Genomic DNA, 69,098 nt, shown 5'->3' with positions numbered 1-69,098 from the left:
CACAGCCCGGGGTCGCCCCGCTTGCACCTGCTGTTTGCTGAAAGGCTGATGCTGAGCAACAAGCAGCTGATGCTGAGGCCCAGTTGTCAGCCTGAATGGAGGGAAAAAGGCTGGAGCGGCGCTCGCCAAAGGGAATGGCAGCGGCCCAGCGCCGGCGGGAGGGGGGAGCTGCCGGGGGAGGGGGGACAGCAGCCGGTTCCCCTCGGCACGTGGAGCTCCAGGCGGACCCGGAGATGTGGGGATCTGTCATTCCGAAGGGATCTAGGAGAAATAGGGTGATCCTGAACCCCTGAAGAACACGAGCTCTCCAGAAGCTCCTCCTCGCTCCAGCCCTGAGCTGCCACAATGAGTGGGGGGGTGATGTCCTCCCCAAACCCGATACTTTGAGGCACTGCTGCTGCAGGACACTCTGCCCTTCTCCACTGATGTCCCCCAGACAAGAGGAAGGATTCTTTTCAGGAAGAATTTCTTCAAGGAAAGGGTAGTCAGGCATTGGAAGGGGCTGCCCAGGGAGGTGGTGGAGTCCCCATCCCTGGAAGTGTGCAAGGAACGCGACACTCAGTGCTCTGGGCTGGGTGACAAGGTGGGTGGGCATCGGGCACAAGATGGACTCGAGGTGGATCTTCCCACACGGAACAGCGCAGAGAGGGAACAGGGAGTTTCTGGAGGTGTCTCAGTGGATTGAGGGGCTGCCCCCTCCTGCGTGGGGCTGTTTGGTGTTGGAGCAGGGACTGCCCGGAGGGGGATTTTCCAGCCCTCTGCTGCAGCTGCCTCCCAGAACAGAGGCGGGAGCGTTTTTCTGCAGCTGTTGGAGGGATGGAAACAGCCTGTGTGCCCCGAGCGTCTGCAGGGCTGTACTCGATCGATGCTCCCGCCGTGGGCCGACCATCCCCTGTGCTGGGGCTTCAGGAAGCGCACAGCCTGTGTCTGAGTCCTCTCCGTGCCTTGCTGCAGGGAAAATAAGCCCAGCGTTGGTCTGAAGAAGCTTGAGACCTGCAGGAAAGGAAAATGCAGGAGCTGCCTGGTGAGTCCGACCCAGAGGAGAAGAGCAAATGGTTATTTTTGGAGCCCAGTGGGGTCCCTTATGTGATTTAGGGGCTGGGTGCTCCTGCACAAGGGGGTGGCCTGGCCCTGTCCCCGCCAATGGGACCTGCCTGGGAAATCCCCAGGGATGGTTTCTCTGCCGTGGGCACAGCTGAAGCTCTAGCTCTGGGAGCTTCCCCGAGGAGTTGGCATCACATCAGCACTGAACGTGCCTGCCCAGGGCTGGTGTTCCCCAGGGCTGGTGTTTCCAACCTGGCTCTGCAGAGCTTCCCCGGGGACCACAAGGGAGTGTGACACTTGAGGCTGGGAAGGGCACTGTCTTTCCTGGATCTTTACAGAAACCGTCCCCTGCTCTGGGAGCAGCCCTTGCTCTCACATCCCTGCTGAGACATGATGTCAGTCCCTCCCCAGGGATCTCTGTGCCGTGGGAGCAGCCAGTATCCACCTGGGACCTGGGGCTGGTTTCTCCCCTGAGGAGGCGGCTGCATCGCAGCACGCAGAGCAACCCACCCTCTTCTATGATGACTAAGCATGACTTGGAAAACCAGCAGCCTCCCTGCAGCTTCCACAGACTGCTTTTGTTATTAGAAAACCCCTTTCATCTCTATTTTCTCTGTGGCAGCTTCTCCTGGGAGCCACAGGCTGGATGCAGCCCGTTCTGCCTGCTGTTCTTTGCACACAGGTCAGAACCTCAGCACCCCTGAGCTCCCCAAATCTGCTGCCAGCAGAATGTCGGGTCCACCCTCCTCTGCCCCCAGCCCTGGGTCAGGCTGGAGACGAACATCCTCAGAGTGATCCTCAGGGGCAGGAATCCTTTGCCTCCTGCTCTGTGCTTGATTTGCCTTTGCTCCCGAGCCAGGTGTGATGGAGGGAAGCTGCGCTCCAGCACGGAGCTCCTGCCAGGAGCTGTCAGGAGCCACAGACAAGCAGATGATTGAAAAGCCAACGTGCCACAGCAGGGCTGGTTTGAGTTGCAAAAGAGCTGGTTTTGGTGAAATCTAAAAAAGACGCCACAAGTTCAGGCAGGTCCCACCTCTGGGCGGTTGTTTGCAAGGGCAGGGGTGGCACTGATCCCCAAAATCCAGGTTCTGGGAGGGGCACAGGGCAGGACCAGCTGCAGCATCCCTTGGGGAGAGAGGGCTCATGGACCAGCAAGGGAATAATCACCTCCATAGCAGCCATGGGTCTACCAAGGGAATCTATTTACCCCTGCCAGGTGAGCACCTCATCCCTCGGAAGGGACCAAGCTGTGCTGAGGGCTGAAGGAACTTGCCCAGGGTCATCAGGGTTGTCTGTAGCAGAGAAGAGCAAAAACTTCTGTTGGCCTTTGAGTCACTGTCATTTTTGATTCATCTCATGGTTAAAAACCAGAGTTTGGTGCTGCTGGGTCAGGCCTTGGTGTCCAATCATCAGTGATTCTTATGCCTTTCTCTGGGGAGTTAAAAAGCTTTTAAATGCTTAAAAAATTCCCTTTGCAGGTTCTTCGATATGGCATTGACCTCCTTCCCAGCATCCCAGGATAACCCACACAGGTTCACCTCCACTTCAGGTGGACCAAGACCAGAACCAGCCTCATTTTCCCCTCCCTGCCTGATACTGAGGTGCAAATGCACAGAAGAGCCAAAAAGAAGAGGTTGAGCAGGGACTGCACACGGGCAAGTCACTGCTGTCATCAGGGCAGGGCCTTTAATTGCTGAGTCTCTTCTGCCTGTGCCCGAAGAGCTGATCCCAGGTGACTCCAACGGACAATGCCATTTAAATCAATTATCTCCCCACTTGGAGCCATCCAGCCTCTCCCTCCTTCACCGTGCAGCCACGAGCCCCATCATTTATTCATCCTCGGCTGCACTTAAACATCTGCTCCGCTGCCATTGGAGTTTGGCAGAGCATTAGCTTTAAAATTTCATGAAACGTAGTGCAGGTGGCAAAATCAGAAATTAGAGATTATAATCACGAGCTGGAGAGGCGGCCCCGGCTCCGTCGGCCCGGGAGGAGAGACGCCAGGAGCGCTCCTGGGATTTAAACCCCTCCGCTGAGCAAATCACAGGTTGTTTTTTTTTCCCATTTTCCCAAAGGCTGTGGGGATTTTTATATCCTCACTGCTCTGGGGTGGACGTTAAGTGGGGGGAACATCTCACACTCGCTGCTCCTCAGGTTTTGTCGCTCTGTGGTTGCTGCCACGGAATTCCTGTGGCTGGGGGGTTGTTTCTGAGGGGTGATGTGTCCCCAGGCCCTGCTTTCACCACAGAGCCATAACCCTCTAAACCACATCGGTCCTCCACAGCGGTTCCCCGTGTTTGTAGAAAATCAAGAGAGGCTTTGGAGAGAAAATATTTGCTTTAGCAATTCCTCTTTCATCCGTTAACCCAGTTCCCATCACTGGTGTGGAGCAGGGACAGAGGAGCAGGAGGGAGGGTGGGGGGCTGGCAGGGAAAAGGGGAGGTTGGATCTGTGCCTCAGGATCCGACACTGCTGATTCTGAACAGCTTTGTGATCCAGTGATTTCTGAGCCATCAGACATCTCGCCCCATAGAGGAGGAGAGAGGGCTCCTACTCCTCTTCCCAAACATAAAGAGGAAGACCAAAGGGATTATCCAGCGCTCGTGTGTGCTTTGATGCCTGGGAAGCTCCTGGAGTATGGGGGGTTTTAGATCTATTGAAGCACCTGGCAGATAACCAGGGGATGAAAGAGCCAGCGTGGGTTTGTCACATCAAACCCCTCCAATTCCCCTCTTTGACAAGGAAACTGGGCAAGTGGATGAGGAAGAGGCCGCAGATGGGACATATCCTCACTTTAGGAAGGTTTTAGGCCTTGTGTGACATTTTGGGAAGGAAAGCAGGCTGTTTGTGCTGGACACAGATCCCCCCTGTGCAGCACAGCTCACTGGAATGTTCTCTCCCGAGGGCCACCGCTGAGCCCCAGCCTTTGGCAGGGCTGTGAGGGGCTTCCCCCAACACCAGCATCCTATTTGATCCCCTGCCTTCAATCTCTCTGGAAAAGGATATTGTTCCAAGGAGAGGGACTGCTCAGTTCCCCAAATCCAGTGCCTGTGCAGCGGCAAGGATTTCCTCAGGCACCCCCAACCCTCACTGCTGAGTGGGGAGGCACCACCTGGTTCCCCAGGCTTTGGCACACTGGGGAACAACACACTGAGGTTTGGTACAGACATGATCCACATATTCAGACCCAAATTTAGGGAAAAGGATAGGAGTGAACAGGCACTGATGGGATTTTCAGGTTAAGGTTGAGGCCTCGAGGAGAGGAGGAAGGAAGGAGCCATCTACAGATTTGGGGCCTTGGTTTTATTGGTGTTTCTAGAAGGCAAGCAAGTGGGGGGAAGAAAAAGGGGGTGACTTTTAATGAGTTTTGTCTCCCCAGGTTGCACGAGGCTCCCATCAGGACCTGTCTTGTTCCCCACTTTAGCTTAGAGAGTTCATTCGTGTCCGAATTCCCCCAGGGAAAATTGAACTTTACACCGTAAGTGACACTTCTTAGCAACTTCTCCTCAAATGATTGGGGTCTACAAGGAAAGCAGGTCCCCTGTAAACACAGCACTGTCCCTTTGATCGAGTGATCCAGAACCGCCCTGGCTGTCCAAGCACAGCACTCAATCCAGGGCACTCTTCCCTTGGGAAAGTGGCTTCTCCTACCTGCAGAGGCAGGAGAGCAGCCCCGGGAATGGGGAACATTGCATCATTCCCATGGCAACAGCTGGGGAGGCTGCGGAAGGAGAATTATGACTTTGTTGCCCATTCTGGCATGAGGAAAAGCCGAGCTTTACGGGATTAGGCAGATCCCAGCTCAAACATCCAGGGTACCACTGGAGGGAATAATGAATAGTAATAGCAGGATACATGGGGTTTGATCCAAGGCTCTGGCCAAACAGTGGGAACAACCCACCTTGTTTAAGTTAGGGTGGTTTTCAGGCTGAGTGTGAACCCTGGGGGGGTTTCTGAGCTGGGACAGCAGCAGGACTGTGCCACCAATTCACTTCTTGGACACTTGGGAGGAATAAACTCGTCATTAAATATGAGGCCAAGAGTGATCAGAATCATCCAGAGTCTCCTGAACTAAAGTTCCCTTTACTCCGGGTACCTTCACGTCTCAGAAGAGCAGGAATACTTTGGTGGAGTGCACAGTCCTCACATGAGTATTTAATGAGGATATTGGGGTTAATGACTATTTTTGCAAGGGCTGCAGCAGCCAGGGTGCTGGGATAAGTCTCTGGCTGAGCCCAGGGCTGTGGCCAGGGGGCACAAACCCTGTCCTGCAGCAGCTCCCCCATCATCCTGCACCCTTGTCATCCCTCAGCCCATCCCATGAGAAGACCCTGCCATCGGACATGTGGGCGGGACCTCAGCACTGCTTGTCATGGTGGCTCTGCCTGATCTCCAGCTTTTTGGGAATGGCTGTTGCTCCCCTGCCGTGGTGTGTCCATGCCAGGGTTCCCCATGCTCACCCCTGGTATTTGCTCCGTGATCCATCCCCTGCTGGCCCTGTGGAGCCCATGTCTCAAAAACACCATCCTCTGCTTCAAAGGCTGGAGGAAATGGGGCACAAGCCCTTCCTTTTTCCCTTTCCTTTTCCTCTCTCATTGTAATCGAACAAGAATAAGGAAAGGTGTGGGAAGGGAGGTGAAGGAGGTGCTGCTCAACTGGGGTGCAGCATTTGCCCCAGGTGATTGCACACCCTGCAGATGTGCCTCCAACCCCAGCCCAGACAACTCTCCCCAACAGCTCCAAATCCCTGAGCACTGCCTGATTGCCTTCCCACAGGAGCCACCATCCCTGGACAAACCCTCCTCTGCTCCCGCCTCTCCCCTTCCCAGCATTTGTTATTTTAAGCCAGCCCCTCCGGGATTCCATTTCTGTGCAGAATGTGAGGATTTAGCCACACAGCCCATGTTAATGCTAATAGGATTATCATACAATCATGGAAGTGTTTAGGTTGGAAAGAGACCTCTAAGACCAAGGGGTCCAATTGTTCCCCCGGTGCTGCCAAGGCCACCTTTAGCCACGTCCCTAAGAGGGAGATTTGCACCAGGAAACTCCAAAGATTCCCTCCAGGTGCCTGATGCAGGACCAGTGAGGGATGGAGGTGCAGCAGCTTCAAACTCAGCCCCAACCCCTGGGATTAGGCAGAGGTTAATGGCTGATGTGTGTGTGTGTGTGTATTTTCCCCCGACACTGAGACATTGTCATTGTTTTAATGAGGATTTCGGAGCTTTTCCTTGAAAAGCCCATGGAGATGTTATTCCCTCCTGCTGCTGCTGAAAATAAGGAGTGAAAAACAACTCTCTGTGCTGAAAATATCCCCAAGTGGGACTCTGGGTGGGCCTCAGGGTGCTGGGCATCTTTGGGACCTTGGGGCCAAGGTGAGGGTAAAGCATCCAGCGGTGCCATTTCCTTTTCACATGGAAAAATAACTCCATTAGGAATGAGTGCAACTCTGAACCAACTTTCTCACCTGGAGACTCTGGGGGTGCTGTAGGGCTTTCAGTGCCTGTGGTGGCTGTGCCCCTTCGCTCCCAGTGCAGGCGGGGGGGGGGGGGGGTGGTTTTGGATGCTCAGTGGCTACTGGAAATCTCCTTAACTCTGAGCCAGGATTTCACCTCGGGCACCTGAGCATCCCTGTCCCTGTGTCTGGTGCTGGCAGGAGCGTGGAGGAGCAGACACATCCCCTCCACCAAGGAATCCCAGTGTCGGTGTGCTGGCAGGAGCTCCCGTCCACCTGAGGGACGCGAGCAAGGGATGGAGATTTCCTGCTGATGCAGCTGTTTCCTATGGAAATGCGGACTGGCCGAGCGGGTGCCTTCGGGATTTCTTATTAGGGTTTTCCTGTGTTAATCCTACACCAGGAGAGAAGTCACTGCCTGGAGTTGTACACGCAGCCAGGGGTTTGTTCCCAGGGATTTTCCCAAGGCGAGCACGGCTCAGGCACTGCCCCCAGCCCAACACCCCTCGGTGGGTCACCGCAGCCCCATCCCGCAGCACAGATGGTCCCGTAATTGCTGTTTGCTTTCCCGTCCTGGGTTTCTGGGCCATGTGTTTTGTGTTGAGATCCCTCCAGCCCCCCTGGTTTTGTGAATCACACTCCATAAAATAATGGCTACCTTGGGAAGGCGAGGCAGGACGTTTATCCTTCCTGTGCACGGGAGTTCGTCACTGTCTGCCAGGACCGGCTCATAATGCAGAGTCCTCGCTCTTAATCCCGATTTTGCAATACACTGAAGCACATCCACATCCACCACACCTACATCCACCTCCATCTGTGACACTCAGGGATGTTCTTAACTCTTACTCCTGTGGTTTTCTGCTTTAACTAATCCAGTCTCACTTCCTGTCTGTCCTGGTCCCCACCAAGCTCTTCCCATTGTCCCTCTGTTTTTCCCTCCATCAATAAATTATATATATGTTCCTCACTAAAGCACTTTAAAAGTGTAAAGGTGAGAGATGAAATAAGAAGTGCAACACAGCAATCCCCTTTCTCTTGTTGAACTTCCCTGGCACTGCTGCTTCACAGACAATATCTTTGGATATAAACAGTGTCAAGTTCTCTAAAACTAAAATACATTAAAATAAATGATAAACTAAACCTTTGTAGCAGCACCAGCACTAAAAGCCTGCAGATGATTCCCTGAGACAGAAATACAGTAATCCAGGTAGATAATGAGATCCTGTGTGACACCTCCGTGCTGGCAGAGCCCTCTCCTCCAACCCGAATCCCTCCTTCCGAAGGGAAAGGGGGAATATTCCACCCGGCTAAAAACGAGCAAGCGCTGATGTTTAAACAGAAATCTCGGAGGAAGTCGTCTGTGTAACCACAGCTGGTTTGCTGCAGACCTGAACACTCACAGCCAATTTGCTTTTTTGGTGTAATGGAATTCCAAGGCAGTCCATGGAGCTCCACCAGGGATTCATTCGGCCTTCTGCAGTTACCAGGTCAGGCCTGGAAGGGGGAAGGAAAGGAGGGACCCACCAAAACCCATCTCTTTGCCACCAGAGCCAGTGCAGCACCAGCAGCTTTTCTGTGGAGGCTGGTTTGGATTTGGGGATGCTCCTTGGTGGAGGAGATGCTTGGAAAAGGTGGGAATCCCACGGGATGCAGCTGAGATGTGCCAAAATAAAGACCTTTTACCCCAGCCCTGTCCTCATAGCCAGAGAGGGGCCACACGAAGCCCCATCCTCAGGGATCCAGGGGTGGGTTTATCCCCCAAAAGCGACCAGAGGCTGTTTGGGAAGGTGGACCCTGCCATCCTCCCCCTCCCACATGTGCCAAGCTCTTCCCTGCAGCCAAGTCCTTCCCCAGGGCTGGCTCGGGAACCGGTCGGAGCAGGATTCTCCACACTGCTGCTTTTAGTGTGTGAGCTTGCTCAGACTGAGGCTGTTCCTTAAGCTCTCCATCTCTCCCATGGAATGGGAGCTCTCCATCAGTTTGGGGGTGTGCAGGAAGCTCCAGTGTTGCACTCCCAGGGATGCACTGCCTCCCCACTTTGGCTAAAACCGCACGGACATGGGAGCTCCAGGTGGCCTTTCCCTGTCCTCGCAGCTCTGCCAGGGGATTTTTCCTCTTCTCGGATTTTCTGTGACTTTTTAAAACTCACCACAGTTGCTCCCGAAGGTCAGAGAGCTCTGAGTGTGCTCTGGGATGTGCAGAGCAAACACCTCTTCTCCCAGCCCGACCCACAGTGAGGAGCTGGGGCTCTTCCCCATTCTCCCGTGGGACAGATTCAGCCTTTACTCCTGAAACTCAGTCAGGAAATGCAAAGATCCTTTTCCCCATTTTCCCTGCACTGATGGTGAAATCCTCTTTCCCCTTCCTTTAGCACTGGCTCAGCTGTATGTGTCTCTCCCACTTCAATATTTGTGGGGGTGATGGGGGCTATGAGGGACAATCCCTTAATCCCTGCTGGTTCCCGGCCCAGCTCCCCCCACAACCCCTTTTCCCAACAGGTACCTCAGCAAGTTGCTGCCACAGCCCAAATTGTGAGGTGGGGACACAGATCCCTGTGGTGCTGCTGCTCAGGCAGTCCACAGCTCTGGATGTTGTCCCTTTCCCAAAAAACAGGTCAAGGTTTGGGGATCGTGTCGGGGCTTTGGTGTTTGTTCTTCCCACTCAACGAGGGGAGGAAAAGCCCGACGGGCGCGGCACTGCCAGGCTGGAGCCTGGAACACACAGCCATATTGTTCTGGAATCAGCAATTAGTTTCCCATTTTTCTCCCTCATCCCTCCGAGAAAGGGACGAGGAAAGGCCCCACTTCAGAATAAATTAGTTTCTCAAAAGAGAGGGAGCTCTGCAGATGGCTGCCTTGTGCTCCTCCCAGCTTGTGCAGCTCTGGAGCACAAGGTGCCCCATCCTCAACCTGCCCGTGCTCCAGATGTTCTCCCATTCCAAACACCTGGAACAGGGGAGGTGGCCTCACCTCCACCTCCTTTCCCCAAAAAGCAGCTGCTAAATAATATTTATTGTTGAACTTCAGCATGAATTTTGCCCAAGTGTTTCCCTCTGGAATACTGTGGCTTTATCGCTGAAGATGGGGGGTGGATTTAGAACTCCAGAATTCCCAGATTTTTCTTTTTCCTGCTCCAGATGTCACTCTGTTTAGCAATGGGAGTCCAAGGGGTAGACTCTGGAAGTCACTTGAACACTTCTAATAACTGGAGGGAGTGTGCTCTGTGTTACACCAGAATGGAGCTCGCTCTGGTCTTGGCAGTGCTGTGGTTTCCCTCCCGTTCCTGTGGCTCAGAGTAGAGGGGAGAACTCCCATAAAATATAATTTTTAGGGAGCACTTTGGCAGCAATACAAGCTGCCTCTGATTTTCAGGTGGGGAGCAGCTCTGGTCTGAGGAGAGACAACACCTGTGCTTGTGCAGCAGCTCTTGGCGATGCCCAACTGCCTTAAATGGAGCCTGGAAAAGTCTCATCCAAAGGCAGCATTTCTGAAGGGAAGCAGTGAAATGGGGCAATCACAGAATATCCTGAGGTGGAAGGGACCCACAAGGATCATCCAAGTCCAACTCCCACGCAGTATCAGGGTGTTTTAAAGGAGAGTTGCCCTACTGCACCTTGAGGGCTTCCAGGGGTGTAGCTATTAAGGATATTTATTTTTTCCTGCTGCTTCACCAGTGACTGGTATTTCTCTGGGGAATCAGTATCTCCAAATAGCTGAATTTTTCCTTAGTCTTTCCCTGTGTAACATCTGGATCCTGCAAAAATCATACCATGCTCTGTTTGCAAGATCCTGATGGACCGAGGACCACCAGAAGAAGGCAGGAAGTATTTCAGCTCCCTGGGTTTCCTGCAGTTTAGTTGGATTTCAAGCAGACCCTCGGGGTCCCACCCTCGCTGTGTGTGCATTTAGCTCCTGGTGTTCCGTAGGTTGCTTGTTCCATGTGCCAGTTCCTCCTTGGAGCTTTCCCAGGTTTAAAAGCAATGGGACAAGCTGGGCACTGGAACAGGCTCCCCACGGCAGTGGTCACAGCCTGAGCTCAGGACAAGTTTGGACAAGGCTCTCAGGGACATGGTGGGATGCTGGGGCTGTCCTGTGCAGGACCAGGAGTGGGACTCGTGATCCAGCTCAGGAGACTCCACGACCCCATGGAAAAACCCCGTTCTACAACTGACGGAGGGGCTTCAGTGGTGCTGTGGTGCTGCCAAAGACAGGTACTAAATAACTTCTGAGGCTTTTCGAGTTTCCTTTAGGGTTTTAAATCCGGTTTTGAGGAGAATATGGAAATTTCCAGATGTTCTGGTTGGGAAGAAGACACGACCGCTGCCATATCACACCTCCTGGGGAGACCACGGAGACCACGGACACGTCCCGGTGGGGACGGGCTCTGTGGGGAACCTCTGGGACACCAGAGAACTCCCTGTTGGCCTTTTCCCCCCTCAACCGGAATGGAGGGGCGGGTCACGGGGCCGCTCGGGGGCAGCCACAGCCACGGGGAGCCCGCGGCCTTTCCAGTGCCCATCCCCGGGTGGGAGTGATGGGCGCCGGGCCACCCGTGCCTCGTGCCTCTCCTCCCCGGCAGCTTCCCGCGGGGCTCCCGCCGAACCCCCGGGACTCCCGACTTTCCCGGAGTTTGGATGCGGGGACTCGGTTTAAGCGCGGCAGCCCCCGGGATGCTCCGGGCACACCCGGGAGGGGCGAGGGCGTCCCGGGTGCAGGATGGGGGGGTCTCTGACAGCGTCCCGTCCCGCGAGGGACCCGCGGCCACCGGGGGCTCCCCGGGTGCGCGGCTATCCCGGTGTTCCCGGTGATCCCGAACCCCGCACGGGGGGCGCGGGCTGAGGGGCTCGGGGGGGGGGGGGGGGGGCGGGGGGGGGGGGGGGGGGGGGGGGGGGGGGGGGGCGGGGGGGGGGGCGGGGCGGGGGCGGGCGCGGCGCTGATTGGGCGGTGGCGGCGCGGGGCGGTGGCGCTGATTGGGCGGCGCGGCGGGGCGAGCGGCGGGCGGCGCGCGGCGATTGGCTGCGGACGAGGAAGCAGGAAGGAGGCCGGAGGCGCTCGCGGCTTGCGGGGAGTTCGCGGCGGCGGCGGCGGCGCCCCCGGTCCCTCCTCCGCCCTCTCCTCCGCCCCCTCCTCCGCCCCTCCCGGCCCCTCCGCCGCCCGCTCCGGCCTCCGCCCGCCCGCTCCGCGACGCCCCGCGGCCAGGGGCGGGCGGCGGCGGCGCCTCGTCCCCATCCCGCAGCCGAGGAGGCGGCGGCGCTGACGCAGCAGCGGCGCGGAGCCCGGGACTCGCCGCGCTCCCGCCGCTGGATTTCTCCCCCCGGGGCCTGCGGCAGCTTCCCGGTGAGTCCCCACGCGGCGCCGCGTCGTCCCTCCGCCCCCGGGAACTCTGCCGGGCCGGGAGCAGGTGCCGCCGCCGCCGCCCCGGGGTTTGGGGGGGGGGGGGGGGAGGCGCGGGGCCACCGGGAACTTCCCTCGGCGGCGGCGGGGAGGGAACGCCAGGAGGGCACCGCGGGCTCGGGCCGGGCCGGCGTTACCCCGCGCGGTCCCGCCGGTGCGAGGCCGGAGCGGACCCGCCGAGCCCCGCGGGTCCCCCGCCCCGGGCGCTCGGGGAGCACAAAGGCGGCGGGGGGGGGACCCCGGGACTTGCGGGGTTTGTGGCCCCCGGGGGCTGCTCGCCCCGGCATTGCCGGTGCGGGGCCGGTTCCCGGGAGAGCCGCCGCTGCCCGCGGCCCCGCCGGTGTTGGGGCAGAGCTGGCGCTGCCCGGCCGGGAGTTGGCACAGGACGGCCCGGCCGGGTCGGGGTTTTGGGGGGTCCCCGCGGCCGGGCGGGGCCGTGAGCCCCGCGGCGGGGTGGCTGCTGGTAGAGCGGGTGCGTCCGTCGAGTTCCCGGTGGTTTCCCGAGGTGATGCGGCGTGAGCCCCGTGTCCCTGTCGGGCAGGTGCCACCGAGCCTCTCCGGGGCTCAGCGGAGCAGATTTCGTTTCCATCGCGGTTTTCCCCACTTGCCGTGCGTTCTCCGTGGCCCTGGACACCTCTCCTTTCCTGCCGGCAGCCCCAGTGGCCGAGGGCTTGTTTCCTCTTCTCCTTTTGTGTAGCGGTGGCTCCTAATGGAGGCAGCTCCGTTGGCTCCCTCTTTTCCAGCTGCTTCTACGAGGCGCAGGAGCCAGCACATGTGACTGGGCAGAGCTCGGGAAGACGAGCAAGTGCTCCCTGGGCTCCGCTCGGAGCCAACCCCGGCACAGGGACCCCCACCCCCGGCACGGGGAGCGGCAGGGACCCCTCTGTTCCCCGGGAGCAGCCGTGAAAACTTAAAAAAATACGAGAGCGCTCGGGAGCTGTTCTGTTCGCCTCTCCCCCTCCCCTCTCTCTTTCCACGAAATGCTTATCTGAGGGAGGTTGTGGCTGTGTTTTGTTTTAAGGAATCCAGCTGCCCCTCGTGCTCCGTCTGAAGTCATCATTGTGAGGAGCGGGCGAACCTCAAAGCGAGAGGCTCTGCCGGGCTTTGGCTCGCCCGGTTAATTGATCTGCCCATCAGTTTGCCACAATTAGCGAGCGCTTGCTCCACGCCGAGGGGATCTCTGATGTTCGGGGGGGGGCCAGGAGGCTGGTTTGAAGGCTTCCAGCCCTCGTGGTTGCGGGAAGGAGTGCCACGAGCTGCGTGATAGACTGATGCTTTTGAAATCTTAATGTGATTTAAATACCAGCACGCCGCTGATCGCTTTAGCAGAGATATCCTGCTCACATATTCATCCCGAGCCATCCTTCACGTTTGGCATGTCCTGCCTACCTGAATCCTTCCCCAGCTTCAGCTGGAACTGTCTAAATATTTGCTGGCGATAGGAAACCGTGTGTTAGGCTGGTTTACCAGGACATTTTGGATTCAAACATTGATTTCTGTTTGTTTTCCTCATGAATTCAGTGCAGCATTTCCAAGGGAGCTTTCCAGCTGCTCTTCTGGAGCAGAGCAGGGAAGTGTAGCATCGCCGATAGGTGTAAAACCAGCTGGGAAACAGCAAACCTGCGAGGGAAAATGATTCCCTCAACTTTGGGAGAGTGCATCCTTTCCAGATGCTCTGTTTGCTGGGTGTTGATGGTGACAGTTGCACAGGACAGTAAAATGCCACTTAGAAATGTGGGTTTTGGGAGGAAAGCAGTCGCAACCTTGGGTCTTGCAGCAGAAATGTTATTTTGGAGGTCGCTGAGGTTTCTCATCCAACTCAACAGTTTGGTTTAATGTCTGTGCTCTGTCCTCCTTGCCAGTCATGCCCATCACCTTTCTGTCTCCACTCTGGCAGCCTTAGTGTTTGTTTGTGTTTTTAACCAATGTCACAGAACCACAGGACTGTTAGGGCTGGAAGGGCTCTCTGGAGGTCATCCCCATCTAGAGCAGGGGACACAGGAATGCGTCCAGGTGGGTTCGGGATGTCTCCAGGGAGGGAGACTCCACAACCTCCCTGGGAGCTGTTCCAGTGCTCTGCCACCCTCCATGGAAAACTCTTCCTCCTGTTGAGGTGGAACTTGTTGTGTCTGAGGTTTTTGCAGGTTGATTTTGTGTGCTGTGATGGTGTGTCACTCGGGGGCTCCGTGGTACATGTGTGCTGGTCCAACCTGGGGAGATCCGATCTAGGGAGCGCCTGGCTGGGATTTGGGGGAAATCCACCCTCAAGCAAATGCTTTCCTAATGCTGCTGCAGCACGGAAAATAAGCCCTTAGCAGCAAAGCTGTCCAAAGTAAACAATTGAAAAATAATTAGGAATGGGAGGCAAAGGCACGTTTGCTGCTTGGCATCGCGTTCAGATCGCAGGGAAATGAGGGAATGACGATACCTGGCACTGCGAAAACAAGAGGGTGTGCCCAGATGTGCAAATATCACATCCACAAGGAGCTGTGTGGGGCTTTTTTTTTTACCCCATCTCCCAGTTGGTTGTCCCCATTTGGACATCAGAAGGAATTTCTTCACGAAAAGGGTTGTCAGGCAGAGGGAGGGGCTGCCCAGGGTGGTGGTGGAGTCCCCATTCCTGGAACGACTGGACGTGGCAGTCAGTGCTCTGGGCTGGGTGACAAGATGGGGATGGGTCACGGGTTGGACTTGGTCTTGGAATGTCTTTTCCGACCTGAATGATTCTGGGATCTCAATTAACCACGTCCAAACACCCCACGGAAGCAGGGGCAGAACAAGCCTGGCTGGTCATGCCCGACCAGCTGAACCAATTAAGTCACAACTCTCATGTTATTAATAATAAACAAGCAGCGGTTCAGATAACTGGGAAATAAATTTAAAAAAAAATAATAAAAAAAAAGGTAAACACCCCAAAGAAACCCTAAACCTAAAATAGTTCCAGACATAAGCTGTGGGCTGGCAGGGGCCGGGGTGGCTGGTGTGTGACAGCGAGGGACATGTGGTGGTCCCAGGGGATTGTCCCCCATCCAGAGGGCTCTGATTTGCTCTCCTGCTTCACCTCTCTGTGTATTTACATTCCTGCTTCCAGCAGCTCAGAGGGGAGCTGCCGGTTATATTCCCAGCTTCACATTTGGGCTGTCTTCAGCTATTTCTCCCAATGGAAAGGCTGGAAAACGTTGCAGCTTCTGGATGCAAACTGTGTTTGAAGGGAGGGGGTGTTTTGTGGAGGGTGCTCGGGAATTGTGCTCTGTGTTTCAGCACAAGGACTGGAGGCTTTGGGTCCTTCAGCAGTGCTCTCTGTCCGGCATGGCAGCTCCTCTTCCATTCACACCAGAGACGTGGATTGTAATGGCAAAAAATATTAAAATTCATGGCCAGATTGTTGCTCTGAGTGCATGAATTATCTCCAACAAGACCATCACGGTTTAACCCTCTTTTGCACTTGTACTGGCACCTGGTATTCTTTAAATATGGAAAACACACTTAAATGTAATACTACTGGTTTTATTTCTTAAAAGACAGAAGGAAATGAGATTGTGTGGGACAATGCCACAGGCCTTTGTCCAGTTACTGCCCAGATTTGCTGTTTTAGCACGAAGCTTTTTTATAAATAAAGTAGAGTCACAGTGATAGTGCATGGGAATAGAAAACCCCTTCCATTAGAAGAACAGGACACTGGAAAACTTCATCTGGCCATAAAGTAAAATGAGGGACTGGTGTTCTTAAAGAGAGGAACCCAAGGATGTCATTAGGAAAAATAACTATAAATCCGATTTAAAACCAGTACATTTGGAGTTTAGTTGATCTGTTCCATGTTATTTTTTCTCTTGCCGTGTGGGTGAAATCCTTGTAAAATCAGGGTATGGAGAGCTGGTGGGGTGTAAGAAGTGCAGTCAGCTGAGGGAACCAAACCTGAACCTCGTTGTAAAAGCTCTGGATCTCTCAGTACTATCCTCTGGAAGTTATACAGTTGTAGTTTGAGTTAAATGACGGTGGAAGCCCCTCAGTGGGGACAGCAGATCTGCTCTGCTTCTGGAGAAAAGCAGCTGAAAAGGAGGAAAAAGCAGCCTGTTTTCCCTTTCCTCAACCAGTTATCTGTGGACATCGAATATATTGTAGACATGCTCCATACAGGGTGGGGGGTTATTAACCCCACATGGGTCAGAAATAACACCAGGGACACTCCTGATTTTGCCTGGTTTCTGAGCAGTGCTTTGGGCAGTGCTGAGCTCTTGGGGACAGGGAAGGACACGAGTGTTTCCTCAAATTAAAAAAACGTGGGAATGAGCCGTGTAACAGCCCATGAGTCCGGTGGCACCGGGCAGTCCCCCTGGGATTCCAGCTGAGTGTGCAGCTAAATAAACACCTATTCCCTGGGAGGGATGTGTGTCAGCTCCCCTGGAGCACCGTGTGCTCGGGGCCGGAGCGCTGCGCGTTTTTCCCACGTGGCACGGCCGGGAATGCTGCTTTTATCACCTTTCTATGAAAGCCCTGCCTGAGATTATAGGTGGATACGTGGTCGGGTCTTGTCGAGGGCTGCTTGGAAACGTTAGGTTTGTGTGCCATTTGAAACTCCCAGTGCCTTTGGGGCCGCCCAGGAATTTGGGGGGTGTTTGCTGTCACATGTGCGCAGGCACCGTGACAGGAGCCTGACGGATCAGCCGGGTGCCAGAGTGTTGGGACCCGTGTGCCTTGTGTGTCTCCTTGCCCTTTCCAGAGGAGGGTGGTGCAGCCCAGGTGGGATTTTCCTGCTGCTGTATTCCCTGGGCGCCGTCCTGCTGGGGGTGGAAGCGCTCTGGGAAGCGGCACGTGGCGCAGGTGGGATTTGTGTTAAACGTGGCGTGCTCAAGGATAAGATGCTGCCGCCGGGTGCTGCATTCCTCGTGTCCCAGTTCTCCTGAACAAAGGTGTGACTGAAGGCAGGGATGATTTTTTAGGTTCCCCCCCTTTGTGAGGCACATCCCAGGAGCGCTCGCTGGCACCCATTGTTCTTCCAGCAGTTTGTCTCATGCTGGGCTTTGAAACTCTGCAGCTCAGCAGCCTGGGGTTTTTTTATTTATTTTTTTTTTTTTTTTAATGAAAGATCTTGGCTTTTAGCAACTGCCTGTATCTCGATATTTCAAATTATTTATGATGCTCTTAGGGACAAAAAGCAGGCGTTTTCCTCGCATTGATTGGAATAAAACCCCTTGGCTGGCAGCTGATTTTTTTCAGCGTCTGGATTATCATCCTTGAAATAAAACCCCAGTGCTGGGGGAAGCATCGAGATCCCAGGCATTGCTTCCTCCCTGCACCGTGCCTGGCCTTCTATTGTTCCTGCCTGTGGCCTGTGGGAAGCTCGGGAAATCGGGAGCTTCGGCTGCCTTCCCGCAGCACGGCTTTATCCGCCGCTCGGCTTCATTGTGTCTCCCGGCGCCTGCGGAATACCTGGAACAGGCTTCCATTGGCAGCGGGGAAGGGAAACGGGGAGTCCCAGGGATGGGAGGAAAAGGGGGTTGAGTTGAGCTCCGGGGGCTGGAGGGAGTGTGGCCGAGTGGCCGCGGAGCAGGCGGATGCTGCCGGGCCTGGGAGCAGCCTCACATTCCCAAGCCTTGGATCCTCGCTGGAGAAATTTGTTAACCAGCATAGCCCTCCGAAAGGACCAGGATCCACATCCCTGGAATAACTTTGGGATGCTTGCTGTGTTAGGGCAGTGAGTGGGTTGAGTGCATTGTCACTGGTTTAGGGTAGGGAATTCCTTTAAAAAAAAAAAACAGGATTTGAGCAAGGGTGGAGAGGAGACGTCTGTGGAGGGAGGATGGAGGGCACCTGGGAGCAGTGAGGAACAAGCTGCAATAATCACATATTGATAAATGTGGAAGGTTTGGAAGGAGGATGAAAGTGGGAAGGGCTGGCTCACGGAGGGAACTAGTGGGGCAGCAGGAGGTTTATTTTTAATTAAGAGAAAACCCCTCAAAAACAGAGACAAGAGGCATGTTTGGGTTCGTTCCTTTGTTCAGCTCGGCCAAAATCAGTGGAGGGATTCAAGGCTGGAGGTGGCTCAGAATAAGGAGGTGCAGAGCTCTCTCCAAGGTGAGCAGGAATTGCAGAGGAAAAGGATTTGGCAGCTCCAATCACTTGTAGACAGAGAAGAAGGAGGTTTTCCTTAAATGCTGGCTAAATGCGACGTGACAGGGCAGGTACGGAAATCCTGACTTGGACAGGTAAATCCCAAACTGGGAATTCCTTAGATTTCAGCAGATTGCACGAACAACAGAAGTGAACCAGGTGTTTTGGGGATTTATTCCTTAGAAGTCGCCTGGTAACCCCAACTCTCTGGCCAATCCCTAATTCCTGGGGCTGGCACTTGCAATAACCAAGCACCTGGTGAGGGGGAATGTGCAGTAACTGCTGGCTGCCCCCCTCGTCCCCTGTGAGAGCCCTGTCATCCCATCTTTCCCTTTCTTAGGTGCTGAATTTCATCAAAGATCTCTAGGAATGTAGCTATTTGGGATTTCTCATCCTCCCTGTGTTTTGGTTGGAAAGAGGTGAATCCTTTCCAGTGCTGTGAGACAGACGATGGGGTTGGGAAAGCACTGTTTAGCCAGCCTTCCAAAAAAAAAGAAAAAGCCATTTCCATTTCTTCCCATACAGTGGGAGAGGAGCCAGGGGATAATTCCCACTTGGGAATAAATGACCAGCTTTGCTGGAGGTGCAGTCCTTGCACCTCTGGGGCTGTAAAGGTGCCAGAGGTACAAACCCTGCCCCTCTCGGGGCCCGTGGGGCAGCACCAGTGATCAGGGATGACTTCAGCCCAGGGATGAAGTTAGGGAAGCGAGTGGCTTAATTCCAGTGTGGATGGAGCATCGCTGCCTGTGCTCAGCCCACGTGTGATCTGCAGCAGTTCTGCTGCCTGAAACCACTAATGAGCTTAAGAACTTCCCTGTTTTCTCAGTGCTTAACAAAAATTAAATCCTTCCCTCCCGACACAACTCGTCGCGTGCTCGGCCGGTGCTTTCAGGCGGAACAATGGCTGGGCACTGACCTTCCTGAGGTGCCTCCTCGGAGCTCCTGCTGAATAATTAGGGGATCCTTAACCTTCCCACCAGCTTTAGGGGGTAGGTTTTGCGTGGATAACGTGAGGTATCCCGAGACTCGGCCTCGAATTTCAGGCTGTTCCAAACTCCATCTGTCCACTAAGTGAATGTCAATCCAATTTAAGCTTGCACACGTTTCCAAGGAAACCGTGGGAGGCGGTGGGAAGAAGTGGATCGTGGAGGGGCAAGGGGGGAAAGCACAGCAGCAGCACTTTGACTTTTCACTGCTTAAATATGATTAAAGCCCAGTTTGCTGTAATAACCCTACGCAGAGCAGGGTTCTATGGAGGCCTCGAGGGTCAGATGGTTCCTCTTGGAGCAGCCGCTGTTGTGCATAAGTGAAAAACATTAAAATAAAAAAAAAAAAAAAGGAAAGTGGTTTCAGGTGCTGCCCCCGAGGTCTCAGTCCAGCTCATAGAGCTTTGCACTCTCCCACTTAGATCACAGAATCCCAGAATCACTGAGGTTGGAGAGGCCCTCCCAGACCATCAAGCCCACCCTGTGTCCCATCCCCACCTTGCCACCCAGCCCAGAGTGCCACGTCCATTTGTTACTTGGACACCTCCAGGGGTGGGGACTCCACCACCTCCCTGGGCAGCCCCTCCCAATGCTTAAAATCATGGGTTTGGGCAGTGAGGTCCTAATTTTCTGCGTGTCAGGGTGGAAAACTCATGGAGCTGTGTGAAAACTTGTGCAGTCCGTCAGCTGAACGAAGCAAGCTGTGAATGGACCCAAAGGAGTCTTTATGTGCATATAAAGAAGTGTTGGGGTAAATTTAAGATCAGACTTAGTGCTTGGTTTCTGTTCAGAAGAAACGAGGATTTCCCCCCGTATTTACAGGGATTCACCTTTAATTGAGGGTTTAAATCCTGCAGAAGGTAGGACTGTAAGTCTGCCTGGCTTTCCAGAGAGAAGTGTATTTCTACCTGTTAATACAACTGTTAAATAAAGTGTTTGTCTTGGTTATTGAAATGAGGAGTGAGGATCTCTCTTTGGAGCTCTGGAATGGGATATTGTCTGTCATTTTAGTTTAAAGAATGCTGCTGGCTTCCAATGTTTTACTGTGACAAATAACTGGAGCTGGAATTCTGGTATCTGGGGATACCCAGCATGGATACATCATCTCCTTGTGCATTGTAACTGCAGTGTGAGGCACAAACTCCCCAGCTCAGAGTTTTTTTGCAGCTGTTGTCCGGCATCAGATCCTCTTTGATTCAAATCCCCCAAGGTTTGGACCGGCAGCAGGAACGCTGGCTGTGGGGAGGTGTGTGCTGGGCGCTGGGAATCGTCCTTGGGCCGAGGCTGTGGGACAACAGGGGGGTTCTGGCTGCTGGAGGGGCTCTGCAGCACGTTACTCCTTATCAGCTGTTTACTCTTCCACACTGGGCACAGCCTGGGAAAGCAGAGCTGGCTGCAGCTTGCTTGGATCTTCCAGCAGCTCCTGGAAACTTCCTGCCAGTTCCTCCTCCGTTCTCCCGGTAGCTGCGAGCGGCTCCCACTGCCACTTTGGCTCTGCTTCAGCTGGCAGCTCGTGCAGCTCAGGAATCCCTCTGGGATCGTCTCTCTGGTCACATTTGCTGTGGTTTGGCTTCACATGTTTTCTCCTTGTACCCCTCTCCTTGGAGCCTGGAGCTCCAAACCATTTGTATCTTTTCCTGCACGGGTGACTGGGATGTGTGAGGGTGTTTTTCCCTTCCCCATCCCTCTGCCGCACATGTTGAACATCTCAGTGTGCAGTTAATGTTCTCAAACCCTGTAGCTGATAATCCAGGAGGTGATTCTGATTGTTTTTTGTTTCTCCACTTGGCAGTGCTAAGAGTTCCTCAGAAGTTTTGCTCTTTTCGTTTCCTGTTAGGAATATTCTCCTTGAAGTTGGAGGAAGCACGTGGTGGTGGTGGGAGGGGTGTTGTTGAAGTATCAGAGCATCATTTGTGCAGAACAGCTTCTGTAGCACTTGTAGGAATCTTCTCCCCAGTACTCACCACACCTGGATGTTTTGAAGCCACAGCCTGACTTCAAGGGACCTTCCTGGAAATCCAATTGGAGGCACCCTTGGCATTTCCATAAAACTCTTTAAAAGCCTTGTGGTCCCTAGAAGGAAGCTGTAATTAGGCTCCTTTGCCAGGGATACGATGGTTTATCCTCTGGAGTTCCCACTGGCTCCATGGTGACCTGCACTGATGTGAGAATGGAAGTGTTTTCACCCCCCCCCCCCAGAATTCCACCTGGAGCTCTGGGCACNGTTTTTCCTCCCAGCTGTACGAGCTGGAACAAAAGGCAAGCAGTGTTTTGGTGTGCTGGAGCTGATACCAGCCCAGCTGATTGAAGGTGTCCCCTGCCAGCCCTGGCCGCACGAGCCGAGCCGGGTGTGTTTAATCGCTGCCTTTCCGAGCAGCCCAGGGCTGTCACGCACGTGTGGGTCCATTAGTGCACCTTAATGAGTGGATATAAACCAAATCACTGCCAACCGGGGCTGCAAACCCTGTCCAGTCTATTTAAAGGTGATATTTGTTGCCACGACTGATCAAACCCAGGGCAGGAGCGAATGTGTGTGTTTAAATGCACCTCTAATGATGTGGGTAAGGGATGAAAGAGCTGGGGCAGCTCCTAATGGGAGTTAAACGGGCTCTCCTGGAAGCGCTGTTCCGGTGAGCGGGATTCTCCTGGTCGGAGAGAGTAGAGTGGCTGAATTGCCTGTGTTTGGCTTGTGGTTCCTGGTGCTTTAACGTGTCACAACATCCAACTCCTGCTCGAGAGTTTTCTCCCCAGGTTTCTGATGGCAGCACCGTGCCAGCTGCTGGTCCCGAGAAATGCTCCTCTGGCTCTGCTTAGGACCTTTGGCAATGCCAAATTCCTCCACTTCCTGGGCTTAAATTATCCTATTTGATCCAAACTTCAGTGATTCTCTGCTAACACCACCTTGGGAATGATGGGACTTGTTGTCCTTTGAGGCATCAGCACCATCCTTTGGACTGACCTCACACGTGAAACCAGTTGAGTTGTGAAATTTCCAGTGGAACTTCGTCGCTTACCTTGCGAGTTACTCATCTGTAAACACTGTCTGTGGCATTAATGAGAGGGAGGAAAGGTTTAAAGCAAGTTTAGTTAGGCTTGGCAGTTCTGCCTCGGTCATAACTGTGTCACCAGAAGACTGGTGAGTATACACTGTAAGTGTGGTGGTGATTGATGCTGCATTTTGTGAAGGGGAAAAAAAAGAATTGTTTATTTTAAAAGCCACATCTGGACTTTTATTTCAGATGTTCCCAAGGCATTCTGTGATTCATAGAATGCTGGAATGGTTTGGGCTGGAAAGGACTTAAAAATCATCTTTTTCTACCCCCCTGCCATGGGCAGGAACACCTTCCACCAGCCCAGGTTGCTCCAAGCCCCGTCCAACCTGGCCTTGGACACTTTCAGGGATCCAGGGGCAGGCACAGCTTCTCTGGGCAAAACCTGTACCAGGACCTCACTGCCCTCACAGGGAGGAATTTGATTTTTTAATTTTAAGTTCAAATCCAGCAAAATTGGCTTCAGATTTAATCTCTGCTCCGGGTTCGGTGTGGCGCTGTGGTTTATAGGACGTCGGGGAAGGAGAGGGTTTGGTTCCAGGTATTCCAGGGAGAAATGTGAGAGTTGTGTAAAATCTTTCCTTGACATGAGGTCTGGGTTGGGACTGAAGCTCTCAAATGGACAAGTGCTCAGCATAAGTCGTCCCGTATCACCTTTGTCCTCAGCCGGGGCCGCGTGGGCTTTTAATTCTGGTCTTTCAAGTGATGGTCAGAAAGTGAGAATAAAGAAGTAGAAAGTCTGTTTTTTTCTTTTGAGATGTCTGTTAAACTTTGAATAGAAAGAGGAATCAAAACCTTTGATGGAGGAAACGTGAAATCCCAGAGAGCTGTTCTGCTGCATGGGCAGCTTGTAACCCAGCTGAGGGTGAAGTGATGTGCCACTGCTTTTAAAACCACATAGAAACAAAAGGTGTTTCCAGATGAAAGCTGATACTGCCCGAAGAACTTATTCTAAAGCTGAAAATAATCCAGATTGCAGTTCTAGTCTGAAGAGGTGGTTCTGGTCAGTGTATTTCAGCTGGGGATGAGTCAGAACACAAGAATCCTCGAAAATACGACGTGAACTTGTTCTTTTAACAGAACCTTGTTTTGCCTGCTTGGGTTTAAGGCTCCTTTAAATTTAATTCGAGGTCATAACCATGCATATGAGTTACATTTTAAAATGCAGGCTGTCCTCTGCACTCCTCTCAGAGATGATAACTCCTGGAGTCCATACCTGGAACAGCAGTGCCAGGGATTAGGACACTAAGGTGGGGCACCGGCAGTTTTGAGGGACACTCTGAGGTGGGGAAAATAAGATGAAGATTATTTAAAGGGGAAAAAAAAAAAAAAGTCGTTGAAGTGGCATTTTTGGGTCAGAATTCAGGATGATTAGTGGAATGTTATATTGAAGGGATGCCTTGCCCTTCCCTGAATTTCCTGCATGCTTTTTTTCCTCCCCTAAAGCCACCTTTGAGCTTGTTGAGTAGGAACATGTTGCCTTTGGATCCCGAGGCAGTTCCTACTGGAAAAGGGAGTGAGCGGAGAGCTTTGTGGGGGGGCGATTTACTGGAGAGAGGAGAAGGGAAATCCGGATCCAGGGAGACAGGACGGCAGCGACAGCTCCGTGACACGGAGAGGAGCTGGCAGGGATGCACCTGCCCTTGGAATTCCCACCGGCAGCGCAGTTTGCAGCCACACGTGTAGTACACGGAATCACGGCACAGCCTGAATTATTTAGGCTGAGCAGCTTGGAGGAGGCTCCTAAAGCAGCCGTGGAAGGGTGCGAGTATAATACGTAGAAGAGCTTTAATATTTACTAGAGAAAAACCTCACACCTTGTTCATCAAAATAAAGCCTTGGGAATAATCTGTTATTCCATCTTCTGTCTGCAGAGCAGGAAGGGTGCCAGAGCTATCTGAGCAAAGTGACATGTGATTGATATTTTACCAGACTCAGCCTTCTGCCGCCGAGGAATCCAGTTTGCATTTTGCATGTATGAAAAATCAGATGAGCAGGGCTTGTGTGGGTTATATTTTATTTTATTATTTTTTAAACCTTGATTAACTTGATTGGCAGAGCTGGTGCTCCTTCTATAAACACGACTGCGAAACCTGTCCCGGAGTATTTTTGACTTGGTTTTTCAAATTACTTGTAGGGATCTTTTGGGGTGTTGTTTGTGTTGCTGTCACATGGCAGCTTTATACAGAACCTATTTAAACTTGTAACAGGCAATTCTGTATGAACGGGTGATGCTTAATATATCTGGTATTTTATACAATCACAGAATGCTGGAATGGTTTGAGTTGCAAGGGACCTTTAAGACCATCTCATTCCCACCCCCCTGCCACGGGCAGGGACACCTTCCACCAGCACAGGTTGCTCCAAGCCCCGTCCAACCTGGCCTTGGACACTTCCAGGGATGGGGCAGCCACAGTTTCTCTGGGCAAAACCTGTGCCAGGGTCTCCCCACCCTCACATGGAAGGATTTCTTCCCAGTATCCCATCTAAGCCTGCTCTGGTCCAATGGTCAGGGCTGTGGTGACGAGTGAGAGAAACCAGCCCTTTCTGCAGCCTAATGAGCTCTGTGTAAACAATTTTCTCTGGAGTGTGTGGATGGTGGAGCTTTTGATGGGTCTCCGGAGAAAAATCAGGCTGGACCCAGGGAAGACAAATTGCAGGCTCCAACAGTGACAGATTTTCTGAACATTTGAGATGGAAGCGGTGTTTCCACTCTCGGGATGTGCACGGTGTTTGGGTAACTCAGCCGGGGATTCCTGATGCTGCTGAGGTTTATCCGGATTTCCCAGAGGCTTCCTGGGAGGCTTCCTCCGTGCAACGCGTTCCTCAGAGCTCTGGGAATTAGTCTCCTGTGAAAGCAGCAGGGAGAAGGAAACCAATCCTCCAGACACTCGCAGTTGTAGGGCTGTTGTCACAGCGTAGGCTGTTCCAATGGAAGTGGATCGATGGGATTCAAGCAGACGGAGCTGGGAGCCGTCGGAGCGGTGCCGTGCACGGAGAGGAGGTTGGTGTTGTCGTAACTCTTTGTGTATCACTGAAGTGCCAAATGGATTAGGAGCTTTAAAAGCTTTAATTTCTGTGCTTTTGGCACCGTCTCCTCGGAACGTGCGTCTCCGTGGTGGAGCTCTGGAGAGGAAATGGGGCTTGAAGGGGTAGTCCCAGACTAGTTCCTTTAATTTCCCTTGCAATCAAGTGCTGGAGAGGGAGAGACAGATGCTGCAGCTGCGTGATTACAGAACGTGCAGCTGTTATCACACTTGCTCCTTTTCCTGCTAATGAGGCATCAACTCTCTCCTGAGTCTGCTGTTTGGGTCATGGTTTTATTCTAGCAGAAAATTGGAAGTGGTTTTGATTTTTCTTTATCCTGATCTGCTTTGGGTTCGACAGCTGTCAGGAGTAGTTTTTCAGAACTGTTTTGAGTTTTAGTCCAGTTTGAGGAAGGAGTTGCCAGGGAATGGTTTCCCAGAGAAGCTGTGCCTGCCCTTGGATCCCTGAAAGTGTTTCAGGCCAGGCTGGACGGGGCTTGGAGCAACCTGGGCTAGTGGAAGGTGTCCCTGCCCATGGCAGGGGGTGGGAATGGGATGAGCTTTAAGGTCCCTTCCACCCCAAACCATGCTGGCATTGTATGATAAGGAGGCTAGCTGGAAAATTCCTGGTGGGCTCTGGATGCAGCTGCTTGGAACTTTAATTTCCCGCAGAGTTACACCTCAGTGTCTTCTCCCCGTTAATCCAGCTCCTCAGCCACGAGCAGTAAAGGGGGGGTTCTGGCATCAGCACCTTCACTTTCAGTTCTCCACGTTATCTTGTGCTTTCTTGGAAGAGTTGTGGGCACAGGCAGCTTTTTTTGCTTTGTGCAGCAGTACAAAGGTGGAGAGAGGATGAAGAGCTCCGCCACTCTCCCTTCCCAGCTGGCAGGAGCACAATGCTCGCTGGAGGGAGGCTCGGCAGGGCTCTGATTTGAGGGATGATGCACTTGCCTGTCAGATGACTGAGCTTTGAGCAGCGTTCAAAAGCTCCGTGTCTGTGTTGTGCCGGGGGAAGAGAAGGGATTGCTGCATCACAGGTGAGCTGGCAGCAGGAGGATCCCCCTCCCAAAGCAATCCACGCACTGCAGGTAACTGGGGAGGTGTGGAAAGGCTTCTGGGAAGTCCAGCATGCTAAGGATGGGTTTTGTTCCTTAGGTGCTGGCAATGAATTGTAGAATCCTGGAATGGTTTGGGTGGAAAGGGACCTTAAAGCCCATCCAGTCCCACCCCCTGCCATGGGCAGGGACACCTTCCAGTAGCCCAGGTTGCTCCAAGCCCTGTCCATCCTGACCTTGGACACTTCCTGGGATCCAGAGGCAGGCACAGCTTCTCTGGGCAACCTGTGCCAGGGCCTCCCCACTCTCACAGCCAAGAATTCCTTCCCAATATCCCATCTAACCCTGCCTTTGGCAGTGGGAAGCCATTCCCCCTTGTCCTGGCACTCCAGGCCCTTGTCCAAAGCCCCTCTCCAGCTTTTCTGTCAGCCCCTTCAGGCACTGTAAGGCCTCAGTTAGGTCACCTTGGAGCTTCTCTTCCCCAGGCTGAACAATCCCGATTCTCTTAAACCCCTTCCCTCTATCTCCCCCCGGCTTTTCCTATCTTTAGAGCAGCCGTGATGTGAACAAAGTCACATCTATAGTGCCTGGTTTTTAATGAATATTCCGATTTATTTGGGCACTAAACCCTCAGGATGTTGTGGTGCCAGGGTGGGTCAGGCTCCTGCCTGCAGAAGCCTGAGGAGAACGAGGTGGCTGCTACTGGGTTAGGAAAAACCATGGCTATTTATTTTGGGGTTTTCCCCTCTGCCAGAGGCTCAGGCTCTCATTAAGAGTAACAGAAATTAGGATAAGAGTTGCAAGGAAACCACTGGTCCATATAGCCTGGGAAGAGCTGTCCTCCCCAGGGCATGGATCTGCAGGATGCCTGGTGTGCCCCTGCCAAACCCTGCTCTGCCCCAGCCAGTTTTTAAATTACAGTCCTCTTCCAAACTCCAGAGGTGGTGTGTGCTCAGCTTGGCCTCTCGGGCAAGAAGAATTCCACTTTTGGAGGAAAATCTGACTTGATCTTCCTAATTCCCGAATTTCTGATAAGAAAAACATGCTGGTGCATCAGTGTTTGCTCCCCACCGAGCTCTCCTGTCGGGGCACCAGCCTTGGGAAATATCCTGTGGTTAACAGGGTGGAAGGATTAAGTCACCCCAAAACCCTCCAGGAAGGGCCTGACATCCAGGAGAGCACTGTGCAAACCCCAGTGGGTTTCAATCCCTGAATTTCCCTTAGTTAACACATATATAAGCAAGTCAATTAAAACACATCAGGCTTATTTCAAATAGATAATCTAATTATCAGCTTGATTAAACCATATCAAATGAACAGTTCTTGTAATTCGGGAGCTTTGTTCTAATCACAGCCAAAGCAGTAGGAGCTTTAATTAAAAGCCTCAAAAGTGGCAGACCAGTGTCAATTGAGGGGAGTTCCAGCCCAAATCCTGATTCAGGGACGAGCAAACTCCTCCTAGGTGGATGCTGCTACAAAGATCAGCTCTTTGGTGCCAATAAATGGAATTTGACTGTTTTGTAAATACCATTGAAGGCAAGTAATTGTCCTTTTCTGCTGTTTCTGATGCTCAGACAGACTTAATTAAATCTATTCCACTATCACTCATTTAGACTGACATTTTTAATGTTTATGGCTTGGTATCACCCACTCATATCCTGTCTTAGCGCTGGACCTGCAGCTTCTTATGGGAACTTGGGCTCCTTCGCTCTGCAGAATTCTTGGATTCCTTCATTAAGAATCAGGCTTGCTTTGCTGGATAACTTGGGAAGCTGGGGCTTCTTTTTCCTCCCACGAATGTATCTTTGGGGCCTCCCTGCCCAACGTGATTTGGTGTTAATTGTCCCCAGCTTCTCTAAAACACGATGACAGGAGCAGCATGCAGCCAGGTCCCAACCTGCACAGGGATTTGCATGGATTTAATTTATTAATGTTGGCAGGTCTCTGTTTAATAGCCCAAGTTTTCTTTTCCCCCCAAGTGGGTGGACTTTTTGTTTTTCTTTTGCCTACTTGTCGCACAAAACAGCCCTGGAAGAGCCTGCCTGTACCAACATGCAGGAAATCACAGACTGGGCTTTATTTCTTCTCCGTGCCCTGTACCAGCCTTCAGATTTCGGAGACTTGATGGGAATTTGTAAAGCGTTGGGAACAGCACCAGCGTAAGAGGGAGCTGGGTGAACAGCTCCCTGCTCTTCCCAGCTGCTGTGGCATTTGCCATCACCACCTTGCTTTTAATTACTGTCGTGTTCCACGGCCTGATATTAAACCACATCTAATTGCGTCCTGTCTCTTAATTGACTTAAGTGGCCATCACCCAAACGGGCTGTGCTGTCTAGAGACGAGCAGCTTCCCCAAATGTCCCCTGATTGGCAGTGGGTGCTGTGTGTGGAGCCGGGTCCCTCTCGGCGACATTAATGGCTGTTTTCTCCTGTCCGTTCCCAGGATTGGACATTGATCCTATGACGCATGCCCGGAAGAAACAGCTTTTCCTTCTGAAACACCCAGCGGGTTGTGCTGGCCAGGCCTCGGGCAGCAGGAGGATGGACAGGGCCGGCACGGAGCGCAGGGAGCAGCGGGACGGAGACGCCTCCGAGGCTCCCAGCGGTCCCGGGGGCTTCGTGGGGACTCACAAAGGCAAGAGCCTGCGCGAGGTGCGCAAGACGTACCCGCTGCGCCGGCGCCTGCTCCCCTCCGTCAGCAAAAAGACCTGCAAGGTGCTGCTCACCCGGCTGGAGGATGTGGCCGGGTCTCTGTCCAAGCAGAGCCAGAGCTGTAAAAAAAAGCACCTTCCCAGCTGGATGGAGGGTTTGTTCTCTGAACAAGGGCAGCCCGTGGGAGCGGGGAAGAGCGATCCGCCTGGGGAGAAGGGCTCAGCGACTTCCCCGGGGCCGGAGCAGGAGCTCGATGCTGCTCCCTCGGAGCCCAGGAAGCGCCGCCTGGCCTCGCTGAATGCGGAGGCCGTGAACAACCTGCTCTTCGAACGGGACGATGGCTTGTTATCCAGCAGGCGCTTCCGCAGGGACTCCGGGAAACCCTCCGGGGACTGTGCCCTGAAGGGCTTGCAGTGCAAAGCTGGGGACAACTGGCCTGCTCCGGAGAAAGCAGCTGTGAAAGCTGGGAAAGGAAAGAACCGGCCCGAGCCCAGTCAGAAATGCAACAGCTGTGAGCATTCGCTGGACGAGGTCTTTGACGATGGGACAAAGAGGGAGGATGGAGCCGTCTCCTACCATCCCACCCCAAAGAGACTGGCCAGCCTCAACGCCGTGGCCTTCCTCAAGCTGACCCACGAGAAAGACCAGCCCCTGAAGCCGCAGAGTAAACCGGATGGAGAGGGCAAATCCGAGAACCACTGTTCGAAATCCACACTCAAATGGGCCAAAGCCGGGAGGAAGAACTGTGTCAAATCCAAGAAGGAAGCGGCCAGCTTAAAAATGGACGGGCAGCACGGCTGGCAGGGCCAGGCCCTGGGCACCTTTGGGAAAGGGGAGCAGCGGGACTCCTCCAGGCTTTACGGGGCGACAGAGCCCGTCCCCTACGAGTCGCTGTCCGGCTCCTACGCAAGCACTGAGGGCTTCTACCACAGACTGCCTTTGCTTATGGGAGGACAAGCTTCCATGAAACCGGAGTACGGAAGACCCGGAGAGAAATCCCCGACCCCCAAACAGGAATTCCATCAACCTTCCTTTCCCGTGCAGCAGTTCCCTCCCTTGCCCGTGCCCGGGAATCACGCGGATTGTGGATGCCTCTACGAATCCTCGGATCTGACCCCGTTGAACGGGTTTTACGTTTATTACGGCCAAAGCGGATACAGTGGCTACTCCCCCTGCTCCGTTTACCCCAAGGACGAGCTGTCGCAGGCTGCCACCTGCGAGGGGCTCCTGGTGTCTCCCGGGGCGCTGCCGTCGGGCGCGCACCTGCAGCCGCTGCACTGGTGCAGCTCCCCGTACTGCTGCGGGCAGGGAGCGGCGCTCGGCACCTACAGCCTCTGCGGGGTGGTGCACATGCCCGAGGGCCGCGTCGGCAGCGTGCACGCGGGACGGAGCAGCTTCCCCTACAAAATGCCTTTTGCAGCAGGTAAGGTGTGCCAAGGGCAGGCAAGTCCCGGGCCGGCGTTCCCCCCACGCCCCCCACCCCCGGGCAGGGAGGAGAGGAGGGCTGGCGGTTCTCTCTGCGCGCGGTGCCTCAGTCTCCGAACCCGCCTCCCACCTCCCTTTCCCTCGTGTTTAGCCCCGGAGGGTTTTTCCCGCTGAAAGGTCTCGTTGGTGTGGAAAGCTGGAGGATCGGGGAAAGGGTTCGGGCAGCGAGGTGGGTGACTCACGGCTTGTCGTGCCGGAGCTGCCGCTGAGCTTTGATCTGTGTAAAACCAGCAGGGTTTAGTTCCTGCCCGCTCCAGGAGGCGCAGCCATCCCGCTGTGTCCCAGGGTCGGGGCACACCAGCCAGAGTTACTCCTCCCATCCCAAAATCTCGCTCTGAGGGGGCTGGATATCCTCACAAAGCATGAGAAGAAGCAGGAGTTGTTAAACTCTTACGGTGCCGGCTGGGGGGGACGCTGCAGGCTCTTTGGATTCCGTGGGTCAGAGCTGGCAGGGCTGTGTAGGAAGTTTCACTCAGGTGATCTAAGTGCCAGGCATGCTGTTAGTTTGGGAATTCTTGGTCCCATCTTTGCTCCCAGTGTGTGACAGTGAAACCATGAAATGAGGAGGGGTGAGAGTGTGCAGTGAGTTGTTATCTGCCCAACTCTCCTGTGTCCCCCGCCTGCTTTTCAGACTTCCTGCTTTACCTCAGAGCTTTGCCTCTGCTACTGCTGCTGCTGCAAAATAACTTTTTAAATATTTAAAAGTGTTGTGCTGTGTGGGGGTTATCAGACACCAGCACTTTGTCTAAAGCCATCAGGCTGGACAGTGCTGTGAGCAGTCAGTCTGTAGAGGAGGCTGCCTCTCCGGCTGCTGGGAGTGCCAGCGCCGGATCTTCCCGCTAAAACCTTGTGTCCCAGCCAAGAGCTGGCACGACTTACCCACTGAAAACAGATTTTCAGGTAGGTGGATGGAGTTTTGGTTCGAGCAAGGCTTTTTTGTCATCCTCCGTTGTAGGAAGCTGATGGAACTGTGGAGCCTTTGGTTGAAGTGTCATTTCCGTGCTCCCGAAATATCCCCGCTGCCGTGGTGCCGCTCCCTAGGGCAGCAGCCAGCCAGGCTTCACTGGTGGCTTCAGAGCTCTTGGAAGTGGAATGCTCACAAGACAAGCAGCTCAGCAGAGTGGTCTGGCCTGACAGTTTCCGTGTAGTGCCCCGAGGTCATACCAGTCTACTTTGTTCCTCACGTGTCACGCGCTGGTGCCTCTGATTTTGTGCAGCCAGAAGGATGCAAACGGAGTGTTTGCCAGAACTCAGCCCTCCCCGTGGACTGGTGGTTCCCCACAGTGCTGGCAGGGGCAGCAGCAGTGCATACTTACTAGTGTGTCACCCCACTGCTGTGATTTCCTTCCTGTGAGCAACATAGATTTCAAATCCTGCAACACCGGAATCGTTTGGGTTTGGGTTTGTGAATTGGAGCCTATAAGGAGGTCTCTGAAAATATTAACAGGGACTTATGCCTAGGGATTGATTTTTGTATGATTGTGCACCTCTGAAATATTTTCCTTTCCTAGAGTGGGGTATTTTAGTGAACTGAAGGAGCACTTTGGCTTGCAAGAGCACACTCCCATCAGAGAGCAGTGGGATGAGGGATCCAACTTGACATGCCGTGTGTTACCTCTGTCTGATTTGGTGTGTTCCAGGTGTTCATGTGGTCTGTGTGGTCCAAACTGAGGGATCAGGCTGTGATCTAGAGCAGGATGGTGGGGGCGAGGTGGGACAGGCTGTGAGAGCTGCTTTAGGTCTGGTGCCATCGGGGAGGCTGGAAGGGGTCTGGCGAGAGCAGCTCTGCACCACTGACTGCCCTCACCTTCAGTACATATTCTTGTGAAGCTTCGTCCTGCTTTGGCTCAAGCTTAAAAACTGCTTTTTCAAGCAGAATACCTAAGAGGTGATTCCCTGCTCCGTGGTCCTGTGGGCCTGCCAGTGCCCACATCCCGATGTCCATGCTCTCCAGGGAGTTCTCGTGGCATTTGCTGCTCAGGGTTGGTGACAGTGATAGTGGTCCCTGGCATCCCTCACACAGCTCCCCTGCAGCCCCTCAGGGAGGGTTGGGGGCAGGCAGGAGGCAACAACTTCCTGTCTCTCCGAGGGCTCTCAGCAGTTTTTCGGCTTGACTCGGGATGGATTTTCCCCTTCACATTTGCAAGCAGCTCTGCAGGGACACGCTCTGATCTGAGGCAAATCCTGGAGCCTGCCTGGAGCTGCCCTTTGGTCACCCCGAAAAGCACACTCAGGGGTTAGGGAACAGGGATGCGTCACACCCGGGTCCAGGAGGTTTTTTCCTGCTGACAGGAGGTAATTCCAATCTGACTGGCTCTTCCATCGGCCTGGGTTGAGGCTTGTTTGTGAGTCCTGAGCAGAGCGAGGTGCTCTGGGATGCTCCGAGAGGCAGCGTCAGCCGAATTCCGACCTGTTGTGGTTCCTGTGTCTGCTGCAGGGACGTAATTTTGCTGAGGGTGCAGCATCTTGCAGTTGTGTTCCACCTTGTTTTGCCTTTCTGGGCTTAATTTGGAGAACCGTCTCAATTTTCCCTGATTAGTAGGATTTGACCTTTTGGAAGGAGCTGGCTGCTGCTGCTACTGCGACTTAATCCTCCCCATCGTTCCCATAAGCCTTTTATTTCTTTTATACATATTGACAGGCTGGAGCTGCTTTGGACATTGGCCAGCCTTGTGTGTATTCCTGGCTGGCGTTCCTTGGGATTCAGCTGGGTTTGTTGTGGTGCAGTGTCATCGGCAGACACTGGAGCACGCAGGCTCGGGAATGGCTTTGCTGTTAGGATCCAGTGACAGTGCAAAATGGAATTACAGCGTGGAGAGTCTTCAGTGCTGTAATGCAATACGGGGAATTTCGGGGGAACGCGGCTGTGGTTTGGGACGGTCTTGCTTGTGTAGTTGCTTTCTGTTTCAGACGAGATCCGTGTCTCTTTTCTTCCCTCCCATCAGAAGGCTGCAAGTCTCTGGACCAGCTGAACCTCACAATCCCGGTGGCAGGACACCCCGCCTCTCCTGCCCACCCGCTCTCAGGATGTCCCGTTCCCAGCGTGCCACCGGCTGCAGAGCCCGTCCCTCACCTGCAGACCCCCAACTCTGACCCTCAGACCATGGCCCGAGAATGTCCCCAGAGCTCCAAGCCCCCCAGCGGCTCCAAGTCCGGGCTGCGGAACACACCAGGCTGCCTGCATGCCTCCAACAGCAAAGCGGCCGGAGCGCATTCCCACCCCAAGCAGCAGCGGATCAGCCGCCGCAGGGCCACCAATGGCTGGATCCCCGTGGGCACCGCCTGTGAGAAGGCTGTCTACGTCGTGGTAGGTGTGGAGTGCTGGGCCTGGGGGGGGGCTTGTGCACCCTCAGGGATCGAGGGCACAAAGGATGGAGGGGTCTGGGTCTGGCTTCGGGCTGGAGATGGTCACTGGGTGCCAGCCGGATCCTCCCGGAGGAATCCCGAGCGGGAGCGGGGCTGCTGCTGGCTTTGTTCTCTTGAGTGCTGTGTTGCACGGCGTGGCAGGGGTTTGGAAAGGGAGGAGAACCTGCTGCTCCTGTGCTGGGCTCAGCTTGGAACGCCGAGCTGCCAGATCCTCCCGGCTCTGGCATGTGCAAGGGTGGCACTTGTGGCACGTGGGAGTCCCTCCTACAAGGATCCTCCTCCTTCCTCCTGGGTAGGGCAAACCTGTCTGAGAAGGTGAGGGATGTTTTACCCTCATTATGAGGGACGGACATCAAGGCAGGTGGTTCTCACTGTTTGGTCTGTAGCCCCACAGGAACATCCCTGAGCACAGAGGGCTGGGGCCAGTATCCTGGCTCCCTGACGGAATTTTTCCAGCACCCCAAAATCCCCTTTCTTTTAACATACATGGTGGCACAGCTGGTCACTCCTCTGGGGATTTCTTATCTGTACTTTCCCATTTGTTGTGTTGAGGGGCAGGGGCTGGCTCCTGTAACATGGGAGATTTCCTGCCAGGGAATTCAATTAACTCCAGTGAAGTCCACTTCAATTGAGGGAGAAGGCAATATCCTTCATCTTATTAAAACAGAAGAGCTTGAAAATGTGGCCCCACGTGGTGTCTGGGAAGGTGGGACAAGGCATGGACGTGCAGTAAATGCCAGCAGGAGGGAGAGGAAGGCAGAGCTGTTGGCCAGGCAGGCTTTGGAGCTGCAGCTCTTGGGGCTGAGCGCAGGTGAAACTGTGAAGGGCAGGGACTGGCCTTGTGCCTCCCATCCCTTGGGCTGTGACACCCCAAAGGAGCAGCGTGACCTTAATCTCCTGAAAATGCTGCCAGTCCTGCCTAGGAGATGTGGCAGGAAGTTAAACTATCCTGCTCAGGTGCTCTGAAGTGAAATTCAGAGCAAAACCAAACTGAAAGCCCCCAGTTCACAGTCCCAAAAGTGGTTGTTTTGTACTGACAGGGGCTACAAAGGAATGTTTAGTAATCCCACTAGGGAAAGCTTTGTGCTACGGCCTCCCTGCCAATCCCTGCCCTGTTCGTGTCAAGTATTTCATGTTTTATTGGTTTCCTGACAATATTTGTGTCAGACAAACACACAGCATCCAAAACACACCTAGCTGTCTGTGCCCTTAAATGGGAAGGAAGAGCAGACCTCCAGACAGGCAGGTGAAAAGATGATTTTCCTGAAGATTGTGGTTTTCAGTGCAGAACTGAAAGAGCAAATGTGCTTTAATTTGAAATAAGAGTATTCATTGCAGCAATAAGGGCTTCTGTGAGAAGGGCTGCCCTGCTGGTGAGCTGCTCCTCACTCCCAGCACGATGTAGCAGGAATAGCTGGGGTTTGGTTTATGTGGAAGCAATGGCCATGTATGGCCTGGAGGCCTTGGATGCTGGTCCTCAGTGACCTCCCTTTACCTGGGAATGCCCAACCCATTGAAAAAGGAACTCGTTTGGCCTGATCTTTGGTGTTTATGAACCATCCTGGTGGGAACGGAGACGCCACAGGTGGTATCTTACGCTGTGTGGCTTCTCCTGGGGATCTGTTGGAATGGGAGCGCTGAGCCCTGAGGAGGCTTGGGTTGGAATTCACAGGAGGAAAAAGGAGTCCTGGACTGGGGGAGCAAACCCCGGAGTGGCTCTGTGCCCGTTCAGTGGGAGGGCTGTGGTTTGTGTGTTGCAGAACGAGCCCGAGCCAGCCATGCGCAAGAGCTACCAGGCCGTGGAGAGGGACGGGGAGATCATCCGGGTGCGCGACACCGTGCTCCTCAAATCCGGGCCCCGCAAGAAATCCATGCCCTACGTTGCCAAGATATCAGCTCTGTGGGAAGACCCCAAGACAGGTACTGTGCCAAGAGAGCCTGTGTTGCCTCTGAGCTCCGCAGAGCGGGAGTGGAAGCTGGGAGGGGATGGATCTGGGGAGAGCTGCAGGCTTGGGAGGGTAGCAGGGGATGGAGAGGAGATGAGCTCTGTGAATTCCATTTGGATTGTTCCGGGAACCGAAATGCTCCTTAATCACTAGTCCGGGACTGATAATGGAAATCTTGCTGGATGTGAAAGCGCATAATATCTGCCAAGTGCCCATCTGAGCAGCCATCTCCCTTATTATTCCATTGCAGCAAGCTTTGGGGAGCTGCTGGTTGCTCCAATCCAACGTCTGGGCTGGGAGCTGGTGGGAGCAGGGGCTGTCCCACAGCAGCTCCTGGTGGCCCCCTGTAGAGGTGGTGATGGGAGTAGTGGGGGTTTATGGTGAGGGCTGGCAATGCCTGAGCCAAGGAGAATGAGCTAAATGTTATAAACTACAGGTCTCCCTTAAAAGGGGAAAAAAAAAAAAAATCCCAAGAAATTCCATGTAAAAGACATAAATCCAGGTGTGGCGAGGCCTATCCTGGTTATGTCATCCCAGCAGCTGTTCTGACCTGAACCTGGGAGCCAATGCTGTGAGCTCCCACCTCTGCATGAGCGTCTTTTCCGGCTTGTGTGCTGAATGGATTCTTTTTCCAGGTGGAAACGTTTGATTTTTTTTTTTTTTAATATATATATATATTAATTTTTTTAAAATCCTCCGGGGTTTTTTTGTGCCTAACTGACCCCTTTGGGATGTTGTGACCCAGGAAGGAGGAGGTGAAGGTGTAGTGGGAAAGCCACGTGACTGACTCCAGCCTGTGACAAAAGGGCACCCAGTTCAGCATGAAATATTTATCACTCGCAGCTGCCACTCCCTGAGCACTGTGGGAACGGGGGGAGCTGGGAATCGGCAGGAAAATGCTCCCAGAAAACTGCGGGCTGATGTGTTTGGATGGGTGTTGTTGCAGGGGAGCTGATGATGAGCCTCCTGTGGTATTACAGACCAGAGCACACTCAGGGAGGCCGCAACCCCAGCATGCACCAGGTGAGTCTGGATCCGAGCCAGGGGCATCCCGGCATGGCTGTGTTCCTGTGGGAATAGGGGATCACCCCAAGCATCTCCCTGCATTCCTGGGTGGCCTCAAACTGAGTACAACAGAGCTCTTTGGGCTATGGTGCGGGTGTTACCAGATGTGTCCAGTGGTGGTGTCCTACAGATGGGCTTTTCCCCCCAAATTTAGGGTCCTGTGGAGAAACTCTGGGCTCTAGCGGGAACTCTTGTGTTCCTTATGTGGTCTGCTCTGCTGAGTTTTAGTGTTTCTCCCTTTAATCTGAGAAAATTCCATGTATTAACTGAAAAGTCACTTTGGCTGTTACCTTAGGAGTAAGGAAAAGTGAGTTTCTACTGAATCAAGATCAGGTGCTGTTCCGGAAGGATGTTCTAATGCCCACAGAGCTCAGTGCTCCTGCTGCCATTTTGCTGGACACTGGAGTGCCTGTACCATGTGCTGCCTTTTAATAAATCCCTTAATCTGCTTCTGAGAAGCAAGTTAGTTTTGTGCAGGAGCGTGGGTTCATCGTCCTTGCCCTGCAGAGGTTTCTGAGGAGAACTAAAGTCTGGCTCAAGGATGCCGTGCCAGGATAATGGAGCTGCTTTTCAAAGGAAAAACCTGTGAATCACTGTGACTTCAAGCCTTGCTGTGCTTTGCATGGGCTTGTGCTGGGTGACAGAACAAGCTGTTTTAACTGGGAATGGAGAACTTACTGCTGTTTTCAACACAATTTTAAATACGTGGTGCTTTTTTCCATTTTTATTCCTTTTTTTAGATAGAAGGGGAGGGAGGGGGGAGAGCAGGACTGGGCACCTTCCAGGGAATTGCACCTGCCTGGTTTGCAGGGCACAGGTGAGTTTCTAAACCCAAATGTGGTACTTTGTAAATTACAGGTGAGTGTATCCAGTTTCATTTTAGTCCAGGGAGAATGCCAGGAGGAATTAAGCCAGGGTTTTGCAAACCTGCTTAATTATACAGGCCTTCAAATGAGAGAGAGCTTGGGCTGAGGGCTGGGCTGGGCTGAGCTTGCCAGAGGTGACTCAGAGAGTTTTGATTTAAGAAGCAAACCAGAACCCCAAGGTGCAGAAGGAAGGTGTGGCATTCCCAGTGTCCCTGATCAACCCTGTCCCCAAATGGTCACCCTTTGTGAGTCTTCCCTTCCAGCCTCCTTCCTCGGGGCTGGGAGCAGAAATGGAGCCTGCAGGGAATCCTTATTCACAGAGATCATCATCTCTGCTGATCTAACCACACCTGGAATTCTTTCCAGTGGTTCCATCCAGGTTGCCCCATATTTAACTAATCCTGCCTACAGCAGAGCCAAGTTCCCTAAATTACTCTGGGGAAAAAATGAAGGGGAGTTTGGCCAGAGAAGCTGTGGCTGCCCCATCCCTGGGAGTGTCCAAGGCCAGGTTGAACAGGGCTTGGAGCAACCTGGGCTAGTGGAAGGTGTCCCTGCCCATGGCAGGGGGTGGCACTGGATGGGCTTTCAGGTCCCCTACAACCCAAACCATTCCAGGATTCTGTTCCATGATTCCAGAAAAGACTGTTGCTGTTTTCTATCACTAAACCAGCCTTTTTAATTGAATTGGGATGAGGAAGGGATTCCTTTAGCTTTGATATAAAGATGGATTAGAGAATCCAGGAGGACAGGGGAGGCTGAGGGGTGCAGCTGGCTGTGGTCTGGCTGCTGCAGAGCTTTGTAAGATTGGAAATACGTGTGGGATTTGGGCACCAGGCCTCACAGAGTGTGCTGGCCAGGGATGAGTGTTAGGAGACTCTGCTTTGCTCACGTGTTACTGCATAAAATTCCAGTGCACGGGAACACCTGGAAGGTGTCTGGGTTATGTGGAATACTGGTCTAAAGAGTATTTGCTGTGAGTGTGCTTTGACTGCCCCGTGGGGTGCTGGGGGAGTGTGTGGGGCTGGTCCTGGCAGGCAGGGTGACCTCTTCCTTCCTTCCCTCCCTCCTGCAGAATGAGATCTTTGCGTCCCGGCATCAGGACGAGAACAGCGTCGCCTGCATCGAGGAGAAGTGCTACGTGCTGACCTTCGCAGAGTACTGCAGGTAGGTGGAGCTCTGGACTTCCAAAACCTCCCCTGCCTCCAGCTCTTCTCGCTCTTCCAGCCATCCCGAGTGTCCCAGCCCTTCGGGCTGTGGTGGGGCAGGGCTGGGGGAGTGACACTCGCTCTGCTGCAGGCTGAGGGCTTCTCCCACTGCGGATTCTTTGCGTGCAGGTTGTGTAGAATCATGGAATCGTTTGGGCTGGAAAAGCCCTTGGAGACTGTCAAGTCCAACCATTCCTCCTCATGGCTTTTAAATCCCTCCAGGGATGGGGACTCCACCACTGCCCTGGGCAGCTGTGCCAGGGCTGGACAGCCCTTTCCATGAAGGAATTTTTCCAGTATTCAGCCTAAACCTCCCCTGGCACAGCTTGAGGCCATTTTCTCTCTTCCTGTCCCTTGTTCCCTGGGAGCAGAGCCCGCCCCGGCTCCCCCCTCCTGTCAGGGAGTTGCAGAGCCAGAAAGTCTCCCCTGAGCCTCCTTTTCCTGGAGCAGCTCTGCTGTGAGGAAAGGCCGAGAGAGTTGGGATTGTTCAGCCTGGAGAAGAGAAGGCTCCAGGGTGACTTAATTGCCCCTTCAGTACCTGAAGGAGACAACAGGAAAAATGGAGAGAGATTTACAAGGGCCTGGAGTGACAGGACTAGGGGGAATGGATTCACACTTATGGAGAGAAGGGTTAGGTTGGATATTAGGAAAAATTCTTCCCAGTGAGAGTGGGCAGGCCCTGGCACAGGTTGCCCAGAGAAGCTGTGGCTGCCCCTGGATCCCTGGCGGTGTCCAAGGCCAGGCTGGACAGGGCTTGGAGCAACCTGGGCTAGTGGAAGGTGTCTCTGCCTATGGCAGAGGGTGGAACTGGATGAGCTTTGAGGTCCTTCCAACGCAGACCATTCCCTGATTCCGTGATAACTCTTGTGTTCTGCTTGCCCTGCAGATTTTGTGCCTTGGCAAAGCGTCGAGTCGAAGGGATCCCGGGCAGGAAAACCATCATGGTTCCTCCCTCGGAGGAGTATTCCACCCCTCTGCACCGCAAGGTGCCCGAGGACACGGACCCCGAGCTGGTTTTCCTCTGTCGTCACGTCTACGACTTCAGGCACGGGCGCATCCTGAAGAACCCCCAGTAGGAGCCTCCTTCCGCCGGAGCGCGGTGGGAACGAGCCAATGGCCTGGGACCCCTGGGCACTCCCGACTCACCTCGTGCTGCTGCAGGTGGGAGCGCCCAGCGCTCCGCCCTGGGACTCGGGAGCGCGCGAGGAGCGGAGCCCGCGGAGGGAGGGCAGCGGTCGAAAGCACAGCACTTCGTTTCAAAAGCATAAATGAAAATATATACGTATAAAATAAATATATGTATATAGATATAGGGATTTGCATACGTAAATCTATATCTATATATGTATCTAGAGATGCATCTATTGGCTAAGGTTTGCAGGGGATAAAAGGCAGGAAGCGACGCAGAGCCACGGTTGGGAGAGGCGGGAAGGTGTGCAGGGGGGATGTGGCGGTGCAGTGTCGAGTCCGGCTGAGACAGGTCGGGGGGTTTCGGTGGGAACTGAGCCCAGTTCCTTGGCAGAGCACAGGAGAGTCTCCTTTGTCCCGCAGGACGGACTCTGAGGGTTCCCAGTGGGTGAGAGCTTCTTCAAAATACAGCTTTGGGAGCTGCCTGGATGCAGAGTGGCCTTGTGTCATGCTTGGATAGGTGTTGCTCCATCAGGGGAAGAGTTGGCCCCTGTTCTCCCTCGTCTTTCTCCTCCCCTCACCTCTCCGCTCCAGGATTCACCACTGGACTGGAGCTTGGAGCAGAGGGAGCTGCCAGGGTCGCAGGTGTTACACCCCAGTGCACGGTTAGAGCTGGGCCTGTCCCAGGTGTCCTGACTGTGCCCAGAGGGTCTCGTGCCCCATTCCCAAAGCCCAGCACCCACCAGTGCACATCACCCGGAAGGTTGGAACTCACAAAGTGGGCTCTGCCAGTGGGAACCACATTTCCTCTTCTCTTCTGAGTGTTGCTCTTCCTCTGATGGCTCAGGGGGCTGTGGGTTTTCCCTCCCTTCCCAATTTGTTTCATGTCATTTACAGTCCCTGCTCATCCCTGTGCATGTGCAGTGGGAAGCAGCCAGAGGGGGAACTGGCAAACCCTTTTCTTGCGTGTTCTTGGCTTTTTAAAATTTCCCTCCCTCCCCATGTGACTGTCCTGATCTTGGGCCTGCTGCCAAAGCCATTGGCAGCCTCCCTGCTCCAAACTCATCCTGGTGTCCGAGCAAGCTCACCAAAGTGGCTTTGTGGCTCCTGAAAGGACCTGTGCATCGGGAAAGGTTCGCATGGACCATGCGGCCCGAGCCCTGCAGGTCCTGCCTCTTGCCTTACCTGTACAGATCCCGGGTGGCACTTAGATCCCAGACAGACAGCCCTTAGCGTATCTCAACGCAAACTTGGAGTTAATCCCAAAGCAAACCAAAGGACAGTGTCAAATCCGTGGGAGTCCCTGCCCCGAGCTGGGAGCCCAGCCTGAGATTGCACTACCGGACAGGAGGAGAGCTGAGCCTGTGTCACCCAACTCCTGCTGGCTGGAGCTGCCCACTGAAATGAGGGATCTGCGTTTTCCCAGTCTCCTGGGGCTTCTGAAATGGTGTTCAACGGTGGAAGAGTCCATTCTGCTTTAATGTCCTGTCCATGGAAGCAGCATTCCCTGTATTCCCTCAGGATGCAGGGCTGGTCACCTTGCTCTGACAGCCACCCGCCTGCCCGGCCTGAAGAGAGAACCCCACAGCATCCAATCCCTTACCTGGAATAGTTTGGGAATGCAGGAGTTCTCCAGAGATTTGCTCTACATACCAAAGAGGGGACCGTGTCCGGAGATGATGGTTTGAGGGGATGACAAACCTGGAACCCACCGCGATGGGTGGGCATCTCCCTGCTGCCGGTGGGCGATTCCTGCTGGAAAATTCCTGTTTATTCCCTCCTGCATAGCCCAGGGGGAACACCCAGCTCTGGGAGGTGGGACCCCAGGTGTGCAAGCAAAAACTGGCAGGTGAAGCGTCTTCTCTCTTATACCTCAAGATACTGTTGGTGTCAAAGGGATCACCCGGATCTCTCCTTAACAATTCTCTTGGCACGGGGGGTCTCTTGGACTGACTGGGGGGGCTCTGTTGGGGTGGGAGGTGGCAGCACTTTGGGGACACTTGGATGAAGGGGTGCAAGGAGGCGTTGGAGAATGTGGTCTCTACTGTTTCTGGGGGAGGATATGGAATGGTTTTCCACCGTGGCTGGGAGGGAGGAGGCTGGAGAATTGGAGCTGCTCCTGCCTGTGGCACGGAGGGAATGGGCAGAGCAGTGAGGGGAGAGCGGAGCAGCTGCACCCCGGGCTGGGTGGGAGGTGGTGGGAAACCCTAAATCCACAGTCTGGCTCCGTGGGGACTCCTTTGCCCCCCAGCCTGAAGCAGGTGAGCTGCCATGGCCATTTCCCTCTGGCAGTGCCATTGGACATGGAATGCTGCGAGACCCACCGGCTGGGAGTCAGGGCTGCAGTCAGGGCCTTGGAACCTCTGAAATTCCTCCTTCTGCCCCCTCTCTCCCTGCTCCCAACTTGCCCTGGCTCCTCTCCAGGTAGCAGAGAAATTATCCTTGCCCTGGGTCCGGAATGGCCTCCGACCTGGCTCTGGAGAGGACAAACCTGACTCTTCTCATGCTGAATCTGCTTCAGGCCATGGACATTGAGGTTCACGTGGTTGCTGATGCTGTTGTGCAAACAGCATGTAAATGAATTGAAATGTCTTATCCCTAATGAAAAGATTTCCTGCTTTTTTAATCTATTAGATATGGAAATATTTTTTGAAACTGAAAAAAAAAATGCAGTCGGTAGAATTTAAATTGAAGCGTTAATACATGTAAAATATATTTTAGTTGATAATTTTGTAAAATGCACTTTTTTGTGTCTCTTCCCTGGTTTCCCAGATCTGTATTTCAGTGTTTACAGATGGAATGAGAACATTCCCTATTCCCTCCTTCTGTGAAAAAGATATATTAGAAGTAATTCTTAAAAAATAAATTTGAAAAATCGTATTGATTTAGAAAACAAACCGGTGCTGGGCTGTTATTCCCGTCCCTGCTTGAACTTTCCCCCTCTGGATCCAGTAGCTGGAGGAGTTAGGAGTGCTTGGGAGCAGATTTGGGTGCTCCAGGCAGCGGGGTGAGCAATCTGTTGGGTCTTCCAAGGAAATAGAACAAGTGGCAGCAGGATGGGCAGGGACTGACTTGCTTTTTTCCAATCTCCTGTTGACAGCTGCTGTCAGTGGAATATTCTGAGTTTTCTCAGGCAGGGAAGGTGGTGGTGACGAAGCTTGTTCCAACTGGGCTTTAGGAAGTATTTGGGAATGTGGCTTTTGAAAAGCATCTTGTTTGGAGCGCTGTCTCCATCAGCACCTGCCATTGGAGTGTCCCAGCCCCGGGCACCAAGTGCCACACACACCCCAAGGAAAAGCATTCTATGCAGACATCCCAAACAGCCAGGAGGATTCTGAGTGGGAAGAGAGCAGGGAGGAGTCACCCCGCTTGAAAAGGTGCAGCGAGGAGCAGGATAACGGGATCGGGATTACCTGATGGGAATGTCTGCAGCTGCAGCCAGGCGAGAGCTGTCTGGGGGTGCTCACGGCCACAGCAGCTCCTGTGGCCCTGGATAGGGAATACCCCAGGGAATTCATCCCAAAACCATGGGGACTTTGGTCAGGGCTTGGAGCCCTTCCTGTGCCCAGGCTGTGCTGGGTGTCCCTATGTGTCTGAGCAGTGGGGAGGTGACATGGCCCTTGGAATTGGCTATTCCTATAAATAATGCCGTGAGTGGACCCTTGGACTCCTGGGGAGGGAGGGGATGAGTTCTGGGAACAAAATGAGCAGAAGGAAAGAGTAACGTCTGACATGGAATTAGCTCCTAATTACAGAGAAGAGAGTGAGGGGCGCATTTGGCTTGTGGGGTGGGGATGGGAACTGCATCCATAACATGCCCCAGATCCCGGCTGCATCCTGGATTTGCAGCATCTTTTGCTCCCAGGTCACCTAGAGCAGTAGATCCTCAGATGGTGCCATGGGGTGAACTGGGGCCGCTCCGGAGCTGCCTTGATGCTTGTCCCATTGCAGCCCTGCTGGCATCACACCAGTTCTTAAATTCCCGGCTGGATTTCTTTGTGGGATTAGGGATTTTGCTAGATCCCTGCCTTTTCCTTCCTGCACCCAGCGATGTCACAGCACAGCTCCTTGCAGGGAGCTGCCAGCAGAGGTACAAACCTGGAAAGCCGGATAAAACCCAGAGAATTCCTGAAAACAGGAATCTACTGCGGTGATGAAGTGAATTAAGCTGGGAATTATCCTCCCAAGGAGAGGAAGGAGCTTGACTGGGGACGTTGATATTTGTGAGCCGGTTTGGGGTCACTGAGCACGATATTCCTGACTCCGTGGTCTGAGATTTCTGCTGAAGAACTAATTTGAGATTTTCCAGATGGATTGAATGTGACTCAGCTGCCCTGAGGTGTCAGTGAGGTGGGTGCCAGAAATGGAGTGGAAGCCTGTGCCTGCCCCACGGCCGGATCCGGGTGTGGATGTTCCCTTGGAGGGGTCTGTTGGAAAGAAACCAAGAAAAAGCTTTTCCCTCCCAGCTCTTCCCGCGTGGCGAGCCATCACTGAACGGATAATCTGTGGCGGGCTGAAAAGTTGGGATTAATGTCAAACAAAATTGGATTTACTGTTGAAATCTGCCACCCGAGGGAGCTGCGCGGAGCCGTAGCCGGCTCTCCTGGATCCCACCTTCAGCAAACTGCTCCTGTGTCCTGACCGATGCTGCCAGGAATGTCCTGCTGCCGGAGTGACGCGGTGCGGGCTCAGCCGGATGGGAAGCGGGAGGGGTGCGGCCACCGGAATCCCACCCGGCTTTGGCCAGCTGAGGATCCCGCGGGGGCTCCGTGGCTGGTTTCCCTCACCAGCGGTGGTTCAGGTCCCTGGCAGAGCCAGCCTGCTGCGTCACGTCTCCCTCGTTTCCACGTGCGGTGTCCAGAGGTGACAGAGCACTGAGGGAATCGCAAGGAGAAGGAGGCACTTGGGGCTCTGGGAAGGAGCAGTCAGGGCTGTGGGCACCTCTGGAGGCTTCAGATAAGGTCTGGGCGCTGGGATAAGCACACTGGGGGTGGAGGGGTAGGAGATGTTCCAAGGTGGAGGAGCTTCCCCACCTCACTCCCCAGTCTCCCAGCCAAGCAGATCCAGAGCAGCATCCAGGACTGGCTGGAGTGTCTTCCCCCTCCGGAGCAAAAGCCACGAGCTCCTGGTTGTGTTTAAGTGCTGCTTTAATGCCACTGATTATAATTGACTGTAATTGTTCTAGAATCCATCGGAGCCAAGGGACGGGAGCGGCTTGGAGTGTCCCATTAAGGTGACAGAACACTCCAGCACTCACCTGGCTCTGTCCCTGCTGGTGGATGAGGCGTGCCGGGCTCTGCGGGGGCTTTGTGCCATCACCAGGGGCAGGACCAGCCCTGACACAGTCAGTGCCACACAGCGAGAAGGGATTTCACATCCTCGTATTAACCCGGTGGCTCCAGGGACCCGAGTGTGGGCACTTCCCTGTTTTACTGTGCCCTTCTCACCCCATCCATATGGGATAAACGCTTGGCTCGCCGAGCTGGGGGTTTAGGGGGAGATAAGGGATAAATGCTCACTAATCCCTGCGTGCCAGCCTTGGCTCTGCTGCTCCAAACGCTGCACTGGCAGCACAGCCAGCCCCTGGTGCCGCTGGCACAGGATCCATCTGTGGGAAAGCAGCCGCAGCCTCGCGGAGCCACTCTTGGAATTGCTCCCTCAACTGCCTGTGTCGTTTGAAGTTAAATAAAAATGAGATTGAACTTTTCACATTCCTCTCCAGCTGCTGCTGCTGCCCTGACTGTGTATCCCTGTGGCTGCATTCCTGTGACCTTGGGATCCAGGAGCAGCAGGACCCACAGCCCACCTGCATGGCCCTGTTTTTCCAGAAACATCCCAGCTGGACATTCCTGAGGGCTGTTTCCTGTGCCAGCAGCCCTCAGCAGAAAGGTAATTCCCATTCAGGAAGGGAGCTGTCCTGGGGGACCACGTGGTGGGGACTGGCTGAGATTGCACCATTCCAGCCTCCTGCAACCCCCCAAAACCCAGCTAAATCAAAGTCAGCCCTTCATACATGAGTTTTCCTTAAGTTCCAAATGCTAGCCTGGAACATGGATTGAGAGGGATGGCCACCACCAAGGGCAGGTGCCACCGCAGCTGTGAGAGACTGAGGATGAAGGAATAGAGGAAAACAACGAGCCCAAAATCAGGGGAACTGAGGAGGAACCAGGTGAGCACTGGGTTGCACCGGGAAAGGTATCCACGCGTTCCATATGGGATGGGACCCACCAGCACGGTGTGTGTGAAGTCACAGCACTCGGTGCTCTGCTGGCCTCGGGGTTGTAATTAATAATGGGAGATGGCGATTAATAATTAGAGATGGTGATTAATAACAGGAGGTGCCACAATGGGGATACCTGAGCTGGGATGAAGCCCAGGGCCTGGCGTGGAGCGAGGGGCTGCCGGAGCGCGGCGTTGCCATAGGGATCCAATGGCTTCTCCGTCAGAGCCTCCAGTGAGAGCAGTTAATCCATTTTTAAGAGGAAAGGATATTTAATAAAGGGAACCATTTAAACTGGATTTACAAGACACGCTGAATGGAGGCACCATTTATTCCGCCGCTCCGTATTTAATTTTAATATCTCTATAAACCTCTCCGGAGTGTTCCGTGAAAACAAGCCGGAGCCTGAGCGGTTCGACCGCCCAGTGGTTCTTAAAAGCAAATCAATTTAACAAGGCTGGAAAAAACCCTGCATCTCCATGAATATCTTTCCGCTCTCAGAGCAGCAGGAGCACTGGAATATCTGTAGCAGAAAACAACAAACAAGCTGTTCTGACGGAGAGGGACTTTCGGAAGGATATGGAGCAAGAGCTCGGCAAAGCAGGGCTGGGAGTGTCCGGCTCTCCCATGGAGCCAGGCTGTTCAGAGTTTTCTTTGTTGCTCTGCTTTCTCTGCACTCATAAGTAATGTAATTAATAGGATAACTTCATCAATAATCCAGCTTTTTCCCGAGCTGTGCTCACTTGCTTTTCCCAGGCCGCTGCCTGAGCAGGGATGCAGCAACTGCAGGAAGCCCACAGGAAAGCCAGGATGGGGACGATGGCACCTGGCAGCATTTAGCACTCCATAAACGAGAAAATCCCAGGAACTCAGCCAGATTTCCCACAAGGAAGCAGTTTGCAACTGTTCCCAGAGCGTTTCTGCTTCCCGCACTGGGAATGTCGTGGCTTCAGAAGCATGAAGTGCTCTGGGAAGAGCTGGTGAGAAAACTCCCCTTCTTGTTCTGCAGCAGGTAACCTCCCCCTGCTCCTCAGGGCCTGGCTCAGGGCACAGAGCAACTTCCCTGGGATTCCCTTGTCCCTGGAACATCCCATTCTTATTTTCCCTTGTCATACATAGGGATTGAGGCGCACCAAGCCAGATCCGGTTTCTCCTCCATCTTTTGGGTGGTCCTTGAACCCGGATTTAGGGAGCAGACCAGGTGCGTTTGGCCATCCCATCCTGCTCAGCCCGAGCTGTGGTTTGTGCTCTCAGATGTTTCCTCACCTCAAAGCTTAATCCCTTTTTCCCCTCTTTTTTTTCTGACCCTCTCAGCAGGGAACAGCATCCTCTGCTGTCCGTGGGCCAAGGAGATGGATTTCTCAAGGAGAGGACTCTGGATTGCTTAGGATGAAGGTGATTTAGCAATTAGATGGTTTTCCCTGTCTCAGGCTGGGGGATGTTTCTCCCCATCCCAGCCAAAGATCCGTGAGTGGGGTTGGATTTGTATCACATCGGGTAATTAGTCTATAAAAAGGGAATTATGTGGCATGTTAACGAGCACAGGTGGGTTTTGTTATCACCTCCCCTGTGAGATGAAAGCTGGGACACCCCGTGGGAGTTGATTTCCCAAAGGATTCTCCCTGTTTCAGGGACATGATGTCACCTGACAGCAGCTGCAGGGAAGAGTGCAGGTTTGGCACCCGGGATCCAGGCAGGCACCAGCCCCCCTTTTCCAAGGACAAGGACAGGCCCCTTGCTCCCAACTCTTTTTTTTTTTTCTGATATTTGAGCAAATTTTCCTGTAGTTTAGCTTTGCTTATCAGTTTTCTTCCAAAATCTGGAAATAATGTGATGGAAAGAATGTGATGGGTTATTTTATGGATAGAGAGGGGAGAAAGCCCTTTCTGTGGCTTTCCTGCAGAAAGCCTCATTCCTCTATGGTCCAGAGCAAGAGGAGGCACAAACCAACTGATTTATTTCATTCTTCCTGATGTTTATTTTAAATCAATCCTGTTGGGACAGATGTCAGGACGGAATTCTTGCTGGACTCGCTTGTGCTCTTTGATATAATTAACAACGGCCCATGTTTTATAATAACTCATTTTTCTAATAATTAATTTTTCATGAGGGATGGGATTCGCTTGCTCTTTGCTCTTTGCCTTTCCCTTGATTCTGGGTTTCCTTCCTCATTGTTCATCGCTAGATCCTGAGTTTCCTCGTTTGTTTTTCTCCCTTTCAATGCTCATTTTCCAATTTCTGTTGAGACATTTAAGGCTTGAAAGCATTGGAAACAACCTTGCAAATACGCTGCATTTAGAGAAAATTTCAGATCAGTTGTACATGTTTGTTCACTAAAAGCACCAGCAGGATCCTGCTGTGCACACACAGGGAATTTAACATGGAAAAATGAGTGGAGTGTGCACATCAGGAGTAACAAAGCAGGAAGGAGGCTGCTGTAATTCATGGACTCAGGATATCCGACTGGCATTTACAGTGGGCTTGATGCTAAACCCTCAGACTTTCCTTGGAAAGCGCCTCTGGAATACGGAGGAAAATGCTTTTTAGGGATTACTCAGCAATTTAAGTAACATGCTGCCGTTGTATGGCCTGAAGGCACAAAACTTCCTGTTCCTATAAAATCCAGGTTACACACAGAAAACCATATTGAGAAGAACAACAAAAAAAATCAGGATATTGGGAAGTTTTCACAGACACCACAACTGAAGGTCAGACTTGATGATCTTAGAGGTCTTTTCCAACCTGAGTCTGGGATTCTGTGAGTCAGCCAGCCTGGGCTCCACAGAGATGGCACAGCTCCTCCAATGCCCGACTGTCCTCTCAAGGATGAATTTCTCCCTATTTCCAGCCAGATCCCATCTCTTTCAGCTTAGCCTCCAGATCTCCTGGCACCTATCCACCACCAGTCTCCAATATCCCCCTGAAACAATTTTCCTGGGGCAAAGCGTGTCCTTCACAGGCTATTTGTTGTTCCTGACACATGGAAGGATGTTAAAAACCTAAACAGGGCTCAGGCGAATGGGTCCTTATTAGTCCCTTCCCGTTTCTTGTTTTTTGTTTTTTTTTTTTTTTCCCCTTGGAACAATGATTTGTGGTGTCAGGGACAAGATGCTGCAGGTTTTGTAGGTGTTGGAGCAGGTTCAGTCCTCGTCCCGCTGCCTGTGAAACCACAAAAACATTAATTGGGCAGATTCCAGCAGGAACCTCACACACACACTCACAAGTTCATTACAGCCCCTCAGGAGCCACCTGGGAGCCTCGGGAAACTCCGTGTAAAGAGCGGGAGATAGACCTGGAATGAGTTAAGAGACTTGGAGACTCTCCTGCGACACAGGTTTGAGCTGGGCTGGATTTAGTGTGTGTTTGCACTGAAAAGTGGTGGTAAAGCCCCAGCTGGCTCTGACTCCGATGGTGTGTGAATCCAGCAGCCCTGGGCTGAGAGGGATCAGTGGGATCAGGGGTGGGTCAGCGGGAGGATAAAGGGTAGAACAAGGGAATTGTGGTTGTTACTGACTTAAAATTGGATACACTCAGCTTGGGAGGGGTTTTGCATGTCATCCTGGGTTTTGGGGGGAGCAGGAAAACACCAGGAAAGCTCCGAGTGAGACACAGCCACAAACGCCATCCCCATTGTGCCAGTGCCTGCGGTATTCCCGAGTATTCCTGACCTCACTCCGACCCCCTGCCCAGCTGGAGCATGTGGAGTGTGCTCTGTATGGAGTGTGCAGCCCAGGGGAATGTGTATCCATGCAGCGCCTGCCAGCTGTGCTGGCTCCCTGCCCTGCAGCTTCCACGCCGGGTCTCACTGTCCACACAATCTCTGGGGACCGGGACGTGCTCCCGTCCCCCTCCCTTCATCCTCATCCCAAATCCAGAGGGGAGGAGCTGTCATGGCCTCTGCTGAGTGTGTAGTGCTTGGTGGTTCTCGTGGTACAGAGGAGCTGAACCTCCCGGGATGGCTCCATTCCAAAGCAATTCCACAGTCATGCCCAGCGGAGCAGGGAGTGAGGAACTGAGCTCGGAGTGAGGAACTGAGCTCGGAGTAAGCTCTTTGCAAGTTCAGCCAACTGCATATCCATGAGTTTATAACCAGGTCCTCAAGCACAAAGTTTTCCTTGAAAACAGGGCTGTTTCTGTTCTGACCGAGCCGATCGTGACCATCTCCTTGGAATTATCCAGCGCGTTCATTTGGAGTGTTTGACTCTGTTTAAAAAGGCTCTTTTCTCTAGAGATAAGAAACTCTGCCTTGGTCATGAGCTGATTGTGGAGCGGCTTCTGTGCTTATCCCCTTGGATAAGAGGCTTTATTATACCAAATTACAGGATAATCTCTGGACACGGAGCCACAGCATTGGATCTCTCCTTCCTTTGCTTGTTTTACCTTTTGATCCGGAGCTGCTCAGACCCATCCAGGGGGTGTCCTTTGTTAGGAATCATGGTGCTGGTGCTTGTCTGGAAAGTTGGCATCAGCCCAAACTGGTTTTGTTTTGTTTTTTTTTAAGGAAACCTCCTTTCTCTGGCTCAGCTTTTCCTGGGGCCTTACACATTCTTCTTTTTTGCAGCTCCTCAGCCCAAAATAAATGTCTCATCTCAGCCCAAGGGGCAGAAGAGCCTTGGCAGGGCACTGGTGATGACAGCAGTGTCCAGCCTCAGTCTGAGCAGGACAGACAGGGACATCCCTCAGCCTTTTCCTCCATCCTTTCTGGGAATTGGGCCCTTTCCTTGTCAGACTGATACATATTCCTGATCTCTGACATCCCAGGCGAGTTCTGCAGCCTGTCTTAAACCTGAGTGCGCATAAATATTGCTGGGAGACTGGCTCAGTGTAATGCAGATGATATTAAAATGTGATATTATAATAATAATAATAACGGTAATGTATTTTAATGTTGGTTTTCTGCTCGTGCAAGTAAACAGTGAGGAAAAGGCCCAGAAACTTAATCCTCCAGTTACCCAGGGGTGGAGCCTGTGGTGCTCTTAAGGTGACTGTTGGGGTTTGGAAGCATCTTGAAAGGGGCTGTGAGTTACAAAAATCCTCCTTTTATACCTGTGAGTGGGAATTGCAGGGATGAGGCCTGGCAGAGCATCTGCTGGGAAAGGCTGTGTGGGTTTCCCTTCTCCCTCATAAGAGAGAACCAAAACCTTCCATCCTTGTGGTTTGTTGTACAAACAAACCACGGGAGCCTGAAGATTTGTTTCCTCTGTGACATTTTATTTGCTAAATATACCTTTCCTGAAGGAATGGATCTGTCTGGGAAATATGTTCCCACTCTGAACGTGAGGCGGCTTTTAACTGCTTTGAAAATCAAATTACTGCTCACTCTGGGTGTTAATTAGGCACAGGGAGTATAACCACAATTAATTTTCCCCAGTGACACGGGGTTTAACCCTGCGACCCAGCCCCTGAGCCGTGTATTTGCTTGGCTGTGTTGTTCCCATAGGGACTCTGCATCCTGTCCTCTACCTGTGCTCTTCAGACCAGTCCTTAAATCCAATTCCCTTTGGAAAATAGCCCCACTGGCCTCATGGGCAGCCTCCTATTTCTCTCTCTTTCCAGAACCACTGTGTTATCCTATGCAACTGCTCCTGACCTGGAGATATTAGGGGAGAATAGGAACAAAAAGGGATGAGCGTTGCCAGACTAATACATAGAAATACCCCTTGGCTGCTTTGGAGTTTGCTGCAATGAGGCTTTTTTTCCAAGAGGAGGGATTTCCAAGAAGGCCTGATTTTTTTGCCTCAGTGATTATATATGCTGGCACAGCTTCAGTTTGGTCTGGTGTTGAGATCAGATCAGGACTTGCCCTCTGCAATCAGAGCAGGAATCTGGTATCACCTCGTGCGTGCAGCTTTGCTGGTGGCAGGGTAGGATATCCGTGTCTTCCTAGAGCTAAAGCTGTATTTACATCCAAATAAAACTGGGAAATGTGAAATAATGTAGCTGCAGGCTCTGGCACTGCACTCCAAGGGCTTTGTCTGCCTTGGCTGACAAAACGCTCTTGGCTTTTGATCAAAGGGAAGTAAGTGGAAGCCGGTTTTCTCTTGATGTTAAAAAAGCTCCTGACAGAGAGTCCCTGCAAGGCTGCTCGAGAGCCCAAGCCCCGTGATACGCTCGGAAAACTCGTGGAAGGAAAACTGGGAGAACAATGGCAGCGTGGAATGATTTCTGCTGGACGAGGAAATGGCATCCTGATGGCCAGGTTAGTGCTTTGCCTTAAGCAGAGGAGGTGGAACAGCTGGAGTCACTCAAAGAGGTGGTTTGGGGGAAATGCCTACCAAGTGTTGGAAAATCCTGTCCTTTGGCTCGCGGGTGGTGGCACAGCATCCTCGGCTCTGCAGGTAACGGGTGTCTGCTCCTCCTCCAGGTGCTAAACCTGTGCAGGGATTACAGAATTAGAGAATAATACGAAGTGTGGCACAATGGCTAATTATGGTTGGTTTGGCCTGGTATTGCAAAAACCACCTGTTATCACAGGGTGCCGGTGGGGATCCCTTGGGTGACTCCGGGCTTGCTCCAGAGGGATGGTTAGTGGGAATCAGTCCCAGGAGGGAGCTGAGGAGCTGGGGGGTTCAGCCTGGAGAAAAGGAGGCTCAGGGGGGGACCTTCTGGCTCTGTAACTCCCTGACAGGAGGAGGGATACGGGGGGTTGAGCTCTGACCTCAGGGAATGAGGGAGAGGAAAGGAGGACACAGCCCTGAGCTGAGGTTTAGGGTGGACACTGGGAGGAAGTTCTTCACAGAGACAGTGATCGCACATTGGAATGGGCTGCCCAGGGAGGTGTTCAAGGAACGACTGGATGTGGAACTCAGTGCTCTGGGCTGACTGAGAAGGTGGAGATCGGGCACAGGGTGGACTCGATGATCTTGGAGCTATTTTCCAACCTAAATAATTCTGGGATTCTGTGATTAGAGGGCTGGAGCAGCTTTGCTCTGGAGACAGGCTGGGAGAGCTGGGGGGATGTTCAGTCCAGAGAAGAGAAGGTGCCAGGGAGACCTTAGAGCCCCTTGCAGTGCTTAAAGAGGCTTTAGGAGAGCTGGAGAGGGACTTTGGACAAGGGCTAGGAGTGACAGGACAAGGGGGAACGGATTCAAACAGAAAGAGGGGCCATTTAGGATGGATACAGGGAAGAAATCCTTCCCTGGGAGGGAACCCTGGCACAGGTTGCCCAGAGAAGCTGTGGCCGCTCCATCCCTGAGAGTGTCCAAGGCCAGGTTGGATGGGACTTGGAGCAACTCGGGGTAATGGAAGGTGCCCCTGCCGCCGGCCGGCTGACGTTTAGGATCCCTCCCGCCCCAAATACTCCGGCACTTGGTGACTCCCCTCTCCCCGCCCCGGCCCCGGGCGGGGCGGTCGCAGCGCGGGGCGGTCCCGCCTCCTCCTCCTCCTCCCGCCCCGCTCCGTCAGCGCGGCCGCCCCGCCCGCTGACCCCGCGGGCCGGACCCCCCGAGGCCGGGCCGGCCCGGGAGCCCCCCCGGCCATGCAGCCCCGCGCCCCCGGCCCCGCCGAGCCCCGCCGGGTCCCGCCGGGCCGCAGCCGGGCGCGCTCCCGGGGCGCGGCGCTGCTGCCCTCCATGCTGATGTTCGGCGTCATCCTGGCCTCCAGCGGGCTGCTCCTCATGATCCAGCGCGGCATCCTCGCACAGGTCGGGCCGCCGCCGCCCCACCCGCCCGCGGGGCCGCCGTCCCGCCGGGAGCCGCCCGCGGGGCCGGGGCTGGAGCTGGAGGTGCTGCGGGACACCCGGAACCGCACGATCCGCGCGCTGTGCGGGCAGCGCTCCATGCCCCGCAGCGTGTGGGACCTGCCGGCCGGGCAGCGCCGCACCCTCCTCCGGCACCTCCTGGTCAGCGACAAGTACCGCTTCCTCTACTGCTACGTGCCCAAGGTGGCCTGCTCCAACTGGAAGCGCATCCTGAAGGTGCTGGACGGGGCGCTGGAGAGCGTGGACGTGCAGGGGAAGATGGACCACAAGAGCGACCTGGTGTTCCTGGGGGACATGAAGCCCGAGGAGATCAGCTACCGCCTGAAGCACTACTACAAGTTCCTCTTCGTGCGGAACCCCATGGAGAGGCTGCTCTCGGCCTACCGGAACAAGTTCGGGGAGATCAAGGAGTACCAGCAGAAGTACGGCGTGGAGATCGTGCGGAGGTACCGCAAGAACGGCGGGAACTCGGCGGGAGACGACGTGACCTTCTCCGAGTTCCTCCGGTACCTGCTGGACGAGGATGTGGAGCGGATGAACGAGCACTGGATGCCCATCTACAACCTGTGCCAGCCCTGCGCCGTCAGGTATGACTTCATCGGCTCCTACGAGCGGCTGCGCGACGACGCCGACCACGTCCTGGAGCGCATCCAGGCGCCCTCCTTCATCCGCTTCCCGGAGCGCCAGGCCTGGTACAAGCCCGTCACGGCCCAGACGCTCCACTACTACCTGTGCAACACCCAGCGCCGGCTCATCAAGGAGCTCCTCCCAAAATACATCCTGGACTTCTCCCTCTTCGCCTACCCCCTCCCCAACATCACCAGCGAGTTCTGCAGGCAGTGATTCCGGCGGGAATTCCGCCTTGGCCTCAAGGATTTGCTAGCACAGCCGTTGCTGCTGTGTGAAACACGCTCTTCTATGCAGTATTTCCTAATTTTATACTTTGCAAACCCTGTTTTATATGAAATATTCTATATTGCCTTTGCTATTTAGGATACTTTTCGTACGGCTCTGACTTTCCCGTGTACATTCGCCGCTGACTCGAGCACAGTAGCTTTTGTATCTCTGTCTTGCTCTTCTAAATCCCTTTTTTTTTTTAATGGCAAGACGTGGAAAACGCTCATAAGGAACCTGAGAAATTCATATATTTTCAGTATTTTTTCCTCCTTTCCCGTGTTTTATATGAAATGGTATGTGGTTGAATTGAAACTGTAACCTGGCAGTTGATGCACTAAAAATCAGCGCTGTTAAACCGGTCCTAGGTCAGACAGGAGATGGGGTTTGGGTATAATATAGACCAGACCCCATTTATTCTTTGTTTTCTCATTGTAGATGGTGCTTAAATGAGGCTGGTCTTTTTTTTTTTTTTTTCTGTGTCAGTAGTACCTCTGGGTTTTATTATTATTATTGTTATTATTATTATTGATAATAGTTATTATTTACCACTGAAATATAACTAGGGATAGGGTAATACTCCTTTTCTGTGTGATTTTAAGGTTTGACAGTACAACTATTTACCCAGCATCACATATCAGATGCAATATCAAACCATCACACTCTGCTCTTCCCTGTGAATTAAAGCAATACAGACTTGGGCTAAGATCAAACCCCATCCTGGTCCTTAGGATGGAAAACCAAATCCCACGGGCAGCACGCCAGCTCACAGCCTCGTGGGCCCTGCGTGGAAACCACCGTGGAAAAAATCCTTTCCCCAGCCATGTTTGAAACAATGGCATTTTGGGGATTAGTTCTCCTTCCTTTTACAGCTGTGCACACCCTTTTTGTAGCTCTTGTATTTAATTATGGCTCTAAAATTGTACAAGTTCGGGAGATAATGCAGGATGTTGTTCCTGGGAGGCCGTGTCCTCGTTTCTAATAAAGTTTTGATATGAATTACCCTGTGAGTGCTTTTCCTTGGGATTATTTGTGTTCTTGGAGAGGCCTCTGCCCCTCCGTGGGGGTGTGATGAATTGGTTATTGCTGTTGGGATTAAATAGTGTTTTAATTGCCAGAGCAGCAGCACCAAATGGAGAGGGGACACGTTGGAGCTGAACGCTGAGATGGTAACAGGACACGGGGAAATGGGGTGAAAAGCACCCACATGGGCTCCTCGTTGCTGTGGGGTTGGTACAAAGTGGCAGGGATGGGTTATGGAGCTGGTGGCTTCCTGGGATTCATCTCTTAGTTGTCCTTCCCTCTTTTTAAGGTGTTTCCTTCAGGATGTGTAAAATTTTCTGGAAGAAGGGCCTGGAGCTGCATCTGAACCCACCGTTGGATTGAGTAGCCCAGGACAGTTTGGGCTGAGGAATTTTTGCCTTTCAAAAGGGGGATCATGGCTGGGCACGAGAGCAAGGACTGGTACATTCATGGATTTGAGCTCCCGGTGTGTCCTGAATCTGCAGCCACCAATCCTGGACAAAAATGGGTGAGAGATTGGCTTTGCTCTCCTTGTGCAACATTCCTGTCTGTCCCCTGGGATTTTGGTGCCTGGTGCTGGAAGAGCTGGAGATCTGCCCTGTCCTCCAGCCAAAGCCACCAGATCCAGCTGGGAATCGGATTTTATTTCGTCAGACAGATGCTGATGGGGGTGTGTGCTGAGCTGTAATTAAACCTGACCTCCAGGTCTCCCTAACTAGGAATAAGCTGGTAAGGCTTCACTATCTTTGCTTCTGGGAAGCTGAAGGAACATTTCCTGCTTGTTTGGTGATTGGGTTTTTAATTAAATGTTTATTTCTCAGTAGTTTTCAAGGTTTATGCTGCTTGTTTGTTTATCTGCTGCAGCTTCTTTTCCCTATATTAAATTTCGGTCTCTTGTCCCTTTAATCTAATTTATTGTGCACAGAAGGATTTTGCTTTTCTCTGACTCTCTCTCTCCTTTTCTGGTTATCACTGGTCACTTTTTTCTCTTTAAATAAAGCAAATGGACTCCCACCTCCGTTTACCCTCCAGTGAGGAGGATTTTAATGCAGGTGGAACCTTGTAGCTTGGGCAGAAGTTTGTCTGTAAGTCAGCAAAAATGAGAAATCCATCAGGTTTCCATTACTGGGGTTTCACTTTATCCGTGCCCAATGGCACAATTCCCCAAGGAAGCTTTGAACAAGTGGGAAGAAAAATAAAAGTCACAGGCAGCTATATAATTTCTTTCCTTTGTCAGATGTTTCTCCAGGGTAGAATAAATCAGGAGGAGATTCCACAGCTGCCACAGGTGCTGGAGGTGGGAGCAAGATCCAACCGTCCTCTGGAGCACAGGGTAAGAGGTGATGGCTGCAGGAGCAGGGAGGAGGGGATTCACAGCAGCTCAGGTACAAACGTGGAGCCAAAGGAAAATGTCTCCGATGGATCCATCGTGTGTAGAGATATTTTGGTATTCAAAGAATCATGGAATGGTTTGGTTTGGAAGGGACCTCAAAGCTCACCAAGTTCCAATCCTTGCCATGGCTGGGTTTGACAGAACTGTGCCCCAACACGGGTGTGGTGGGTCCCAGAGTGTCCCTGGACAGGGCTCTTTCCCACTGTAAACTATGGAAAGGAGGAAAAGCCCAAAGGCTGCCCCCGCTACCCCTCAGCTTTTATCGCGGCTGTTTTGCATGTGAATGAGAACTTCCCCACTTCCTTCTGGGGCTTGAATTGGCAAACGGGGAGTTGTTAAAAAATCTCCACGTCTTGAGCCCCGACAAAGGACGGTTGCCATGGAAATAATGGAAGTTGCGTCTCAGAGCAAAATATCTGCAGGCCCAGTGCCAGGGGGAGGGAGGAGGGGACACCTGTCGGTCACGCACCTTCCGCTGGGGCCCACGTGCCTCCCTCCACATGGTTTTCCTTGGATACTCTTATCCTTGGCAGTCGGATCCTTTGGGTTAAAAGAGGAGAATTCAGAAATGTCCCGGTCGGATGGGAAGGTTCTGTAGAACCTCAGCTGCTCTCCCTGAAGCGCTGGTGCCACCAAATTCAGCAGGGCTGCCCCACATTTGGGATCTGTAGCAGGGTTGGGAACCAAAGCTGGAATCTCATCTCAGATAACAGGCAGGAGTGTCCTGCCTTGGTTATATCCGACCTCTTCTCCATGTCAGGGCATTTTCCGGGTCTATTTTCCATTTACCTATAAACACATTTGAGGTGGCTTCCTTCTTTAGGGGGGAAAAAACACCTTTGGATTTAAACTTACCAAAAGCTTTTCCTTTGCACACCCAGAATTATAAACTGCATCTTTTGTTGCTTTTAGCAAACCTTAACGTGATTTCCAGAGAAAAAACTCGAGGAATTTGCTTTATGCCTCCCCAAAGTGCTAATGGGAGCCACAGGATCCTTGCTGAGCTATGAGAGGGACTACAATAAATCCCCAGCAGGGTTTATCCATGAGCTCTTCAGCGAGGCCCGGGACCAGCATGGGAACTGCACCTTTCCCTGGCTCTAGTGAGGGGTATTTGCTGGTGGGAGCTTGGAATGGGAAACAACAAGGCACTCTGAGGCTTAAACACATCTTTTCGCTCTCCTGGAAGCACCGAGGGCTTGGGAAAAGCTCCCAGCAACCGGCAGAATGCTGTTTATTGGGATCAAGCATCAAGTGAGAAGGAAAACAGGGGTGTGGGAACCAGCAGCTACACGCAGGTGCCTGAGGAAGCCCCTGCTGAGGGACTTTTAAGATGCCAGAGTGAGGAGTAAGGGATAAAGAGTGTGGCTGGGCATGGGCTCAGGTCTCCTGCTGGCAGAGGAGCGGAACTGTGGTGGTCCAGGCTCATTTCTAACCTGGGAAAGGGCTGGGCAGGAAGAAACAGCAAAGGCTTGAGATTTAAAACGCAAACCCACAATAAATACATATAAATATCTGGATCCCCACGCTGCTTAGTCATCCCACACCTCCATCCCACTGCCCGATCATTAGCAAGTCCAAGTGAGCACAGAGCTGATGAGAACCCAGTGTGCTGGACTTTGGGGAGAATCCCAGAGTGATTTGGGTGGGAAGTGACCTTAAAAATCATCCAGTTCCACTCCCTGCCATGGGCAGGGGCACCTTCCACTAGCCCAGGTTGCTCCAAGCCCCATCCAGAATCAAGTTGTTCTGTGGGATTGAGGGGGGAGTTTTAGAGCCGAGGGGGTGTTTTGGGGCTGGGAGATTGGAAGGAACCAAGTGGCAGCTGCTGGGGATGAGGAGCTGGGGATGCTCTGGGTGGCCACAAAAACATCTGGTTTGTGGCAGAGCCCTGATGGGAAAGCAGGACTGGGGGCTCTTCCCCGCTGAGTGCTCACAAAGAGCTCCTTGGAGCCAGGACTGGCTCCGGCAGCAAATTCCCGGCACTGACAGGATGGAGCTGCAAAGGCACAGAGTCTCTGCACAGCCCCATCCCGGGCTGTCACATCTCTCCATTCCCCGCTCCAGGCTGGGATGCTCCTGCACAGCCCATCCCTACCACCCCTCTGGTCTCCCAGGGCTCGAATCCGCCTGTTTTCACAGTGTTTAACACAGCCCCATCCCCTCCCCTTGGCTCTAAATTCCAAACCTGCTCTGTCAGAGCGTGATTTTTCCGGGTGGGCGGCAGGGGGGAAGCTCTGCCAGCTGCTCCCTCCCATCCACACGCAGCCCCGGAGGGCTCTGCAGAATTCCCCATCCCACAGGGACTGCCGGCAGGAAGCAATCTGGCAGACAACATGTTAAGAGGAGACTGATGTCTCGGAGCCACTGAACCATTTAATTGCCAATAAACACAGCCCACATGTAAATAATTATGGAGACCCAGGAAGGTGGAAGGAAGGAGCTGCCAGCCTGGAAACGCCCCGTGGCAAAGAGAGAAATTATGATTTCCTGTTAATACATGAGGCATGAGCATCAGTAAACCTGCCTGGATATCTCCAGGCTTTGCTCTGGGCTCGGGGTGGCCCGGGAGGTGACAGTCCCTGCCACGGTGAGAAGGACCAGGCTGTGCCCTGGGCTGAGTTTGGGGATAAGTCTTAAAAATTCATCTGTTTGCTTCTCCAAGTTCTTGTTGCAACCCAGTGGGATAATTGCAATGCCTTTTCTTGCAGTGTTTTTGGGATGAAGAGCTGCAAGGATCCACAACTTTGGAGCTTTATCAGCATCACGCAATGGAGCCCTGGTAAAACCTGCAGGGGCCTTTCATCTCCCTGCCAGGGCAGCCCATCCCATTCACTCCTTGCAGGGACACCTTCCACTGGCCCAGGTTGCTCCAAACTCTATCCAACCTGGCCTTGGAACACTTCCAGGGATGGGGCAGCCACAGCTTCTCTGGGCAACCTGTGCCAAGGCTTCCCTACCCTCACAGGGAAAGATTCCTTCCCAATATCCCCTCTGGCAGTGGGAAGCCATTCCCCTTTGTCCTGTCACTCCAAGCCCTTGTCCAAAGTCCCTCTCCAGCTCTCTTGGAGCCTCTTTGGGGCCAGGAAAGGGCTCTAAGGTCTCGCTGGACTCTTAGGCATCCCCACCCCTATGTTTCACGCCCTGAGGCTGCGCTGGTTCCATTCCTGGTTCCTGGAGCAGGAGGAGTGTCACCAGGCAGAGCCCCCCACTGCCACCGCCGAGGGAGCCGACTCGGTCCAGCAATTTGGCTTTTCCCAGGGGTTGAGAGGTTCCTATGGCAACCAGGAGCCGCTCGGCAGCGTTTCCCTGCGTGGCAATCACAGCGCTCGCCTCCTTTATGGAATTAGCACCCGGCACCCGCACGCCGCGCACGTGGCCTTGGCCTAATTACCTTAATTAGAGCCAGGGGATGGACTGGAATGATCTGGGGGTGCAAACAACCACCCACCACCCCCTGCCTGGGACCCCGCTGTGGTGGGACCCCGAGGGGGGTTCTGGAGCATCACCCCAAGGTCTTTGCTGCCAGGGGATGTGAGATGACCCTGTCCCTGCTGCAGGAAATGTCTAGATCTCCCTCATTCCTCCCAAAATGGGGTATTAATACACAGTAGAAGTGATGCTTTGGGTGTGGGATTTTTGGGGTGTCTCCCAGCCCTGCTCCATCCTCGGCCTGTGGGAGAACCCTTGGCAGTCGCACCAAGCTGGGATGTGGCTGTAGGTTTTTGGGACTGGCACAAAGCACCCCATCCCTCATCACTGGCTCGGGAGACAATGCTGAATTAAGTCTGGCAAGTGCCAGGTTTGTCCCTGAGTGAGGGCGCGGTGACCGTGGCGTGTGATTGAGGAGCTTCTTGGCATCGGCTGCGGGAGCGGAATGACGGATAAAACTGATGGATGAGAAGTAACCCCGGGTTTAGGAAATCTTGGTTCATTTGCTGCAGCGAGAGCCTGCTACGCTCACAGAAATTAACACGTGAGTGCTCCAGAGTGTCTCACGGCGAGTGGAGTCACTGGGGGAATATGGGATGAGTCGGAAGCGGGTGCGTCCATAAATCAGCTGCGGCGCTTTCAATAATTCACCACTGCCGAAGGATCCAGCGGTTCACAGAGAGGTAACATCCGTGGGGAGGTGTTCAGTCTGTCTGATCCCCATGGGAGCCAGCCCCAGGGTGTCCAAGGCCAGGTCAGATGGGGCTTGGAGCAACCTGGGCGAGTGGAAGGTGTCCCTCCCTCTGGCAGGGGTGGGACTGGATGAGCTTTAAGGTCTCTTTGAATCCAAACCATTCCTGGATCATTCCTGGGGCCTGAGCTGTAGCAACTGTGTTTTTAGCCAAAATAAGTGAAAAGAAGCCTAATTTACTCGTGTACATGTTGCAAATCTGCCTCTTTAGCTGGAGCCAAGACCCAGGGAGAAAGAGTTGGGCACAGCTGGGCCCAGCCCGTGGAATCTGCTCAGAGAAATGTGAAAGGTATTTTGCAAGACCTATCAAGGAAATCAGCAGTGGTGGCTTGGGTTGGAATATTATTCTTAATAAATTAGGAAATAATAGTAATAGGACAAAATGAACCAATGTTTTCTAAGCATTTCCCAGCTCCACAAACAAAATCTGCCCGACAATCCCGGCTCAGCCAAGGAGCTCCTCTGTTCTGGTTGTTTTGTCATCACTGGTGACATCCAGACAGAACAAACACAGCGAGGGGGGCAGGGGGGGCTAAAACCAGTGGAAAATTACCAGGCTAATTTTGTTTGCTGTGCTTGATTAGGAGACAAAGGAGGAAATTTCCAAGAGTACACATGGAAGCAGTGCTGATCCTTGGTGTGCATTTAGAGCTGATGCTCATCTCAATTCATTCTGCAGCGCCAGGACAAAGGGCCTCATCATCTGCAGCCGTGGGAGAAACCTGGATGGGGATCAAATAATGGGAATAATACCTTGCAAGTAGGTAAGCTCTTTCAAATGATAATCTTCTCGAGTGCTTTTGAAAGAACAGCACCGTAATAAATTATATTATCTGCCCCTTAGAACTGCAGACATCCAAACAGGCTGAGCCTAAATGGCCCGGGTGCTTCCTGCTGTTAAATCCCACTGCGGGTTGGTCTCCAGTATTTTCCCTTTTGGAGGTTTCTGATGAGGAAAACCCCATTGGCAGAGTCATCACACTGAGGGAAGTTTTCCAGCTTTCTGAACAGCCCAAGGCAGAGAGGTCAGGAATGAGATAAGAAATGAGGAAGATTGTCATTCACAGGAAGGTGGTCCTTGGAGGTGCCCTCACACAACTCAGGGAAGTGTCAGCATCCTGGGTACCTGAGTGTGAGGAAGAAGCCACCGAGTCACCAGAGGTAGGAGGGTGGCCATGGGGGACAAAAACAAACAGGGAGACTGAAGTTACATATCTGGGCTACTGATATCACTAATTATAATGAATTTAAGGAGGATCATGTGAGCAAAAAGCAGATGGAGACCCACCTAGATGTAGCATTCCCAGTTTCCAAGTCAGTGACAACTCCAAACAGATGATTTTGGATGTTCCTGGGCTGTGTCCTGGCAGATGGGGGAGCTGCAGGCACCAAATGCCAGTATAAAAGAGGATCACAGAATTATGGAATTGTTTAGTTGGGAAAAGACCTTTAAGATCATCGAGCCCATTCATTATTAACTGTATTTCAATCAACAAGAGGGTTTGTGAGGAGGAAACACGGTCAGGCAGAATATTGGGCAAAACTCTTAATAACTGAGGATGATTTAACAAAAATATCCCCTTTATACCCACGGGTTCCTGGTAGAAAAGCTCCCAGCGGGTTCCTGAGGAAAGCTCTGCAGAATCAGCCCTCAAACATGTTTTTCTCCCTAGTTTATCTAATTAATTTACTTCCATTAAGAAAACAAACCGTGCCCTCCTTCATGTATCCGGTTTCTGTGAATTGGAGACGGTGGCTCCGGGATTTCTGGGCTTGTTCTCAGAAGTCACTCGGCTTTTAGTTCACCCCCTCAAAGCAGTATTTTCCCTCTTCCTGCAGGTAATTTGGAGAATGAGCAAAACATCTCAGCAGGGGGACCTGAGGGCGGGGATTTGCTCTCCCGGGTCTCAGTTATTGCAAATTGCAGTCTAGTCTGGAAACACGGAAGAGGAAACCTCGTCCTCCTTGTGGATCAGTTCTCCAGGATATTTATGTGGATCTTTAAATGGTCCTGCAGATAAATGGTTGCAGTGATGGAGATGAGTGTGGGAGGGGGAGGTCTCCTCTTTCCAAGCCACCCACCTCATCACAATAATGTCTCTGAGCCAGAGCTGGGGGGAGAAAAAAAGGGCAAGAAGAGTCATTTAGGGCAATTTAGGGGGTTTAATTTAGGGGGTTTAAGAGTGCAGTAATAGAGGTTGTGATGGGAGGAAATGAAGAGAGAAGGAATCAAAACTGGTAGTGACAGGACAAGGCGGAATGGCTTCAAACTGACAGAGGGCAGAGTTGGATGGGATATTGGGAAGAAATATCAGACAGCTATGGGGACAGAGATAAATACATCCAAGTCAGCATCTTTCTGGGATGTGACCGAGCTGCAGTCGAGGATTTCTTGTTTTTGTGGGATTCACACCAATACACACACAGCCTGAGTTCTCTTTTAAAGCCTTTATTACAGGAAGGACAATCAGGGCTTTGCTTGGCTCCTCTGGGATGAGCAGCCCAGCACAGCCCCAAGGAAGCTGCAGGAAGCCAAGGAGGGAGCTGCTCTGTGGGAACGGGACAGAGGTCACTGGAATCACCTTGTGGATGTGTCCCTGTCTCCGCTGGTCACCCCACAGCAAGATCATGTGGTGCTTCTAAGATCACCGTGAAGGTCTCAGCAGGAAAGTGAGCGAGCAGCAGAGTGTGGATGGGCTTAAGGGGAGCGGGTTAGGGATCCTGCTGGGATCCAGCTGGCTGTGTCTGCCCAGAGGAGCCCGAGCTGCTCACTGAAGCAGGAGGGATGGCCAATGCCAGGGCAGTTTCCATGCAGGGGTGAGGATGTGCTGCCTTGGGGGCTTTAAAGTCCTCAGCCCCACAGAGCACAGCAGCTCATGGTGAGCCAGAGGCACGGCCATGGGTGGGCAGGAGCCGCTGGGGCCCCGAGACATGGTGGCCGTGAGGGTGTTGGAGTCTGGAGGCTGTTCCCAAAGGCTTCTCCTGGGAAATCAAGAAGTTAAAACTGAACTGGGCAACGGGTGCAAGGAGATGCTGCTTTCTGTGTGTGCTGCTTGCATGGAGCAGCCTGATGGTCCTCAGAGGCACCTGAGATGCCAAGGAGCATCTGACAAGAGAATCCACCCTTTATCCAGCAGTTTCTGGGATAGAGCAGCCTGGCACTGGGATTCCCACTTCCACCACAGGAGCCTCAACACGGACATACACCACTTAAACTGCCTGGGGAGCGGAGATTGAGGCATCACCCCCGGAAAACTCGTCACTTGGGATCTCTTGAGTTGTCCTCGGCCGTGCAGAGCAGCGATGATTTCAGGGATGGGCCCGGCTGCATCTGCACATGTGGCTGGAGAAACTGGGACGCCCGGTCTGGTTACAGGGGTGGCTTCTCTAGCAAGCCAGGCAGGTTATAGAGCCCCCCCCAGTTCCAAACCAGCTTGCCTGCTGTCGGCAGCCACGTGTCCCCATCTCCACCTGCAGAACGCACGTTTCTGAGCCTCCTTTGTCCTTCCACCAATAAACCACAATTTAAAAGAATAAATGTGCAGCAATTTCACGGCTCCCCGTGCGAGGCGACCTCTTCCCAAGGCACAAGTGCTGCCTGTTGCTTAGGAACAATCTTTATCCTACAGAACGAAGACGTGCGCTCTCCGAAGAGTTTTTCGAATGCCCCCAAGGGGTGTTTGCTTTGCCTTGCTCAGATGCTGACCCAGCTTCTAAATATACCACAGGGTGAAGTCTGCGTGCTCCAAATACGGCACTGGACACCTACAACACCCAGCCAGGATTTGGGATAGAGGGATTTGCCCCATCCCCAGCCATGATACTTGTCCGTTGCACTGTTTCAATGAGACAAGAAACTACTGTTTCATCAAAACCTTTGCCTGGCTCAGGTGTTTGTTGTTGCACTGGTTTGTTGCCCCCAAAGAACAAAACATCCTTGAGCTGCTTAAGTGATGAGGACACTTTCTCCATCCTTGGAAGTGTCCAAGGCCAGATTGGACAGGGCTTGGAGCAAGCTGGGCTAGGGGAAGGTGTCCCTGCCCATGGCACGGGGGTTGGAATGAGAAGAGCTTTAAGGTCCCTTCCAACCCAAACCATTCCATAATTCAAGGACACAAAGCCTGTCAGTTTTGTTGCCTTTCCAAGCATGAGAGACTTTTCTGGGAGCAGCAACAAACCAGCCCAGCCAGCAGCCACCTCCCACACCCAGTGCCTGCCAGGTCCGAAAGCAAACCCTCTCCCTTGAGGTCCTCCAGCTAAGATAACCTGGTCTGCAAAGCTATCTTATCTGAGGCAATGGTGGGAGCATCTGCCAGGGTGGAGCAGGTGTTGAAGCGGGAAGCCTTGCAGGACATGGTGCCGGAGCTCTTCTTCCTGCGGTAGAAGTAGGTGCTGAGGTGGAACCAGAACTTGTCGTGGAGGGAGGCGTAGATGAAAGGGTTGTAGCAGGCGGAGCTCATGGCAATCAGGTGGCACGAGACCTGGATGACGTTGACGTACCTCTTGTCCAGGATGGTGAACTCCTCGTCGATGTCCCGGATGAAGTTGACCACCTGGAGAGGGAGCCAGCAGATGGCAAAACAGACCACGGAGATGGTGAGCACCCGGAAGGTCTTCTGCTTGGTCCTGGTCCACTTGTCCTGGCAGCGATAGGCAGCGCCCGGCACGTTCCTCCTGCGCAGGTGGTAGGTGATGGCACAGAAGGAGACGGACACCGCCAGCAGCGGGAGCATGTAGGACAGGAGGAGCATCAAACACGAGTAGAGCAGCCGCTCCCTCTCCTCGTGCTTCCAGAACTCCTCGCAGATGATCATGTCGTGGCCGATGGCGTTGAGGTCCAGGTAGTGGGTGTGCAGCGACGTGGGGACGGAGGCCATGATGGAGAGCAGCCAAATGCAGGCCACGAGGCACACGCAGGCCCTGCGGCTGATCCGCCTGCGGATCGGGTACGCCACCACCACGTAGCGGTCGATGGCAATGGCCGTGAGGGACAGCACGGACACGAACACGGTGGCAGCCTGCAGCAGGGTGACAAAGTGGCACATGAACACGCCGAAGAGCCACCCCCGCGCCTCGAAGGCGTAGGACACAGTGAGGGGGACACAGGCCAGACACATGATGAAGTCGGCCACCGCCAAGTTCCCGATCAGGAAGTTGGTGGTGCAGTGCAGCTTCTTGGTGAGAGCGATGAGCAGGATCAGGAAAAGGTTCCCGGTGCAGGCCACGGCCACCAGCGTGGCGTAGAGTGGGATGAAGAGCGGCTTCAGCTCCAGGAGCAGGTCCAGGCCGGTGAACAGGGGGGCTGAGCTGTTGTGCCAGGATTCGTTGGGCAGCTGAGCCATGGCAACCCCTGTGGCCGATGCGGCTTCTCCGCACCTCGAAGTCAAGCAGAGATGATCCTGTGAGCCCTGGCAGGGGAGAGAAACATATGTGGGTTGAGCTGGGCAGAAGGAGCCGTCCCCAGTGTCCAGGTCCTCCTGCACAGCCCCCGGTAAGGAGCAAAGTTGGGAAGCTGGCTGGGAAGTGGTTAATCAGCCAGCCCAGATCTGCAGGGAGCTGCCAGTCTGGGGCAGGAAAGCAGCTCCGGAAGCCTCATGGAGAGGGAGCTGTGCTGCCATAAGGCAGAAATAAAAGGCACTCCTGCATTTCTTTGCTTTTAATTTACCCCAGCTAATTCCATGCCAGTCAGCCAGCTCCCGCCTACCCGGCTGGGCAGGAGGGTCCTTTCCGTCACCTGTGCTCCCATGTTTCACCCCCTTGGTTATGTCTCCACTACCCATGGAACTTTGGCTTCTCCTGTCTTTCCCTGTAGCAACTGAGGGAGGGAAGGAGGAAGGGGGTGCCTGGCTCCCCAGGAACCTCCACAAAAGCACTCACAGAAGCACAGAGGGGATGAGGTCAAATATATTCCAGCAGAAAGTGTGTAGAAATGAAGAATTCCCCTCTTGGACCCCACACTGTCAAAATTAATGTTTCATTCCCCTCACTGGAATGTGAACAGTCTTTTCCCCCCAGTGGAGAGTCAAACCAGCATTAATTAAGTAACCCCTGTAATTAACCGAGGGATATTGTGGTTTTTTGCACCCCGGCTACACAGGCAGAGCGCACGCTGTGGTATCACAGCTCCGGGTCCCCGTGCCCTGCCCGGGGCAGGAACACAAAAATCATCCGGAAACTTGCAGCCGAGGAGCCGAAACGCTCGTTAACTTAGAGAATGAAAATTCTGAAGCTCAGTTAAACTCTTTAATTCTGCTTCACGCCCCCACAGGAGCTGTGGGGTCCCACTCCGGTTTTGGCTGAACCCCGCGGCTCTGGCTGGGTTTTGGAGAGTCCCGGTCTGGCTGAGGGACCCCTCCGTCCCGGTCCCGGAGCGCTCTTACCTGCCGGGGGTCCAGGGTGCTCCGGGCGGCTGCCCGCCGCTCTTCCCGTGAGGATGAGGAGGAGCGTTCCCTTCGCGGGGTGTTGTTCACCGGGAGGCTCCGGCACCGCCGCTCCCAGCCGGGTTTTTGTGTTGTTGGGGTTTTTTTAATCTTGCTTTGTCTTTTTTTTTTTTCTTTCCCTCTGCCGCTGCCTGAGCCTTTCAGTCCCGGAGGAACAGGACGTTCCCTCTCACGGCGCTCTCACGGTGTTGCAGGTACTGGGGAGGGACGCGCACATCCCTCTGCCCCGCATCGCGGGTGGAGCCGTATCCCGCCCCCCGGCCCGGCAGGGAGCCCCCCGGGGGGGCTGCGGGGCCGCATCCAGGACATTTCCCAGACTGGAAAGGAGGGGAAGGCGCGGAGGGGACGGGGCGGGCGCAGGGACCGCGCGGCGCTCCCGGGGGTCGGCGACGGCTGCCCCGTCGGAGGATCCCGGGGGCGAGGGAAAAGGGGGAAAAGCGGTTGTGGGGCAAGGACAGGGTGGGCTGAGGGTGGCCCAGCCATTGGGAATTGCCCCAAATGAGAGCGGGAACCAGGGCTGGACAGTGTTGGTCATTTTTAGCTCTTCTTCTTTTCTTTTTCCATTGAAGGAAACCCAAACTTTGCTTCTTCACAGGCATCTCTTTGAAGCCTGAGGCAGCATTTCCCATTTTCCCTGGGGTAAGTGTGCAGTCCAGGGTTAATGGATTTTTACCGTGGGCAGTACCTGGCTCCTGATCCAGAGCCTGTTGCTGCCCATCAGCTCCATTTTCTTTAGAAGCCTCTGATTCCACGTGCAAGATTTCTTCATCTTTTCTTTCATATCTTACTTAAATAAGGGAAAATTAAAAATACTCGTCATCCATTGGTATTTATTGGGGGGGTAAGAGGGGTGGAAATTGTCAGAGCAGTCACTGAAGCTCTGCAAAATTGAGAGTTTTGGTGTGAGGTGGTGATTAATTCATCCCAATCTGAGCTCTTCCCTCTGCTTGGGCTTATCCTGGAAAAACCTTCTTTGACCTAATCATTGCTGCTTCCAGACCCTGCAGAAAAAGGCACTCTTATTCCCAAAGCTCGTTATGCCCCGCACCAGGGTCCTGGCTCAGGGGTACAAGAATGGGTTGGAAAGCCGCAGCCCACCCTGATGGTTCCCAGTTGGAGAGCTGGAGATGCTGGAAGCATCCCAGTGTCCCTCCCACCCTGTACAGATGATTGACAGGAATCAGTTGGCTGTGATTTTATCCTTTCCTTTGTCACCAGGGTGGCTTTCAGAAGGAACCGCAGGTTTTCCTAACCCAGATCCTTGAGAGCTTGCCAGTTCCAAAGCAGGATGGGATGTTTAATGGCCATAAGCTGAAGGAGGGAAGGTTTAGATGGGATATTGGGAAGGAATTCTTGGCTGTGAGGGTGGCACAGTCCTGGCACAGGTTGCCCAGAGAAGCTGTGGCTGCCCCTG

At 53.3% G+C, this 69,098-nt stretch overlaps 3 protein-coding genes across 3 annotated transcripts; 2 read left to right on the top strand and 1 right to left on the bottom strand.

Moving 5' to 3' along the window:
- Nucleotides 1–11,621: 11,621 nt before the first annotated feature.
- On the top strand, nucleotides 11,622–39,780 carry BAHD1 (bromo adjacent homology domain containing 1). The gene is made up of 7 exons (XM_027903724.1): nucleotides 11,622–11,835; nucleotides 28,563–30,194; nucleotides 33,202–33,563; nucleotides 35,383–35,542; nucleotides 36,515–36,591; nucleotides 38,572–38,663; nucleotides 39,591–39,780. The coding sequence occupies exons 2-7, from the start codon at nucleotides 28,580–28,582 to the stop codon at nucleotides 39,778–39,780; spliced, it is 2,496 nt and encodes an 831-aa protein (XP_027759525.1). The 5' UTR covers nucleotides 11,622–11,835; nucleotides 28,563–28,579.
- Nucleotides 39,781–53,529: 13,749 nt separating this feature from the next.
- CHST14 (carbohydrate sulfotransferase 14) lies at nucleotides 53,530–55,042 on the top strand. Its single transcript, XM_027903796.1, has one exon. It carries the CDS (start codon nucleotides 53,530–53,532, stop codon nucleotides 54,592–54,594), a length of 1,065 nt encoding a protein of 354 aa, XP_027759597.1. The 3' UTR covers nucleotides 54,595–55,042.
- Nucleotides 55,043–65,497: 10,455 nt separating this feature from the next.
- Nucleotides 65,498–66,765, bottom strand: LOC114067961 (prolactin-releasing peptide receptor-like). The gene has a single exon (XM_027903760.1). It carries the CDS (start codon nucleotides 66,584–66,586, stop codon nucleotides 65,501–65,503), a length of 1,086 nt encoding a protein of 361 aa, XP_027759561.1. The 5' UTR covers nucleotides 66,587–66,765; the 3' UTR covers nucleotides 65,498–65,500.
- Nucleotides 66,766–69,098: the final 2,333 nt, after the last annotated feature.

Source organism: Empidonax traillii, unplaced genomic scaffold, assembly GCF_003031625.1.
Source record: "Empidonax traillii isolate 1590-97213 ecotype Southwest subspecies unplaced genomic scaffold, ASM303162v1 scaffold992:size1346157, whole genome shotgun sequence".
Lineage (NCBI taxonomy): Eukaryota > Metazoa > Chordata > Aves > Passeriformes > Tyrannidae > Empidonax > Empidonax traillii.
This window is presented reverse-complemented; position numbering and strand designations above follow the sequence as displayed.

Bases quoted from the DNA above. Each gene is read 5' to 3' on its own strand.
- BAHD1 (XM_027903724.1), top strand. From the start codon at position 28,580: ATGACGCATGCCCGGAAGAAACAGCTTTTCCTTCTGAAACACCCAGCG. The intron at 36,592-38,571 runs GTGAGTCTGGAT...TCCCTCCTGCAG, and splicing joins GCAACCCCAGCATGCACCAG to AATGAGATCTTTGCGTCCCG. The intron at 38,664-39,590 runs GTAGGTGGAGCT...CTTGCCCTGCAG, and splicing joins ACCTTCGCAGAGTACTGCAG to ATTTTGTGCCTTGGCAAAGC.
- CHST14 (XM_027903796.1), top strand. From the start codon at position 53,530: ATGCAGCCCCGCGCCCCCGGCCCCGCCGAGCCCCGCCGGGTCCCGCCG.
- LOC114067961 (XM_027903760.1), bottom strand. From the start codon at position 66,586: ATGGCTCAGCTGCCCAACGAATCCTGGCACAACAGCTCAGCCCCCCTG.